General features: G+C 44.0%; 1 protein-coding gene across 2 annotated transcripts; it reads right to left on the bottom strand.

The window, feature by feature from the left end:
- Positions 1–14,466: 14,466 nt before the first annotated feature.
- Positions 14,467–65,603, bottom strand: AADAT (aminoadipate aminotransferase). Of its 2 annotated transcripts, none has more exons than XM_068269289.1 (14): positions 65,517–65,603; positions 58,589–58,657; positions 50,167–50,335; positions 47,433–47,565; positions 41,582–41,656; positions 39,404–39,613; positions 39,240–39,305; positions 29,864–29,946; positions 28,233–28,329; positions 26,163–26,224; positions 23,047–23,111; positions 20,360–20,466; positions 17,427–17,528; positions 14,467–15,478 (listed from the first exon to the last, which is right to left on the bottom strand). In XM_068269289.1, exons 1-14 carry the CDS (start codon positions 65,542–65,544, stop codon positions 15,434–15,436), a joined length of 1,311 nt encoding a protein of 436 aa, XP_068125390.1. In that variant the 5' UTR covers positions 65,545–65,603; the 3' UTR covers positions 14,467–15,433. The 2 variants fall into 2 exon arrangements, with proteins under 2 accessions (XP_068125390.1, XP_068125399.1); XM_068269298.1 differs by lacking the exon at positions 65,517–65,603 and adding an exon at positions 65,217–65,280.
- Positions 65,604–72,089: the final 6,486 nt, after the last annotated feature.

The raw sequence follows: 72,089 nt of genomic DNA, 5'->3' as shown, positions 1-72,089 counted from the left end.
TTTCTTACTCAGGTACATTTTGGCAAACTGTAGGCTATTTTATGTCTCTGGGTCTCCTGGCATAACGTTTCATTTTATTTGTCGACGGATAAATTGGTCCATGCTTAGTGTGGCACACACTGACACACAATGTAAAGAGTAAGTGAACTTCTCTCCTTTTTATCTGCTTTTAGGTATTATTTTTAATTGCCCACACCTGTTACTTGCACCAGGTGAGTTTAAAGGAGCATCCGATGCTTGAGGGCCCTTTCACACTGCGGCTTTGCGGTAAATTTACCGCAACATGCCCCCGAGCAATGAAAGTCTATGGGGGAGTTTACACTCCCCACGTTGCAGTACACTGCGACTGAAGTTCCCCATCTAATGCAAGTGTGTTGCCGTGCGGCTCCTGTGACGATTTGTGTCAGACCGGAAGTCATTTAAGTCTATGGTAACGCATCTCTTTAAACAACCCGTCCCAGTTTTCAGTGTCGCGCATGCACACAAGTGTATTTTAGAAGTATGCTTCCGCTCATTTTAGAAATATGCGGTGCTGCCACCACACTGCAGTCTGAAGCCGGCCTCAAACCGTCTTATTTATCCACAATTTTGAAAGTGTGCCAATAATTTTGTCCAGCCCATTTTTTAAGTTTTGTGTGACTGTCAAATTTGCTTTTTTCCTCCCTTTTTTGTTTTGTTCCAATAAACACAAAGGGAATAAACATTTTTATAGCAAAACATGTGTTACTGCAATACTTTTCTGTGAGAAATACTTGATTTTCTGGATAAATTCCTGGGGTGCCAACAATTTTAGCAATGACTTTATTTACTAGTAAAAGTGGGCTCAAGCACAGGAGGCATGTATGTAGTACAGTACCGCAAGTGATCTAGGCGCAGAGTGAGTCGAATTACAGCTCACCCTGTTGCCACTCGAATCCCTGGCGGCTTTAAATAATATTCCCTATCAGAGTTGTATCTTGAAGGGAGATGTAATTTGAGGTCTAGTGATCGCGGGCAGCACAGTGGTTAGCGCGAGGTCAGCATCTGCAAGGAGTTTGTATGTTCTCCCCGTACCTGTGTGGGTTTCTTCCGGGCACTCCGGTTTCCTCCCAAAAACATACAGATAGGTTAATTGGCTTCCCCCTAAATTGGCCCTAGGCTACGATACATACATAGACCCTAACGGACAAGAGCGATTTTCACCTTTCAGTGCTCATCCCTTTCATTTGCCAATAGCTTAATCACTACTAACTACAATAAAATGATCTATATCTTGTTTTTTTCACCACCAATTGGGCTTTTTGGGGTTGATATTTGTTTTCAGTAATTACTTTATTTTAAATGTTATTTTGCATGTTAAAGGGAAAAACAAGGAAAAAAAATGAAAAAATACACTATTTCTCCAATTTCATCCCCTATAGTTTTAATATAAACACTGCTACTGTGCATAAAACCCACACATTTTTTTTGCCTATTTGTCCTGATTATCACAAGATTTTAATTATGTTCCTAGTACAAAGTATGGTGACAATATAGTATTTGTAAATAAAGGTGTATTTTTTTCTTTGGTGTTTTTTTTCCACTATTTTTACGTACATGCGCACAGCGGCAGCAGCACTATCTGACTTATAAAAACGTCCTGGAGCCATTAAGAAGCTCTAGCACAGTGGTCCTTAAAATAAGACCCGCGGGCCAAATGTGGCCCTCTGAGGCTTTTTTACTGCCCCCCCACACACAAAATGTATTACTTATAGATGCGGTCAGCTACATATTTAAATATTGGTGGTCCGCCTATAGAATAGCAGTGCTGGCACCACCCATCCACATGGAAGCCAGAAAGTATGGGTATGCTTCAATGTCTGACCCGAAAAGACTTCTACACCATTTTATGTATACTCCGGCCCCCCCCCCAGCAGTCTGAAGTATGTTGACCCGGCCCTCGACCCAAAATGTTTGGGGATGTTTTTATAAGTCAGCTTGTCATTAAGTGGTTGGGCTGAGAAATAACACACCTTAATATAATGCCAGCCTGATAATATGGATGACAGCTGTATTTTCTGTTACATTCTTAGAATGTTGGTCTTCAAGAAGACCCTTAAGGAAGGCTGGCTACAGGAAAAAAATGTCTGTAAACACCACAGAGAGGTCTGAGGATTTGTGAGGATGAAGTGTTCAATCCGTGCGATCTCCATTCAACATGGTGCATAAGCATGGTGAACAGAGACCCTCAAAATCCACAAAGATTCAAAGTGCTCTGCTCTATATATGCTTTATCAAAATACAGTAACATTTTAAAAAAGAAGACAAAAATATATGAAGGTAATGTAGCAATGTAGTGTGTAGTATGACTGTGAGGAAGACAGGAGAATATGGTTAGTAGAGCAAAGGCTGAAGCTTCTCTAGTGGCTGCTGAAAGAGTGACCTGAATATTGGGAGTATCCATTTTCTGTTCATATACTCACCCCACTGTCAAAGTTGTCACACAAGGTCCAGCTTACTGGTTGCTTATTCCCCTCTATAGCCTACTTTACCCACTTGAGGACCGCAGTGTTAACCCCCCCCCCCCCCCTTAAGACCAGGCTATTTTTCATGAAATAGGCCACTGCAGCTTTAAGGCCTCGCTGCAGGGCCGTGCATGTCAGCACACAAGTGATTTCCACCCCCCCCCCCCCCCTTTTCTCCCCACCAACAGAGCTCTCTGTTGGTTGGGTTTGAATGCTCCCCCAATGTTTGTTTGTTTTTTATAAATATTTATGTTTTATTTTAAATTAACCTCCCTGGCGGTCAATTAAATCTGCCAGGGAGGCAGCGCAGCACTATTTTGCCGACCGGGGCTACCGCTAAGGAGGTTAAAGTTGTGTTTTTTTAATTTATTTGCACAGTGGCCCGCCCTCCCTCCGCCGGCCAGCCTATCACTGTGATTGGCTGTCATAGGCTTCAGCCTATGACAGTGGATCACCTCCGAGCCCACAGCCGTGTCACCCAGTACTGCACTGCCATGGATCGCAGCGCTGTACAAGCTAATTAGACGGCGAAACTGCCATCTAACAGTCTCCTAGCGGCAATCGCCACGCGAAGGTCCGCCTACCAAGTGGAGATGAGCGTGCATCAGTGCGCGCGATTCCCAGCAAAACAAGCCTCAAGGACTTTACACCGATCGGCGTTAGGCGGTCCTGGGGCTGCTGCCCATCCGCGTGACACGGTCGGCAAGTAGTTAATTTAGTTCTTATGAATTCTGAAGGATGAAACAAAACCATCATTATACCATGTTTCTCGACTGTAGTTTATGTGGTAGAAGAGGAGATGTCAAGTCTTTGACTTAATGCAAGTGAGTAAAAATGTTTGTAGACATTCATTGAAACAGCATCAGTAAGCTTATTTGTGACGTTCTACAATGGAGTTTATCTACTGGCATTAAAACGCTCAGATGTTGCCTAGGTTGACCAATGCTATCAGTTTTCTACCTGAATATTTTGCCAGCAACACATCACCAAACATTGTTTTTCACTTGCAGAATGAACTATTGAGGAATGTTAAAAGGAACGGAGTTCTGGCTCTGTTAAGGGTTTAATTTTACATGGCTTAAAAGTAAAACAAGGTGATTATTGTGGACTTTAAACTTATGTCAATGTCCCGAATTCGAAAAACTTTCCTCATGAGATGCTTTTGCATATTACACGCCAAATAATTTTTTAAGCCCTAGCAAGTAAAAAGGATTTAAAAACGGATTTGCACAACTCGCTTTTCTTGCTTTCTAGAATTGGAACTGATGAGTTCATTTGATGCTTGGTGCGCTGTTCAGGGGATTCCGTCCCCACTTTCTTTGTTGCTGTCCCAGTCAACCAAAACAGAAATCTACCCAGTGGAATTAACACAAAAATATATTTCTTCTCCCTTCCTGTCCAGCAACCCATAATTAATTACATTACCTACTTTTAAAGCAAACCTGAAGAAAAAAAAAACCTCACTTCAGGTTTGATTTTAGTGTTTGTACAGGGAAGGGTCAGGATAGCAGAGCCTCCCAGTTCCTCTGACCTGCCCGTCGTTCCAGCGCGGCCCCCTCGTGTAGCTGTTCGACCAAATAGCCCATAACAGGAACAACAAGCAAGATGGAGGAATGGAAAGGCTCTATGCCAGTGTTATCCAAACCTCCTCATGTCCTATCAACAGTTCATGTTTTGTGGAAAGCCAGATATTTAGTTAACCCACATAGCTGAGACACTAAATTACCCCTTCTTTACATATGCACTGTTGGTGGGTTGGGGAACAGGTTTGGGAAACACTGCTCTATGCATTCCCTATACTAACATAGGTATCAAATAAAACTCACTTCAAGTTTACTTTAAAGCAAACCTGTACTTAAAATTCAAAATAAACATACACACATCATACTTGCCTCCCCTGTAGTCTACTCATTAATCTGTTTCTCTTCGCCTGCATTCTGTTTGCCCACTGTGATCAATAGAATTCTCCATCCTCCATCTTGAAAATGGCCATTACCCCATAAAAGCTTCCTGGTCAGAACACTGTAATATCGCCCCACTTGAGCCATAGGGGAACATGGACATTACCTTGCTCATCAGTTGTCCTTTCAGTTATAACTGTAAGCAACTGATATACAGTGGAGGAAATAATTATTTGACCCCTCACTGATTTTGTAAGTTTGTCCAATGACAAAGAAATGAAAAGTCTCAGAACAGTATCATTTCAATGGTAGGTTTATTTTAACAGTGGCAGATAGCACATCAAAAGGAAAATCGAAAAAATAACCTTAAATAAAAGATAGCAACTGATTTGCATTTCATTAAGTGAAATAAGTTTTTGAACCCCTACCAACCATTAAGAGTTCTGGCTCCCACAGAGTGGTTAGACACTTCTACTCCAGGGTTTCTCAACATTTTATTGTTATGTACCCCTTTTAAACCCCTGTACTCACCAAGTACCCCCTAGAAGAGTAAACATTATCACAAGTACCCCTTGACAAATATATATTTAATCGTAGTACATGAGAATTGGTTCTAAACAATTTCCAAGCATTTACTATTGCTTTTAAGTAGCTAAAATACGAATTTGGCATTGTTTAAATAAGTTTTATCACTTTCTAAAACTCTAAATTTGTTATTCTTGGTTAAGTTTTTCAAGCCTGAGTACCCCCTGGAACCATCATAAGTACCCCCTGGGGTGCGCGTACCACACGTTGAGAACCTAGGTTCTACTCAATTAGTCACCCTCATTAAGGACACCTGTCTTAACTAGTCACCTGTATAAAAGACACCTGTCCACAGAATCAATCAATCAAGCAGACTCCAAACTCTCCAACATGGGAAAGACCAAAGAGCTGTCCAAGGATGTCAGAGACAAAATTGTAGACCTGCACAAGGCTGGAATGGGCTACAAAACCATTAGCAAGAAGCTGGGAGAGAAGGTGACAACTGTTGGTGCGATTGTTCGAAAATGGAAGGAGCACAAAATGACCATCAATCGACCTCGCTCTGGGGCTCCACGCAAGATCTCACCTTGTGGGGTGACAATGGTTCTGAGAAAGGTGAAAAAGCATCCTAGAACTACACGGGAGGAGTTAGTGAATGACCTCAAATTAGCAGGGACCACAGTCACCAAGAAAACCATTGGAAACACATTACACCGCAATGGATTAACATCCTGCAGGGCTCGCAAGGTCCCCCTGCTCAAGAAGGCACATGTGCAGGCCCGTCTGAAGTTTGCCAATGAACACCTGAATGATTCTGTGAGTGACTGGGAGAAGGTGCTGTGGTCTGATGAGACCAAAATAGAGCTCTTTGGCATTAACTCAACTCGCTGTGTTTGGAGGAAGAAAAATGCTGCCTATGACCCCCAAAACACCATCCCCACCGTCAAGCATGGGGGTGGAAACATTTTGCTTTGGGGGTGTTTTTCTGATAAGGGCACAGGACAACTTAATTGCATTAACGGGAAAATGGACAGAGCCATGTATCGTGAAATCCTGAACGACAACCTCCTTCCCTCTGCCAGGAAACTGAAAATGGGTCGTGGATTGGTGTTCCAGCACGACAATAACCCAAAACATACAGCAAAGGCAACAAAGGAGTGGCTCAAGAAGAAGCACATTAAGGTCATGGAGTGGCCTAGTCAGTCTCCGGACCTTAATCCAATAGAAAACATATGGAGGGAGCTCAAGCTCAGAGTTGCACAGAGACAGCCTCGAAACCTTAGGGATTTAGAGATGATCTGCAAAGAGGAGTGGACCAACATTCCTCCTAAAATGTGTGCAAACTTGGTCATCAATTACAAGAAACGTTTGACCTCTGTGCTTGCAAACAAGGGTTTTTCCACTAAGTATTAAGTCTTTTATTGTTAGAGGGTTCAAAAACTTATTTCACTCAATGAAATGCAAATCAGTTGCTATCTTTTATTTAAGGTTATTTTTTCGATTTTCCTTTTGATGTGCTATCCGCCACTGTTAAAATAAACCTACCATTGAAATGATACTGTTCTGAGACTTTTCATTTCTTCGTCATTGGACAAACTTACAAAATCAGTGAGGGGTCAAATAATTATTTCCTCCACTGTATAACTGACAGCAACTTATATATTTCAGTACTGTCAAAATCTTGTCAGCACTGGAAGGAATCATTGTAAGAAGAACATGGTGAGCTTCTGAGAGGAACTGATGGCGAGGTAAGTATGTAATATTCATTTACAGGTACATCACGTTTATTTTAAATAATTTTACCTAGTTCATGTTTACTTTAACCACTTCGCGTCCCTGGGGTTTTCCCCCTAAAAAAACAGAACAATTTTCTACATTTCACACTCTTCCCATTCATTATTCATTCATTAGCCAATAACGTTATCACTACTTATCACACATAAATGATCTATACCTTGTTTTTTTCGCCACCAATTATTTAATTTTGTACAGATTTTAATGGTAATAAGGGGGGAAAAAATGAAGAAAGGAAATATTTCTCAGTTTTCAGCAATTATAATTTAAAAATAATAAGTGGTACTGTAGATTAAACTTACACATTTGATTTGCCTGCTTGTCCTGGTTATTACAGGGTTTAAAGTATGATCCTAGTACAATGTAGTACAATGTATGGCGACAATATATTATTTGGAAATAAAGGTGCATTTTTTTCCATTTTGCGGCTTTGCGGATTTTTTAATTGTTGTGGCACTTTTTAATCCTCCCCGCATACTCGGCCAGATGTGCCCGTTACCCTTCCCCAGCCCCTGATGTGCCTCTGTAACCCCCCCCCCCACTTCAGTAAACCAGATGTGCCTGTTTATCTCTCCCCCCCATAGTTAGCCAGATGTGTTTTTTATTACCCCCCTCCCCCCATCATAGCCAGGTGTATGCCCTTTATGCCTCCCCTCCCCCATTTATAGCCAGCTGCGCCCCTTTTAATTTGTATCCCCTTCCCCCATGGATAGCCAGGTGTTGGCCCTTTAAGATATTGCCGATCCTCTGTAATACCCCCCTCCCCCTCCATGCTGCGATCGGGCAGCATGGAGGATTACAATGTAACAATATTTACCTGACCTTGTCCCACCGGCGATCACGATCTCCTCCCTGCAGTACCGCTGGCAGCCTCACTATGACGTCATCAAGCCGGTACCCGATTCACTCAGCATAGTGAGGCTGACAGCGGGGCTACAGGGAGAGGATCGCGATCGGCGCTGGAACAAGGTCAGGTAAATATTGTTACATTGTAATACTCCAAGCTGCCCGATCGCAGCATGGAGGGGGAGGGAGGTATTACAGAGGATCGGGCAGGGGGGTGGGGGGATCGGAGACCCGGGAAGGGATGCCAGAGTAGTGTAGTTAGGGGGAGGGGGGTTAATGAGCCCAGGAGCGTGCTAGCACGCCCGCTGGGCTCATTAAATGACAGCAACTTATAATCACGTCATGTGGCTTTCAGGAGCCACTTGCAATGACAATTATTATACTGTATGCAGGATGTAAACTGGTTAAGTAAAAAAACTGACAGGAGAAGTTATGTTCTAAAAATTAAAAGGTATAAGAAAAAAATAACAAATGCCCACTACAATAATATTTCAATCCATACATTTTATTACACAGATGATAAATACAATCCAGGATTATTAACAAAATTATTCGAAACTATGTCATGTGATATGTTTAGTGTCATGTGAGTAATCTTCAAAAGGAAATTAGTCAAAAAGAAGAGTATCATGATATATATTTTGCTTAAATAAAGGGCTATTACTAAAATATTTTGCACTTTATATCAGTAAATCATCAGGAAGGCTGTGGCAGTTACCCTAGCATACCATCCCTTACACTAACAGACTGTTATAGCATAAAAGCATCACATTTTTTAGGAGAAAATATAAAAGAGTACCATGAAACCAGATTAAAGTAAACCTATGTCCAAATGTTATGAAGTAAACATGGCCTGTGAAAACATCACACAGGATGATATCTTATGATTGCACAATGCCTGACTTCAATATGTTCTTTGCTCTGAAATTGTCTTTATTCTTATGCGTATGAAGTAAGAATTAGGTCTGAGTCATAAATCATACTAAAGACAATAGCCTGTGCTCCCACCGTTTAGCCGGAATTGATGTGAGCACAGGCTTTTTGACTTTAGTTTAAAGTGACACTGAAACAAAAAAAAAATGATATTATGAATTGTATGTGTAGTATGGATAATTAATAGAACATTAGTAGAAAAGAAAATAGTCTCATTTTTATTTTCAGTTATATAGTTTTTTTTTTTTTATAACATTGCATCATTCTCTAATATTTGCAATTTACACACTAAACTCAGCATTCTAAAGGATTTCACAGAGCAGGCTAGTGAACTTTTGAGCTTTACTCTGCAGAAAAAAACAAAACAAAATACAGTGACAGACACTTGAGATAATAAGCTTCAAAAGCCAGCGCTCTCTGCGACTTTGAAAGTCGTGGAGCTCCGATAAGCTCTTTTGCATAGATAACACCTGGAGTTTCTTAACTCTTCCTGTACTGGAAACAATATTAGACTCAAATCTCTGCTGCTAATGGTTTTATTTCTTAGCTAAACTACACATACAAATCATTATATGATAAGTTTATATTTACTTCAGATTCCCTTTAAAAAAACATACAAGTCCAGTGACCAGAACTGAACATGCAGATTCATCACAGCTTGCCAAACCCCTACTGAATTTACAATCCTCTCTCTCTGAGCAAGGTATTGCACAGTTTCATAAGCACTATACCTGGTAGGATAGGACACACCAGACCAGGGATACACAGTTGCCCTTTGGGACCTTAAAGTGTACCAGAGACAGGGAAAAGAAAAGTTTTATACACACCTGGGGCTTCCTTAACCCCTATGTGCACGGATCGCTCCCACGCCGCTGTCCTCACTCTTCTGCAGCTCCGGTAATGGGTCGCTTAATTTCCTCCAGTCGCGGTACGTCTTTGCAAGAGACGTGCGCTCTCTACCAGCTGTCGGAAAGATACATAGAGAGCGCACTTCCTCTTGCACACACTGGCCATGACTGAAGGAAGTTACAGGACCCGGTACCGGAGCTGCAGGCAGCGTGGAAGCAATCCGTGCGCATGGGGCTAGTGGAAGCCCCAGGTATGTATGAAACTTTTTGCCCCCATCTCTATTTTCCTTTAAGTGCTAATCACAACTGAACAGAAGGGAGATGACAGTCCATGTTTTATAGTCCCGTTTTTAGCAGTGATTAGTGTCAGCTGTAACATGGTGAAGTGCTGAGGTTTAACTTTATTTTTCAATGCTGATTTATAAACTAAACCATGCCTGCCTCACTAAACTACCTTTGGCCAACTGTTATCACTCCTGGTCATGTGATATTGATGACAGGATTAGTGGGCAGGAATTCACCTTATTAAGTAACTTTTTGACACAGGTTTCCTCTAAAGGTGTCATTACATAATTAGTCTGAAACACAGAGCTCCTCTTCCAATGGCAGAAATGGCCTGAAAGTGGAAGACATGTCATGTGACTAGTCTGGGCCAACTCTTTATCTGTATAGTGTATAGCCAATCCTCCAATCACTCCGACTAGCTGCAGAACGTTTAAAAACACAAACCCAAAGTGGCAATGTTGTTAATCATCATTAAGAAGCAGTGGTGATACCCACTCCTCCAAGCTTCATACACTGCTTACCTGAACTTATATTACTGCTATGGAAAAATCCATGATTTTCACACTTTCTAAGATTTGGTTCTGATATGACCATGCCAAGGGAGCAAACCCAATAAGAAACTTAAAAATAAAATCCAGTCTCCATTTCTTACAATATGTCCTCCAGTGTTCCCCACTGTTCTCTAGTTTTACTAAACGAACCTCAATGTGTCAGAGACCGTCAAAATTCAAGGGCTCACACACTTAACACCGTATGTGATATTAAATATTGTTGCATAAACTGTCCCTCTATATACAGATGGGCAGATGTGTAGAAAAATTTCCCTTGCAATTGTTTTGATAAATCCACCCAGCTCTTGGCTGCCCACAGATACAGTGGCTTGCAAAAGTATTTGGCCCCCTTGAAGTTTTCCACATTTTGTCACATTACTGCCACAAACATGAATCAATTTTATTGGAATTCCACATGAAAGACCAATACAAAGTGGTGTACACGTGAGAAGTGGAACGAAAATCATACATGATTCCAAACATTTTTTACAAATAAATAACTGCAAAGTGGGGTGTGCGTAATTCTTCAGCCCCCTTTGGTCTGAGTGCAGTCAGTTGCCCATAGACATTGCCTGATGAGTGCTAATGACTAAATAGAGTGCACCTGTGTGTAATCTAATGTCAGTACAAATAAAGCTGCTCTGTGACGGCCTCAGAGGTTGTCTAAGAGAATCTTGGGAGCAACAACACAGTGAAGTCCAAAGAATACACCAAAAAGGTCAGGGATAAAGTTCTTGAGAAATTTAAAGCAGGCTTAGGCTACAAAAAGATTTTCAAAGCCTTGAACATCCTACAGAGCACTGTTCAAGTGATCATTTAGAAATGGAAGGCGTATGGCACAACTGTAAACCTACCAAGACAAGGCCGTCCACCTAAACTCAGGCCGAACAAGAAGAGCGCTGATCAGAAATGCAGTCAAGAGGCCCATGGTGACTTTGGATGAGCTGCAGAGATCTACAGCTCAGGTGGGGGAATCTGTCCATAGGACAACTATTAGTCATGCACTGCACAAAGTTGGCCTTTATGGAAGAGTGGCAAGAAGAAAGCAATTGTGAACAGAAAAGCATAGGAAATCCCGTTTGCAGTTTGCCACAATCCATGTGGGGGACACAGCAAACATGTGGAAGAAGGTGCTCTGGTCAGATAAGACCAAAATGGAACTTTTTGGCCAAAATGCAAAACGCTATGTGTGGTAGTAAACTAACACTGTACATCACTCAGAACACACCATCCCCACTGTCAAATATGGTGGTGGCAGCATCATGCTCGGGGGGTGCATCTCTTCAGCAGGGACAGGGAAGCTGGTCAGAGTTGATGGGAAGACGGATGGAGCCAAATACAGGGCAATCTTGGAAGAAAACCTCTTGGAGACTGCAAAAGACTTGAGACTGGGGCGGAGGTTCACCTTCCAGCAGGACAACGACCCTAAACATAAAGCCAGGGCAACAATGGAATGGTTTAAAACAAAACATATCCATGTGTTAGAATGGCCCGGTCAAAGTCCAGATCTAATTCCAATCGAGAATCTGTGGCAAGATCTGAAAACTGCTGTTCACAAACGCTGTCCATTTAATCTGACTGAGCTGGAGCTTTTTTGCAAAGAAGAATGGGCAAGGATTTCAGTCTCTAGATGTGCAAAGCTGGTAGAGACATACCCTAAAAGACTGGCAGCTGTAATTGCAGCAAAAGGTAGTTCTACAAAGTATTGACTCAGGGGGCTGAATAATTATGCACACCCCACTTTGCAGCTATTTATTTGTAAAAAATGTTTGGAATCATGTATGATTTTCGTTCCACTTCTCACGCGTACACCACTTTGTATTGGTCTTTCACATGGAATTCCAATAAAATTGATTCATGTTTGTGGCAGTAATGTGACAAAATGTGGAAAACTTCAAGGGGGCCGAATACTTTTGCAAGCCACTGTATAAGTCAGACACTGGAATTATAAAATGATAGATAGAAGCTCAGATGATGGTACTGGCAAGAAAAACAATTTGCTTTTTAGTTCAAACTTGCAGGAAGGCATATCAGGGATTTCAAACATGGACCCCCCCCCCCCCGCCCAACATATAACAAATAAAGAAACAAATACACATACAGTATCTGTACATGGATGTATCTTATACAGAACATTTCACTTCAAGTTTTCTTTAACCTCAGAGTGTCTTAATATAGGGTGCTGACCAACAATGTATTATTGATGCCGGATACATATTAAGACCCCAGGATATTATTACCAGACCAATGTGTATACTACAAAGCAGTGGCGTAGCTACAAACCTCTGGGCCCCGATGCGGAATCTGGATGTGGGCCCCCCCCCCCACGGCAACAACAGCCCCCCTCCCCCGGCAACACCCGACGCACACACATATCCGAATCCCTATAGCCAGCTATAGGTCCCCCCAGTATAGGTAGCCAGGCATAGGTACGCCAGTATAGTTGCCCCCGGTATAGGTTAGCCAGGTAGGTGCCTCCAGCATAGGTAGCCAGTATAGTTGCCCCCAGTATAGGTTAGATAGGCAGGCGCCGCCAGTACAGGTTAGCTAGGTGGGTGCCTCTAATATAGGTAGCCAGAATAGTTGCCCCCAGCATAGGTTAGATAGGTAGGTGCCCCCAGTATAGGTTAGTTAGGTAGGTGCCTCCAATATAGGTAGCCAGTATAGTTGCCACCTGTATAGGCTAGCTAGGTGCCCCGAATACAGGTTAGACAATTAAGTGCCCCCAGGTTAGATAGGTAGGTGCCCCCCAGTATAGGTTAGATTAGGTAGCTGCCCCCCAGTATAGGTTAGATGAGGTAGGTGCCCCCCAGGATAGGTTAGGTAGCTGCCCCCCAGGATAGATTAGGTAGCTTTCCCCCAGGATAGGTTAGAGTAGGTAGCTGCCCCCCCCCGGATAGGTTAGAGTAGGTAGCTGCCCCCCAGGATAGGTTAGGTAGGTAGCTGGCCCCCCAGGATAGGTTAGGTAGGTAGCTGGCCCCCCCAGGATAGGTTAGGTAGGTAGCTGGCCCCCCCAGGATAGGTTAGGTAGGTAGCTGGCCCCCCAGGATAGGTTAAGTAGGTAGCTGCCCCCCCAGGATAGGTTAGGTAGCTGCCCCCCCAGGATAGGTTAGGTAGCTGCCCCCCCAGGATAGCTTAGGTAGGTAGCTGCCCCCCAGGATAGGTTAGGTAGGTAGCTGGCCCCCCAGGATAGGTTAGGTAGGTAGCTGGCCCCCCAGGATAGGTTAGGTAGGTAGCTGGCCCCCCAGGATAGGTTAGGTAGGTAGCTGCCCCCCAGGATAGGTTAGGTAGGTAGCTGGCCCCCCAGGATAGGTTAGGTAGGTAGCTGGCCCCCCAGGATAGGTTAGGTAGGTAGCTGGCCCCCCAGGATAGGTTAAGTAGGTAGCTGCCCCCCCAGGATAGGTTAGGTAGCTGCCCCCCCAGGATAGGTTAGGTAGCTGGCCCCCCAGGATAGGTTAGGTAGGTAGCTGGCCCCCCAGGATAGGTTAGGTAGGTAGCTGGCCCCCCAGGATAGGTTAGGTAGGTAGCTGGCCCCCCAGGATAGGTTAGGTAGGTAGCTGGCCCCCCAGGATAGGTTAGGTAGGTAGCTGGCCCCCCAGGATAGGTTAGGTAGGTAGCTGGCCCCCCAGGATAGGTTAGGTAGGTAGCTGGCCCCCCAGGATAGGTTAGGTAGGTAGCTGGCCCCCCAGGATAGGTTAGGTAGGTAGCTGGCCCCCCAGGATAGGTTAGGTAGGTAGCTGGCCCCCCAGGATAGGTTAGGTAGGTAGCTGGCCCCCCAGGATAGGTTAGGTAGGTAGCTGCCCCCCAGGATAGGTTAGGTAGGTAGCTGGCCCCCCAGGATAGGTTAGGTAGGTAGCTGGCCCCCCAGGATAGGTTAGGTAGGTAGCTGGCCCCCCAGGATAGGTTAGGTAGGTAGCTGGCCCCCCAGGATAGGTTAGGTAGGTAGCTGGCCCCCCAGGATAGGTTAGGTAGGTAGCTGGCCCCCCAGGGTAGGTTAGGTAGGTAGGTCGCTAGCTGCCCTCTCCCTCCCTTCCTCTCCCCCTCAGATGCAGAGTGCGCAGCGCACGGAAGCGCTGTAGGCGGAACTCACCTCCGTCCCTGCGCCGCTGGTCTCCTCCCGCTCTGTATAGATGTTGTTACACACTGCTTCCTGTTTAGCCGGAAGCAGTGTGTAACAGCAGATCTATGCAGAGCGGGAGGAGACCAGCGGCGCTTGGAACGCAGGCAGGTGAGTTCTGCCTACAGCGCTTCCGTGCGCCGCGCACTCTGCATCTGAGGGGGGGGGGGGGGGGGGCCCGGGGAGAGGTCGGGCTGCCCTCCCCACGGCTGCAGCTCCCCCCTCCCAATAACGCACGCAGGGATCTCCGAGTCCAAACGGACATGGGCCCCCCGGGCCCCTCCCCCGCCTCTTCAGGAGCCGGGCCCGGTCGCCGAGGCGACCGTTGCGACCACAGGCCCTACGCCCCTGCTACAAAGCACACTTTAAAGGGAACCTGAGATGAGTTGGAGAGAAAAAAATTATACATACCTGGGGCTTCTTCCAGCCCGCTCCAGGCTGATAGCTCCCTTCCTGCGCTATCTGGATCCTCTGCAATTCACCTCGGAAAGTCCTCTGGTCTGAGGCATACTGCGCATGCCTGGCCCTGTCACACTCCTGTCCTGCACAGGACGTGCCCGGGCATAGGAGCCCGTGCAGCCGGACTGTGCCTGCGCCTACTGGCCCCGACTGAAGGACTTTCCAGGGCGAATTGTGCAGGACACAGGGAGCGATGGGAGATGACGAGGGAGCGATCAGCCTGGAGGGGGCTAGAGCCCAAGGTATGTACAATTTTTTAAAATCCCCCGTCTCAGGTACACTTTAAGGTAGTGTGAAGTGGTTGGGGGGGGGGGGGGGGGGGGAGGAGTAGGTTTGTGTGTATGAGTGAGTGTTTTTTCTATAGCAGTACCTTGTGACGCCCCTGCATGTATGACATAAAAAGTATAACAAGTATTGCTGCTTTTCAAAAATTGTGTTGAAATCATGTCATGTAAGCTTGTTAATGGCAGATAGTGTTTTAAACAGTTCTTCATTGAAGGGAACCTGACAGTTGTACACAGTAATCTATGCTAAATGTTTCCCAGGTGTTCAGGTATCAGACTGTCTGTGTGTAGCGTCTGTGCATTTAAAATTGTGCTACTATATTCATTTCATTTAAGCAACTGTTAGGTGCCCTTGAATGGAGCTTTCCTGAGAATATCCTGCTGGTCCTGTATAACAAGCAGCTTATTCACTTTCTTTCTTCGATGATAAGCGATGCCAGTCTCTGCAAACCCTAGAATAGCCAAGAACAGGAAGAATATTTAGTTTGATGAGTAATTCAATTTACATTACTTCTCTGGTTGAACTTGATGGACGTATGTCTTTTTTTCAACCAAAATAACTGTATAACTATATTAGCAATATCTAGCTCAGTAGTTTCTAGGACCAAGGTTCTGAAACAGTAATATCAGTACCCTAGACAGTGCTGGTAAGTGGTTCAAGGGTTGCATTTCTACTCAGCTTCTGGCAAAATGCTTCCACTGTTAGCAGCTCTGCAGTATGCAATATTTTAGACTGAATGGTTTTTAGCAGGTGAGACTGTAAGACCTACTTAAAGAGGAGCTGTTAGGTATAAGGTCTCAGAGAAAATAAACACATATATCAGTAGCTAAAGATTGGCTGTACTTACATTACATATGCATTTCACTGTCCACGTTTGGATTTCACAGAATTTGTATATAGTATATGCAGAGATAGATGCTCCTGACAGCTCATGGCAGGCTCCATGTTTTTCTGTCAAATGTGTCGTCATGTCCTGCCTGCTTCCTGATCACAGATAAGCTCCTACTTGAACAACACAGTGTGCAGTGAATATTAATGAGCCATGTGGCTAGGAACAATAGCCGACTCCTGCAGTGTACTCTGCCCGAGATTTATCAGTGCTAAGCGATTACAAGCTGCTGTAACGTCTCATTAGCAGCCGAGGGGAGAGCCCCAGAATGCTTTGCAGTATGGTATGCGGCTTGCGTCTTCTTAAGAATAACAGCCTTGCTGATAAGCACACATCAAAGGTAACTGAGATTTTTATCTTCACTAATTGCTTTTGGGCTTCCTTCTAAACTGTTTAACACAGGAGAATAGAGGTTTAAATTAGCTTCTGCAGCCTGACAGTTACTCTTTAAGCGTGGCCAAACCGTGCTCCGTAACACAACAAGTAACATCATATCAACTTGACAATACACCAGAATGCCTTTTATTAAAGCAAACCTGAAGTGAGAAATTAACTTTAGGTTTGATACTTACTGTACCAAAGAAGAGGGAAGGATCTGAATAGCGTAGAGCTTTCCTGTTTCTCCATTCGGCCCCATCATTTCTCTGCTATGTGACGGTTAATCTGTTCGCCCAAACAGCTCTTTGGAACTACAGTACTTGTGCCCCCGAGTAGTTCCAGTGACGGTTGCATCGCTAATGCACATGTGAGTTTGGACTTGCACATTCGAAATAGCGATTCACTCACCCTTGGAACAACTCTGCGGGACGAGAAGTTCCAAAGAGCTGTTCGACCCAGCAGATCTAACAATTCCACTGGCAAACAGCAGAGGAACGATGGGCCAGACTGAGGAATAGAACGTCTATCCAGAGCCTTCCTTTTTCTTAGGTAAGTATCTGACCTGAAGTGAGTCTCCTCACCTTTTTGTCTTTTTAAGCTCCCTGGCTATCGCTATTCTCAGAACCTGAAAATCTCTTATCACATGCAAACTGTAGCTGGAATTCCTAGATTGTGGAGCCTCCTTCAAGAGCTAGATCACATTCAAAGAATGCCATCAGCCCAAGTAAAAGCCAAAGCCTTTGTAACAATCTGGGCAAATTGTCCCGACTTCAAAGATTCAAAGGCATCTCAAATAACAAAATTATCACCTCATACAGCAAGTTGACCCTCAGATGTGGAAGACCACCAGCTTGTCAACTTGTCATTTGTGTTTTCCCTTTATATCCTCTCACCCATTTACTCTCTGAAAAAAATCATCCCTCCCCCTTTTTGCCATAACCTCTTGTAGTTTTAGCCACAGATAGGCCAATTGCTAATGCAATTAAAATCCACTGTAACTTTATCTTTTATAAGTAGAAATGGAAGCTAAATATTAAGAATGGTGTGTGAGAGTAGGCACTGCTGATAACTGCACAACACTGCATTGCTTCTCACTTATGTGCAATTGTATTTTCTGAAACATTTTTCTTACCAAGTCCATCTGCTCTTGTGTAGACAAAGAGAAAGAAGCTCTCACATAAGAACTGGGCTTTGAACTGTCAACATTGAAAGCAGAACCAGGAACCAGAAGAACCTGGAAGTGAACAGAGATCAAGAATCACACATTATATAAATTGTTGTATATGGTACTAAGAGCTATGTACTGCACAAGTCCGTAAATAGGATAAAAAAAGCTGTGGAAATGCATTAACAAGATTAGTAAGAATTCACGGCTGAGTAGTGATATCCTTTATACAGTATTTTCTGAAACAGAAACTAAAAAGTTGACGCCCCCGTGACATAGGACCATCCCCCAAGCGAGCACTGAGGGGAACGCAGTCAAAACTGCGTGCATGGTAACCACAGCAACCCCCAATATATATACAATGAGGACACATGTAGAGCACAAATAAGCACTTGAACGCATGTAATAAAAAACCCCTATTACATCACCTACCTACACTGTGTAAGGGGGGCTTGTTGTCCTGATGATGCACCCTACATGCGGGTGCAAAACAGCTCTTGACTCTTAACTGTGCCTACCCTCTCTCCACAACCTACTGTGCCTTTGGATTGTATGTATTGGACTTTTAAATATTTCATAATAAATTGAAGTTTTAGACTGGATGTGCAAAGCTACCTCTTTCTAAATTATGGATGCTTGTGACTTTGCTCTGGCTTAGAGCACTCCAGCAGCATTTGAATTGTGGGTCCCGTGCACAGGCTCTCTGTTTTGCTTATGACTGCAAGCTTGTTTTTTCCCTTACTGTTCCCATTTGTGTAACACTGACTAACTTGAACCAGTAAAAATGGCACACTCTGCATTCAAAGCAGGTTGCATGGACGTGGAGATCTTTCCAAAAGAGGACGATGAGGTCACTCATAAGTCACAAGAATTAAGAGGCCTGGAAAATAGACTGTTTAATATTATGGAGAGACAGAGGTAAGAAAATATTGGACAATTGTTACTTAAAAAAATATAAGCACGTTAAGAGAGCTCTGAGAGGAGTGAGGTTCTGCAGGCAAAGACACGTCCCTCAGCTAAGGAAAAATGTGGGATCTTCGGGGGCTCTCTATACTCAGGTATGAGTGATGAGGGCTCCCCTTTAGGAGAGGCAAGACAAGGAGAGGCAAGAGGCGGAACCAAAGGAATTTTGAAGCAGGTGAACTGGAACAAGGACCAACTGATACGCTCACAGCGCAGCAAGAGGAAATAAAGGTATATAATCTCTCAGCTTTCAGTTTGGATCCTGCCTGTATATCCCTCCTGTCTAAAGGTTTAATGTTTTGTCCAACTTCCCTTCCTTAGCCCTTCATCGTTTTTTCAGTAGCCAAAAAAGTTCAGACCCCACTCACCCCGCAGATGGTAACAATCCCACCTTTGGTAGGCGACTCCTGAAACCACAGGAATGTGACAGCCTTAAAAGATTTGTGTGAATTAACTGGGGATTTTGAACAGAACATGGTGGATTTAAATAGTGTCTGCTATTGGCTCCCTGACTGAATCTCTTTTACAGTTTTTTGGACTTTAAATTAAGGCCCTTGTTAAAATCTATTCCCTCCTATGTAGGGGACACCTTTGAAGTCCTGAACATTTTGAATGAGTTTGAATGGCAGTCATCATATTGTCTGGCAACAATTGATGTTGTTTCTCTTTACAGCAGGATTTGCCATGTGCATTGTTTAAAAACCGTTGAGGTGTCTCTTCCAGCAGTAACCCAGTTGGAATCGGAGCGATGGTTCCTGTTGGCAGGTCTGGAGTTTGTCCTCACCAGGAATGCGTTCCTGTTTGACCGCCAGTGGTACCGTTAGGAGGTCGGCACGGCAAGGGGGAGCCCAGTGGCCCCCACCTGTGCCAGTCTCTTCATGGGCCACTGGGAGGCCAACTAAATATTTATGGTGGGGAGCACATTCCTGGGGAGGATCAAACTCTGGGTCCACTTCATTGATGATATATTGGTAGTCTGGGAGGGGGACCAGAGTGAATTTGTGCAGTTCATGGAATATGTGAATGTAAACGACATTAACATGGCCTTTACGCATACTTGGGGAAAACACAAAGTTGATTTCTTGGATCTGTGTGTAGATGCCAGCAGGGGGTCCCTAATAACAAAAACATTTAGAAAACCTACAGCTGTAAACTCCATATTACATGCCACTAGTTACCATCCACCCTCAACAGTTAGATCACTTCCGTTTAGCCAGTTCCTTCGCCTTAGGAGGAACGCGACTACCTGGGAGATCTTTATTGAGCAATCTCAGCAATTACATGGACGACTTCTGGCTAGAGGCTATAAACAAGGGGTAATAGTACAAGCTTTTGAGAAGGCGGCAAATAGAAGCAGGGACTCCCTTTTGTGCAAAAAGGTTAAATCAATGAACAACAAATTTTGTTAGGCATTTTACTTACTCCCCTATGTTTGAATTTATATAAAAAAAATCTATTAAGAAGAACTGGTTGATGGAGATGGCCCGAACCTCCGATTTTTGGTTCACGAACCAGCTGTTTGCGTAGTGACGGCCGTGCTGGACTGGTGCGCACCATGGCGAGATTGCTCTTCCTCACTCAGTGATGTCAGGTAATGTCTGACTGCCTTATCAACTTTCGATGGTTCTTTCTCTACCATTGTTAAAGCTTAAAAAGCTTACATCTATTTTTTAAATACTTGCTCTGCTTGCTGTTCAGTACCTGCAACGAGAATCTTTTATGGAGGGCAAGTCTGCCATTGCGAGTGACCACGGGTAATGGTCGGGGAATCCTGGTTCGATTCCGGTCCAGAGTGGGAGCCTAAGAAATGGCTACCACCACCACACATCCAAGGAAGGCAGCAGGCATGCAATACTAGCACTATAGTCAATTATGATTCCCAACAACATCAAGGACAGGATCACAGAATATAATCTTTTCAAATGCTGAAAGTTTACCTCTTTACTCAAAGCTTTTTGCATGATCATTTGATGTGTGTCTGGCACCCCTTTGATCTTCATCCACAGGAACATCCCTGCAGATGGACTGTGCCACTCAGCCAAGCCTTTGAAAAAAAAAAAAACAACAACAACAACAAACACATAAGTGAAAAAGTTAAAGAATAGCAGGTCTTTATATCTATTTTTATCATGGTTTTTATTTGCAGTGTCTACAAAATCTATGAAATTACTAGGCCCAGGGCAGCAATGAGAGGATCACCATGAGTTCAGCGAATAGTGGATGGTAAAAAGTGTGTCTGGGATCCCTCAGGTAGCATAGCCTATGGAATGAAAACTCTTTCTGAGGTTATTTTACAATACATAACAGATTTTAAAAGGATATGGAAGGGTAGTCTCTACAAATTTTAGGCTACCACCTAGTGCTGAAGGCTGCCAATGTTTCATTCTTGGAATACTATTTTAGCTTGCAGTGCCTGGTTCCAGGTTTGAATCCCAACTTTGAATCCCAACCAGGGGTGTTTGCGTGGGTTACCTCTGGGCACTGCAGTTTCCTCCCACAACCCAAAAACATAAAGATAAGTTAATTGGCTTCACCCTAAAATTGGGTCTAGAGTCCAATACATACCGTACATTACATGATACATACATAGATATACGACTATGGTAGGGATTTGATTGTGAACCCCTCTGAGGGACAGTTAAGTGACAAGACCATATACTCTGTACATTCGCTGTGGACTATATCGGCGCTATATACATACTAAATAATAATAATAGTAATAATAATGTTACCTCCAAAAAAGCGAAAACATAGTAAACTCAGTAACCTACTATAGTTTTATTTTTTGTACATAAGTCTACCACTTTTTTAGTCCTTTTTTTTAGACGTTTTACAGATTTGTGGCACCTCCTAGTGTTCTCATTCATTAATGTAGAGGCTGTTCCACTAACAATCATACAGAAACTGGGTTAGGCAGCACAGAACCCTATATAGTTACATCAATTTGCAGCATTTAATTCAAATTATTTCTAATAGGCTATGGGATTTGTTGAGGAAGTAAGGTTATGGTCCCACAGACTCTAATCTTCTTAATAACTGAAACTTTTTTCACAAGAACATCAAAGCTGCTTAGAGATGTTCTTATACCCTTTGCCTTTAAAGCGGTTTAAAACCCTGACAAAATATTCAATAAAAACATGTTTTCCTACTTTGTATATGCCATACGGTTATCATATTTGCATTTGTGCATAAGTATTATTATTCATTTAGAAATTATAAGTTCCCAAATGTACAGTTTTTTGCTTTGTGAGCTGACTGCATTTTATTAATAACTGTTTTTATTCATTATGTATTGAAGGCAAGACATGCTTTGACCCTCTGCCTGTGTCCAGCTTCTTCTCCACAGTCAGAGAATGTGTCACATTCCTCACTTGATACATTTAAGTAAACACAAGATAACATTATCTAAAGTTTGAATGCGTCCACATTTCATTGCACTGAACTTTTATGCTCTGTATGTAACCCATCGAATGCTGGTCTAGTAAAAAAAAATTCTGGTTGCATATAATATGCTGTAAATAATGTTTTAGAGCAAAGATGAAATGCTGGGTTATATTCCGTTTTAAAGTGTATCAAAAGTGACGAGTAATATGATGAACTAAATGTGCATGTTTAGTACCAATCTTATCTAGAACTTACGGTAACTTTAAGACTATAAATTGCTGCACTACTTTCAGCACAACTAAAGCCCAACACTGGGCCCCATGATGAAAGCCTTCTTCCCTCCTGGTAGTGAAAGAGCTGTCACTGGGCATACATTCAAAAGGGTTGATTTGAATACTGGGACTGCATTATTTTTAATATCCAATGATAATAATATTCACACTTTCTAATGCTAACCTCCCAACACTATCAAATCACCCCTCCCCTATCTATCACTAACCCTCCTATACACAGTTATAACACATACCTCTAAACCTGTCACCTAACACTAACCTTCCTATTACTAAGCCTAACACTAACCGTTTGAGCTGCAGCCAGTAAGGCTTTGTTGCAACTTATAACATTACCTACCCGACCATACATATAGTTGATACTTTTATCGCATATTGCAGATGAACTGGAGTTCAGGTATATAACAGCCAAACCACAGAACATGTAGCGCAGATAGCCAATGTTCAGCTATACAATAGCCAAATTCTGGCATTCAATTTAATAACTTGGTGCACCATAGCTACAAATGTACATTATGGTCTATGGCAGCCCGGCCCCTAGTTAAATGATCAGTCCCAGCACACAAAGTTTAAGTCTCGGAAATAGGAAGTCTGTTTGTAGTACTTTGGAGCCCCAGCTAGGCAAATGAATAATTTTTTTTCTACTTTTCAGTATTAATGGTGATTTGTTCAAGGGTAATATTAGGTACTTTCTTCATAATTCTACCTGAAGATGGTCTTTGATAAGGCACAGGCCTGTCTATGGCCAATAACCTTGTTTATTCAGGTCACTTGCTTAGGTAACAACCAAGTATAACCGGTATGCAAGTATAACCGGTAACCAGCAATAAATAAAACAAAAACACTGTTACGGTACAATAACTATTAATTTTCAAATCTTTCTAGTTTTAGCATAAACAGTTAAAGATCATTTATAAAACTAAGGTTAATTTATTGGACAGTCCACCAACCTGATAGGTGCTTATCAGCACAGGCAAGCATGGTGTCCCGCTGCATCTTATAGAAGTTTATAACACTAAAAAGTCACAAAAAAATATAATTAACATTCAACTAATTAAACAAAACACATGGCTTGCCACATACGGGGGCTGGCCATATTTGAGTCTCTCTGTCAAGGGTCATACACACCTACTAACAATCTGTCCACCGATCTTCCAAACTTGTCTGTTGGAAGATAAGTTGGGTGTGTGGACATCTGACAAACAACCAGAAGACAGGTAAACAACTTGTGTGGTTGGTCATGTTGTGCAGTTGATTGTGCATTAAGTTGGACTTGTGCATAGGCCCATACACATGGCATACATTTGTCTGTAGTTGTGAGGCAGCGACAAACAGACAAGAGACAAACAGTATATTTATGGCAGCGACAATTAGAGAGAAAGAGTCAAGACAGGACGGAAGCGGTCTGCCACAGGCTATATATAGTGGTAATACTATGGTAGAGACTCTGCTGTCTGACTTTTGTACACACGACAACAGGACACCAGCACACTAATCGACGGTTCGTGAGACCAAAGTTACAAGAGATTCACCAGATGAATTGCTCAAAAATGGCTGTGTCTGCTGACAGTCAGCTGACAGTCTTTGTCTCTTGCCGTGTCCACACAAACAAATCGTCACACGAACCGTCGCTCAACACGTGTCTGTACAAACATTTGTATGCCATGTGTATGGGCCTTATGAGCCTTCAGGCTGGCCATATTTGCACCAATGAGCTGATAAGATAAGCAATTGATTCTCCCGTATCTAAATATTTATTTGAGCCCTAGCTGATGCACAAATCAGCACTGAGCACATTTTCACAGAAATTATACACCAGCTAATCACTTCCTCCGAACCCCACTTGGCTGATGATGTTTTACCACTATTCATACTACAGATTGATAAATTAGTTGACTATTTATCAAACAATGGTGTAGCAGTGAAAACTGGTCAGACAAACTTGGACAAACAAACTGATCAAATTGGTATCGGTTGAAAAGGGCGCCCGAGCTGCCTGTATGAAAAGGGTGCCGCCCGCCATAGACATCAATGTTATTTCTGGAAATATGGGCTACAAGGTGTAGAAAAGGGCGCCCGAGTTTTGATATAGGCTACAAGCGGGCTCCCCTTTGTAGCCCATATTTTTTCGGCTACAAGGTTTTCGGCTACAGTAGGGCGCCCCTTTGTAGCCCATATTTTTTTCAGCTACAAGGTTTTTGGCTACAGTAAGGTGCCCCTTTGTAGCCCATATGATTGCCTTTTTTTGTAGCCTATGTTTTTATATGGGCTACAAGTGCTGGAAACCGAATTATTTCATTCCCCCACTATCCATGGCGGCCTGGAGGGGGAATAGTAATTTACACATCCTGGAGTTTTTTTGTAGCCAAAGTTTTTATATGGGCTACAAGCACTGTAAGCCGAATTATTTCATTCCCCCACTATCCATGGCGCCCTGGAGGGGGAATAGTAATTTACACATCCCAGAGTTTTTTCGTAGCCGAAGTTTTTATATGGGCTACACCAGGCGCCTTTTTTTGTAGCCGAAGTTTTTATATGGGCTACACCAGGCGCCTTTTTTGTAGCCGAAGTTTATATGGGCTACACCAGGCGCCTTTTTTGTAGCCGAAGTTGGTATATATGGGCTCCACCAGGCGCCCTTTTTTACCGGCGCCCTTTTCATATAGACCCGATCAAATTAAACAGACTATACAGTCTAAATAAACACTGCGTAATGTCCACTGCCCAGTATGGCCCCCTTTTCCTCAAGTACAGAATGATGCTAGGTACACACAATGCAATTTTCTGATCTCCAATCTATTTTACAAATCTATTTTACTACTTTAAAAAAAAATCGTAAAAAATCAGATCGGACAGATTGGAAATATTCGATCTGATAGTAAATCTGTCAGAAATTGCATTGTGTGTACCTAGCTTAATTCAGGGTAGCAATTATAAAACTACAAACTACTTGTTTGTATTCCTACGCCCTCTACAATGTCCCCACATTACATGGCAATTACCAGGAAGGAAGTTATCCTACTGGTCAAGATGCCTTAACCACCCTGGCGTTCTGATTAAATCGCCAGGGTGGCTGCGGGAGGGTTTTTTTTAAATAAAAAAAAAACTATTTCATGCAGCCAACTGAAAGTTGGCTGCATGAAAGCCCACTAGAGGGTGCTCCGGAGGCGTTCTTCCGATCGCCTCCGGCGGCCAGAAGTAACACGGAAGGCCGCAATAAGCGGCCTTCCGTGTTTCGCTTACCTCGTCGCCATGGCGACGAGCGGAGTGACGTCATGGACGTCAGCCGACGTCCTGACGTCAGCCGCCTCCGATCCAGCCCTTAGCGCTGGCCGGAACTGTTTGTTCCGGCTACGCTGGGCTCGGGCGGCTGGGGGGACCCTCTTTCGCCGCTGCACGCGGCGGATCGCCGCGCTGCAGCGGCGATCAGGCAGCACACGCGGCTGGCAAAGTGCCGGCTGCGTGTGCTGCTTTTTATTTCATTAAAATCGGCCCAGCAGGGCCTGAGCGGCAGCCTCTGGCGGTGTTGGACGAGCTGAGCTCGTCCAGACCGCTCAGCTGGTTAAAGGTGGCCACACATGATACATTAAAACGATCCAATTTTTAAGCTTTTTTCGATTTATATCGATCCGGAATGCCAGATATTTCTCTTCAATTTTTTTAAAGATTGCATGGTGTGTATTAGATTGTCAATTTATTAATATACACACCTTAGCAATTTTCTCAGAGTTTCCAATCAGTTTTATCATAATTGGGGAAAAATTGTACATAGGTGTGTGGTACATTGGTCAGATTTTTAAAATGTTACAATTAGTCAGAAAAATTGATTGCAATTCTTAAATTGAACAGATATTTAAAAAATTGTATGGTGTGTGGCCACCTTAAGAAAGATATGGAAGTCTCAATCCCTAAAGTTTTGATATTTGGACAGAGTTTCTGTGGAACGAAAAGAGCAGGAAGGCCAAGTGTCAAAGCTGATATTTATGTACATGGGGAAGGGGGTTGGATCATTTACTAAATCAGTGGTCAAGTTCATGTTAAAAGGGAAAGTTCTAAAAACCAATACCTTTCAATGTGGTCTAGGAAGCCTTCCACACCCCACTTTTGAAGAAGCTGAAATATCATAATCTGTAAAAGAAAGTCACAGTTTTAAATGTACAGAATTTGTATTAGATTCTAGATTATTCAACAGTTTGAAACATATGAATCTCCTACATAAATGTACTTAAGTGGTGCCTCAAGTTCTTCTACATACGTGTATCACTTGGATACCTGGTCCTTTGGGAGCTAGGTGTTGGTCAAGTAGAATTGTGCCAATACCTGCTCTTATGAGTTTAGTATGACCTTTCCTAATTGTCTTATGTACCCTAGACAAGACAAGATACAGAATATTTATATCACGCTTTTCTCCTGGAAGACTCAAAGCACCAGAGCTGCAGCCATTAGGACACACTCAGTAGGTAGTAGCAGTGTTAGGGAGTCTTGCCCAAGGACTCCTTACTAACTAGGTGCTGGCTTACTGAACAGGAAGAGCCAAGCTTTGAACCCTGGTCTCCTGTGTCAGAGGCAGAAACCTTAATCATTACACTATCCAGCCACCTAGCCCTAACCTCTGTGTTCTCCTGTGCCTAATGCCATCTGCTATCCTTCCTCACGTAGTGGAGTGGGCATGGGGCAAAGATTTTTTGAGGGAGATGGCATCCATATCTGGGTGTTCCTAAATGTGGGCTAGGCTTAATTTCTTTCTCCATTTTAACAGCACTTTCATTTCCAAATTTAGCACCAGAAAGAGAAAAGATGCAATGATAAAAAAAGAGGTAGAAATGAAAAGGAGTTGTGCACATAAAGACACAGAGATATGACAGACAGAGGGTTGGAAAAGTAAAACATGAGTGTGGGCAGAGAGAAAGAAGAGAAAATGGAAGAGCATGGGACAGTTTTTTTATTCCCTGGACATTACATGTTATAAAAGTATATTTTCCCCAAACAGCAAAAGGAGCATGATATGCATTTATGGGGGAAAGCAATGATTTACTTTTCCTTCGATCACTACTTTCGGATTGGACAGTCGATCAGAACTAAAAAATTGTACATTAATGGGCACTTCAAGCTAATCTAGGTTCACACAAACAGTTATGAACAGCCAGCATTTAAAGGGGCACTATGGCGAAAAATTGTAAAATTTAAAATATGTGCAAACATAGACAAATAAGAAGTACGTTTTTCCAGAATAAAATGAGCCATGAATTACTTTTCTCCTATGTTGCTGTCACTTTCAGTAGGTAGTAGAAATCTGACAGAAGCGACAGGTTTTGGACTACTCCATCTCTTCATTGGAGATTCTCAGCAAGGCTTTTATTCTTAAAATATTTCCTAAAAAGGATTTAATCAATGAAGCTGGCCAGCTTCCCTGCTCGCAACACAGTTTTTTGGCAGTTGGACAGGGCAATTGCCATTCACTAAGTGCTTTTGAAAATAAATAAATCCCTGAGAACCCCCCCCCCCCCCCCCAAGGAGAGATGGACTAATCCAAAACCTGTCGCTTCTGTTAGATTTCTACTACTTACTGTAAGTGACAGCAACATAGGAGAAAAGTAATTTATGGCTCATTTTACTCTGGAAAAAATGTACTTCTTACTTGTATATGTTTACATGTATTTAAAATTTTACAATTTTTCTCCATAGTGCCCCTTTAAGCACCCTCAGAGAACTGTCTGTGCCACCGAGGTAAAACTGCCTTGCGTGTATATGTGTGTGGTAGGAAACTAGAGCAGTTGAGAGTGGTAAAGAAACTGCTTTATACAGTTTTCCAAGAGTTACTGACCTCAACTGTTTACAGGGTTGTGGTGGTTGGTTTTATCAGTGTAGCCCATAGAAACAGCAGTGGTATGAAGTGTCCATAGCTGCTCCATATCCACTAGCAGCCACAGGGATAAAACTCTGTGTGCAGTTATGACAGTAACACCTGCACTGTACAATCCTTGTGAACAAAACCAAAGTCAATCCCTCTACAGATCCGTAATGAATGCCTTAGAACTCCATTTGCATAAAAATTGAAAGGTTATGAAATGCGATCTTGTTTTTTGTTTAACAATAAGGAAGTACAATCTTGTGTACTGATATTTAATACGATTACCTGAGTAAAGGCGCTTGTGTGTAATGTGGATGCCTGCATGTGGAGTATTACTCTGTCTATAAGTGGTTTGGGGCCCGTCAAAAAGCCAATCCTTATTCTGTGTAATAACAAGAAAAGAAAAAAAATCAAGATTATATTTTTCTCTTTCATAAACAGATTTGCCATCACCATGCCATAACTATACAGTGTATCCAATAAATTCCTTTAAACTTCACAAGTGCACACAGGACATGTGACATTTACCGGGTTTATGTAGACTTTGTAATGCGCTGTATACAATTAGTGTGACTTACATTGTACACGCAATGCCTGCATTGTTAAAATAATGAACAAGTAGAGGCATAGATGTCTGCTGCTATTGAGCTTCATTTATTTGCAGCATAGTACAATCAAAGTGCAAGTGCATATGAGTATACTTCAAACTTTGAAGAAACTCAAGCAAATCTGTTGTGTTCTCAACAAAGTGCACTCTTTTAGCTTCGGAAGAAGTTTCTGCGAAACAGTTATCAGGGCTTCCACCCCGGTCCCCACTGCTGGACCTCTCTCCCTTACAGATTTGCTTGAGTTTATTTAACATGTTGAAGTATACTCTTATGCACTTGCACTGTGCTTGTACTATGCTGGAAATAAATTAAGCTCAATAGTGGCGGAATTCTACGCCTCTACTTGTTCATTTATTTAACCTCCCTGGCGTTCTGATTCCGTGCTGCGCACGGCCGCGGGAGGTTTTTTTTTACCTAGTTTTTTTTTTCCATGTAGCTAGCCTATTGCTAACTACATGCTTCCCCCCCTCCCTGCTCCATCCCTCCCACCCTTCCGATTGCCGGCTGCGTGAAGACCCGTCCGGAAATCCTGTTCTGAACAAGATTTCCTTTAGGGCTTCCCCCGTCGCCATAGCGACGTTCAGACTGACGTCATCGACGTCGTGACGTCAGACGGTGTCCCGATCCACCCCTCTGCGCTGCCTGGCACTGATTGGCCAGGCTGTGCACGGGGTCTGCGGGGGGCCTTCTTTCGCGTCGGGTAGCGACGGATCGGCGGCGAGCGGAGAAACACGCAGCTAGCAAAGTGCTAGCTGTGTGTTTAAAAAAAAAGTTATCCAAATTGGCCCACCAGGGCCTGAGTGGTGACCTCCGGTGTCTCTGGACGAGCTCAGCTTGTCCAGAACGCTAGGGAGGTTAACAGACTACTCTCTCAGTCCATAGCACATTCAACTGCACTGGGAATAGCATCCTGTACAGCAGTAAATCAAGTTCATTACACCCACAATCTTACCTGGCAGCCATACTCACACTAACTCTCCCCTCCTACTGCCTAACACTAATCTGCTCCTCTTAATACCCAAGACTAACCCATGGTGCAAAACAACTTATCTACAAAGTAGATGATCAACTCTTCTAATCTGTTCCTAACGGCGGTGGACAGCGAAGATGGAGTTTGGCTACCAGGTAGCGGCGGCTCCATGGTTAGTGTGTGTGGTCAGTGGTGCTGTTTGAGCTCGTTTGGTGCATAACATATTCCAACATCCTTTTCTTTTAAAGAAAAAATATGAATCACTCCAAAATACTGAGTAGATTATCTCTGAATTAACAAAACAAAGTTCACACCAACAAAGTTTAATTTCATCTTACCCAGAAGAGAGAATCTTTGACATGGAATCTGCTCTAATAACTCGACCATCAACATCCATTGACAGAAAAGTAGGAGCCCACGGCTACGGAGGAAAAGAAGTTGGAGTCAGTGTTAAAGACTGATAAACTGTAGAGATGTAGCGAACGGTTCGCCGGCGAACGGTTCCAGGCGAACTTAGGGGGTTCGCGTTCGCCTGCACCAGGCAAACTTTTGCGGAAGTTCGATTCGCCCCATAATGCACTATGAGGGTCAACTTTGACCCTCTGCATCACAGTCAGCAGGCACATTGTAGCCATTCAGGCTACACTAAGCCCTGGAGCCCCACCCCCCCTTATATAAGGCAGGCTCCGGCGGCCATTAGCCTCACTCGTGTGCCTGCTAGAGAGAGGAAAGGGACAGCTGCTGCAGACTTGTTCTTCTAGGGACAGATTAGTTAGGTTCTTGGCTGCTTAGCTTGCTCCTGGCTGATTGTTATTGCTTTGATAGCACCCCTCAATAGCTCTTTTCAGAGCTCATCCTGTACTTTTTTTTTCTCTGTGTGTCAAACTGACACTTTTGTTGCATGCACAGCCTTGCTAATTGATAGTGTGTGGGCCACTGCCAGCAGCCCAGCACATTCAGTGACTACCTGTGTTTGTGACAGGGAGCTGCACATTGTACTACCCAGTACTGCATATACCCAGTACCTGTTGTGTTTACTTAACCCACCTCATCACTAGATATACCTAGCTTTGTGTTGAGTGAACCCAGCTCACTGCATCTAACTACCCGTTGTGTTGAGTGAACCCACCTGGCCACCTCACTGCATCTAACTACCTGTTGTGTTGAGTGAGAACCCACCTCACTGCATCTTAAGTACCGTTACTGTTCAGTGAACCCAGCTCACTGCATCTAACTACCTGTTGTGTTGAGTGAGAACCCACCTCACTGCATCTTAAGTACCTTTACTGTTCAGTGAACCTAGCTCACTGCATCTAACTACCCAGTACCTGTTGTGTTTACTTAACCCACCTCATTACTGCATATACCTAGCGTTGTGTTGAGTGAACCCAGCTCACTGCATCTAACTACCTGTTGTGTTGAGTGAAAACCCACCTCACTGCATCTTAAGTACCTTTACTGTTCAGTGAACCCACCTCACTGCATCTTAAGTACCTTTAGGGCTTGTTTCACAAAAGAGTGCTAACTGTTAGCACGGCCGTTTTCGCGCGAATTTTCGTGCGAAACGATAACGTTTTCGCGCGCAAACGCGAATCTTCGCGCGAAAACGATATCGATTTCACGGTAAAATTTGCGTTTGCGCGTGAAAACGTTATCGTTTCGCGCAAAAATTCACGATCGCGCGCAATGCGAAAATTCGCGAGAAAACGGCCGTGCTAACAGTTAGCACTCTTTTGTGAATCAAGCCCTAACTGTTCAGTAAACCCAGCTCACTGCATCTAACTACCCAGTACCTGTTGTGTTTACTTAACCCACCTCACCACTGCATATACCTAGCGTTGTGTTGAGTGAACCCAGCTCACTGCATCTAACTACCTGTTGTGTTGAGTGAGAACCCACCTGGCCACCTCACTGCATCTAACTACCTGTTGTGTTGAGTGAGAACCCACCTCACTGCATCTTAAGTACCATTACTGTTCAGTGAACCCAGCTCACTGCATCTAACTACCCAGTACCTGTTGTGTTTACTTAACCCACCTCACCACTGCATATACCTAGCGTTGTGTTGAGTGAACCCAGCTCACTGCATCTAACTACCTGTTGTGTTGAGTGAGAACCCACCTGGCCACCTCACTGCATCTAACTACCTGTTGTGTTGAGTGAGAACCCACCTCACTGCATCTTAAGTACCTTTACTGTTCAGTGAACCCACCTCACTGCATCTTAAGTACCTTTACTGTTCAGTGAACCCAGCTCACTGCATCTAACTACCCAGTACCTGTTGTGTTTACTTAACTCACCTCATCACTGCATATACCTAGCGTTGTGTTGAGTGAACCTAGCTCACTGCATCTAACTACCTGTTGTGTTGAGTGAGAACCCACCTCACTGCATCTTAAGTACCTTTACTGTTCAGTGAACCCAGCTCACTGCATCTTACAACCTGTTGTGTTGAGTGAGAACCCACCTCACTGCATATAGCTAGCATCCCCCCCGAGATGGACAAAATGGACAAACCAGGTAGAGGAAGAGGTAGAGGCAGACCCAGAGGAAGTCCACCAGGCACTGGCAGGTCTGTGCGAGGTGGTGTTGCTGTGATTTCGTGCAGACCTGCCCCAAAATACAGTGCTCAGAAGAAGGCACGTGCCATCACTTCCCAAAATCGTGAGGAGGTGCTTGAGTATTTAACACAGAACACCTAATCTCCCGCAGCCACCAGCGCTACAACAAGCACCACATCCGCTGCATTTGACACTTCGCAGGAGTTATTTGGTGGTGGTGAAATCACTGATTCCCAGCAACCACTGCAACAACAACAAGAAGGCGCAGGTACACCACCTCATTCGTCTGAGTTAGGTGGCGATAGTATGGACGTAACGTGTGTTGATGGGGATGATGGTGGACCACCTGAAGTTGGTGCACTTGAGGAGGTGTCTGAGGAAAGCGCAGCTGGCCAGGAGGATTATGATGACGATTATACGGATACCACATATGTTCCCGGTAGAGGAGATGACCAGGGGGACAGTTCAGAGGAGGAGTCAGAGAGGAGTAGGAGGAGACGACTCCATGATAGAAGCAGAGGGAGCTCGTCCTCAGAAACAGCTGGGGGCAGTGTCCGGCGCCATGTATCGCCAGCTATGGCCAGCCAGCCAACATGCCCTTCAACGTCAGCTGCTGATGCCACCGTGGCGCCATCACCCCAGGGGGGCTCAGCGGTTTGGAAATTTTTTCACGTGTGTGTCTCAGATCGGAGAAAAGCCATCTGTTGTCTCTGCCAGCAAAAATTGAGCCGTGGAAAGGCCAACTCTCATGTAGGGACAAGTGCCTTACGAAAGCACCTGGAGAGAAGGCACAAACAGCTATGGCAAGAACACCTGAGGAAAAGCAGCACCCCTCAAAAGACAAGCCACCCTCCTTCTCCTCTTCCTCCTTCAGGTGCATCGTCTTCATCCACTTTCTCCCTTGCACCTTCACAGCCACCCTCCTCCACACCGCCTCTTCCCTTCAGCGGTTCCTTCTCCTCTGCCCACAGCAGTACCCAGCTGTCCGTGAAGGAAGTATTTGAGCGTAAGAAGCAAATGTCTGCCAGTCACCCTCTTGCCCGGCGTCTGACAGCTGGCGTGGCGGAACTATTAGCTCGCCAGCTATTACCATACAAGCTGGTGGAGTCGGATGCTTTCCGTAAGTTTGTGGCCTTTGGTACACCGCAGTGGAAGATACCAGGCCGCAATTATTTTTCACAAAAGGCCATACCCAAACTGTACCGTGCAGTTGAGAGGCAAGTGGTGTCATCTCTGGCACACAGCGTTGGGTCAAGGGTCCACCTGACCACGGATGCCTGGTCTGCCAAGCACGGGCAGGGCCACTACATTACATACACAGCCCATTGGGTCAACCTGGTGACCGATGGCAGCAAGCAGGGAGTACGTGGCGCCACGATCTCCTCTCCAGCTACACAGCCCCAGCACCCCAGGGCCTATGCTGCATGCCAGGTACGACGGTGTCACGCAGTGTTAGACATGTCTTGACTGAAAGCGGATAGTTACACTGGAGCAGCTCTCCTGGCTGCTCTTAACAAACAGGTGGAGCAATGGCTTACCCCGCACAAGCTTGAGATCGGCAACGTGGTGTGTGACAACGGCAGCAATCTCATTGCTGCGTTGAATTTGGGAAAGCTGACACACATACCCTGCATGGCACATGTGCTGAATCTGGTCGTGCAAAGATTTGTGTCCAAGTACCCAGGCTTAGAGGACGTCCTGAAGCAGGCCAGGAAGTTGTGTGGGCATTTCAGGCGCTCTTACAAGGCCATGGCACGCTTTGCGGACATTCAGCGTAGAAACAACTTGCCGGTGAGACGCCTGATTTGCGATAGCCCGACTCGCTGGAATTCCACCCTGCTGATGTTCTCTTGCCTGCTAGACCAGGAGAAAGCCGTCACCCAGTACCTGTATCATTACAGTACAAGGACACAATCTGGGAGGATGGGGATGTTGTGGCCCAACAACTGGACACTGATGCGAAATGCATGCAGGGTCATGGAGCCCTTTGAGGAGGTGACCAAACTGGTGAGTCGCGATGAGGGCACCATCAGCGACTTGATCCCCTACGCCTACTTCCTGGAGCGTGCCGTGCATAGAGTGGTAGATACAGCTGTGGAGGAGCGTGAACGAGAAGAGTTACGGCAGCAGGAGTCGTGGGAGCCATTTACACCTGAACCCGATGTTCCCACAACACCTGCAGCAGCACAGAGGGGGGAGGAGGAGGAAGAAGAAGAGGAGTCGTGTGGGGAAGGAGAGGAGTCAGACTCTGATGATGGTGATGATGAGGAAGGTGTTTCTGTGGAGGAGGAAGAGGCGGCGGAAGAAGAACAACCGCGGCAGCCGTCACAGGGGGCTTCTGCTGCTCCACGTTCCCGTGGTATTGTTCGTGACTGGGGGGAGGAAGAGGAGTTGCATCCCATCACTGAGGAAGAGCAAGAGGAGATGGAGAGTACGTCTGCATCCAGCTTTGTGCAGATGTCCTCTTTCATGTTGTCCAGCCTGTTGAGGGACCCCCGTATCAAAAAACTCAAGTCGAATGACCTGTACTGGGTGGCCACGCTACTAGACCCTCGGTACAGGCACAAAGTGGTGGACCTGTTACCAACTCAACACAAGGCGGAAAGAATGCAGTACTTGCAGAACAAGCTGTCGATGATGCTTTACAATGCGTTTAAGGGTGATGTGGCTGCACAACGCAATCAAGGTACCACTGGCAGTAACCCTCCTCCTCCCAAGTCCACGCAGATCTCAGGGTGATGTCGGACATGCGGACGTTCTTTAGTCCAACTCCTCACCATAGTCCTTCCGGATCCACCCTCCACCAACGCCTGGACCGGCAGGTAGCTGACTACCTGGCCTTGAGTGTGGATGTAGACTCTGCGAAAAGCGACGATGAACCCTTGGACTACTGGTTGCCCAGGCTTGACCTGTGGCCAGAGCTGTCCCAATTTGCCATAAAACTTCTCTCTTGCCCTGCCGCAAGCGTCCTGTCAGAAAGGACCTTCAGTGCAGCTGGAGGCATAGTTACTGAGAAGAGAAGTCGCCTAAGTCATGAAAGTGTTCAGTACCTGACCTTTATCAAAATTAATGAGGAATGGATCACGGAGGGCTACTGCACGACCGAAGACTAAGTCAGTCCCCACACACAGCATCTCTGCCTGCAGGCCGCTTGACTGTCTTCTCCGCCACCACCAACAGGGTCCAGGACTCTAGGCGGATTCCTGAATTTTTAAGGCCGCTGCTAGCAGCAGCTGCTACACAAATTTTTCTGGTGCGTGTACATGCCTGCCTAATTTTTCTGGCTGCACTGCGGGCGGCTGCAACAAAAAAACAAAAGGTATGTACATGTGCCCATCCCCCTTCGTGAACATTACCTTGCCGCGGTGAAGGGGCTTGCACATCACAATGAAGCAATGACTGCCGGCTATTTGAGTGTCTTGGGTGGGGGTGGCACACAAAAGATAATAAGGTTGTTGCTTCATTGTGGTCAGACCAAATTTGATCAGCTCGACAGTCACTGTTGTTCTATCATTGAGCTACCACAGCCCGGCGACCATATGGGCTTGAAAAACGCCACGGCCTACACTCTGGCCACGGTGCGCACCAGTCCAGCACGGCCGTCACTACGCAAACAGCTGTTTGCGGTGCGTTACACAGTGAGTTTGGTGTGTCAGTGTGAAGCAGAACTCTTATTACACTACCTAATTGATGTATACCCATGCAAGATGTTTGAAAGCACTTTAGGCCTGCAATTTAGCATTCAATGTGATTTCTGCCCTTAAAACGCTGCTTTGCTTCAAATCCAGATTTTTTTCCCGGGACTTTGGGCATGTATCCCACTCCGCTATGCCCCCCTCCAGGTGTTAGACCCCTTGAAACATCTTTTCCATCACTTTTGTGGCCAGCATAATTTTTTCTATTTTTCAACGTTCGCCTCCCCATTGAAGTCTATTGCGGTTCGCGAACTTTTACGCGAACCGAACCTTCCGCGGAAGTTTGCGAACCGAAAATCGGAGGTTCGTGACATCTCTAATAAACTGCTAGAAAATCAAAATGTTTCTACTTCTATAATCAGTGTGATAGGGCTGGTGTAGGTAAGACATGATTTTATATTATTATTATTTATTTATAAAGAGCCAACATATCTCTCTCTCTCTCTCTCTCTCATTTCAGTCCCCACCTTTAATGTCTTATAAATGTGCCCCTACACTTAGAGATAAGTTGGTATGTGCTGATTTAGGTTCAGAACAATCCCGACGTCCTACCTCTAACCGCCCTAATGGGACTTATCCCTGCATGAATTGTGTTAATTGCCATAGTGTAATTAAAGGTCCAGTAGTGAGACATCCCCATCTGGGAACTTCATTCAAAATACATGATCAATTTGACTGTAATTCTAGTTATGTAATCTATGCTTTAAAATGCCCATGTGGTCTTTTATATATTGGCCAGACGACACAACCTATGAAGGCTAGATTAGCATCACATAAATCTTCAATTAGGAGTAATCTGAGCTATCTGTTTCTTCATATTTTCTACAGGCAGGTCATACAGTCCGTCAGTTGCGATTTCAAATTTTGGAACATGTATCAATACCTAGAAGGGGTGGTAATAGGATAAAAAAAATTACTATAAAGAGAGGCGGTTTGGATAAGAATGTTGGACACATTAGAACCACGGGGTACAAATAGGGAGTATGATATGCAGCCTCTTCTGTAAGGTTATCCATATTGCTGTTATTTGCTTTATTTTGTTTGATGTTATTATTATTCTTTATTTGGTCCTTACTATTTGGGCTTCCTTCCCCCGTATAGCGCGGAGGGGAGGGATGTTTGGCAGCGACGTGCGTTCCACTCCGAGCACGTGGGCTGTGTGTTTACATTCTGCCCACGTGACTCGCTGACGCCAGTACCAGAGGGGGCGGCGGTTTCGCTGTTCTCTCGCGCCAGTGAGGTTCCCCATCAGGTCCGTCTCTATCGGAGGTGTGGCTATGACGACGGCGTTTCATTTCCTCATGGCGGATTGGTCGGGGTTTAATATGGATGCGCGCGTGGCCGCTGTCATCTTTTCTCCCCGTTCCTGCGCAGAATGGGTTTGTCATGATCTGCGCACATTTGAATATTAGAAATATAGTCCCCTATCAGGTCCGCCTGAGGTGATAGAAGGGAATTGGTCGCCATAGGCGAAATTTGAATGTGATTGGCTATTCTCCTATGCATGTGTAGTATATAAGGCTGTTCTGCTTTTGTACATTCAGACACTGACACTGGCTTGAGAAAGGAGGGGGTCCCCTCCAAAACGTCACTGTTTCTTATGTCAATGTGTCTTTTATAATAAAGAGCATATATACAAGCTGATGGTGCCGGTCTTTACACTTTGGATTACAGTTGGAGCCAGGAGTGCTGCCTGGTTCCAACTACAGGAGTGCTGTCTACTAGTACTTTGACAATAGAATCTGCAGACAATAGATTTATTATATAGGAAAGGCAAAACAGATAACCTCATTGCCTAATAAACTGTGCTCTAATCCTTCCATCTCTAGCTCCCTATTTTCTCTTAACAATCCTGTGCTCCTGAAATGTATGATACTTACCCATGTGCATAAGGACTGCTCATATTCCTTATATCAGATTCCCATGAATACGTATCAAAAGATTCAGGCGTACATGGATATGAAGAGAAAATGGGGAGTAAGGGATGGATGAACATGTGGAGACTAGGCATAAGTGAGAGATCAGGGTCAGTACTAGGCGCCCATTAGGGAAAGTAGTAGTGTTAGGCACTAGGTTACATTTCTGGGAAATGGAGGGGTGAGGTGGCCATGGCATCTCCATACAGGGTAGGATATGAGGCTAGAGAAGAATTCAGGGAACCCTAAGACTGAACAACTTTTGTTTCCTGATATTTAGATCACTGTTTATCAGCTACTTACTGTAATAACTAGCGGAACCGCCGCCAGAACGCACGTGGCAACGGGTTCTGCATCACAAGCGGGAGCCTCTGCATCCTTGCCGGCGGGCGGAGTAGGGCAGGCGGCGGAGTCCGTGAGCTCGGCGGACTCCGCCGCACAGTTGCTGCCTGGTGGGGGGTCATCTGCTCTGTCGCTGGCTCAGTTTCTCCGCCTTATGCCCGCACGCGCGAGGAGACAGGAACTTTATGCCTCCAGAAGGGGAGTCAGCTGACCAGGCCGGTCAGCTGACTCCAGCAGGTCCTTGGATTGGCTGGGGCTCTGGGGCGGCGCTGGGCAGCTCTCTGGCTACATATAGGACTTGCTTGTCAGTAGCAAGTTGTCTGCTGCCGTGAATACTTCTGTGTTAGCGCTCAGACCTTAGGCTAGATCCCAGGTGTCGAAACCAAGGACTTAACACCTCAGATTAGGATTGTATTTGATTGTTTACCTGTGTATGACTCTGGCTATCCCTGACTATCCTTTACTCTAATCGTTATTGTACTTCCGCCTATCTGATTCAAGTTGCCGACTCTGCCTGTTTACCGACTCTGAATCAGCCTTCTGTTTCTGTACCTTGCTAGCCCGCACCGTTACCGACTATTGGCTTGGTTTCTGACTATTCTCTCGTCTCACGTCTCTGTGCTGTTGCCGCCTGTACTGTTGCCGAACCTCTGGCCCTCTGACCTTTCTCCCTTCAGTGGAACGTCTCCCACTGTAGGGTTCTCTCTGAGGCTTGCCTCTCCGAGACGCTTGCCCTAGGAGATCATTACTGCTAGTGGCCGAGATTCTTCCTCTGCTCCTTTGAAGGATCTCACACACGGGGTTCCCATTCAGAGGTAACCACACCTCTGAGGAATCGCTGTGTGGTGGATATTTCCACTACGTTGAATTGTTACAGCATTTATTGTTACCTCATTTATTCGTGTGTCGATTACCCTGTTTTGATCAGCCCGCATTATAAGCAATTCCACAGATTGCTATATAATCGGGTCTGTCCTTGTATTATTGGTGATTCTGCGGATGCTCAATAATCAAGGTGCTGGGTGTGATACTGATCTCGTCTGATCGTTTTAGGCCATAACATCAGTAGTGAGCCTTCCGCTGAATTACCATCAGGAAGATACTGATTGCCTTGCTCTTATATATCTGCATTAGTGGTTGTACTGCAGATAATCATGTAATCAGATCTCCGTGCTCTAGCTGACAGATTGTCACACTTACCTTATTAAACTGGAGAAAATAATAGGGGTCATCCTCTAAAATAATTAAATCATAATCTTGTGCAATCTGTTGATAGAAGAGATACATTAATAGACATTCTAAATTTACATGTTTTCAGTTTTGAATTTGTAAATATAGTAATTATGTATTTTATTGTCTAGTACCTGGTATATTTCAATTTTGCGTTCAATGGTCAAGGAGGAGCCAGTAGGATTCCCTCCATTTGGAACAGTGTATAGAACTTTTGGTGAATTCTTCTCAGGATTTGTAGCATCCTCTGGTTGCCATCTGGAGAGAATATCTTTAAGAGCCTGAGGTATAATACCATGCTGGTCCGTGGGGACACCAATCAAATTACATCCCAACGGACGCACCTGAAAATACAAAGTTAAACAAATGTTATTAATGCCCAACTATTCACTGTCAATGTTCGGATAAGTGGACACACATTCTTGCGCAGCACACAATGAAAAGTCTTTGTTTCATATATAGTTGCTGGAAAAATGCACTTCTCTGTATTCAAAGTTTGTGTAGGCAGAGCAACCTGTCTAATAAGTAGTAGTAAATAGTTTCATCAGCAACTGTATACAGCAGACTGCAGGAGATCTCTGCATAGGCAGCTTTCCATAAGGTAAACACAGAGACTTAACTCTTTCAGTGCCTTCTGCAAACATGAAACCAAGTAAAACTTCAGTTTATTTAGGATTTCTATAAATTGTATTAAAGAAAATGTTTTACCATAAAAGTTATCATGGCTGCAGTTTACATTTTCCCAGTGAAATTTGTATTTGTCTCCGCCCAATTTTTGGTTATGGTGATAAAAAGTATCCTGTATGTTATTCCCGGGAATGTACTACTGTATGTGTGTGCCAAATTTCATTCAAATCCGTTCAGCCATTGTTGCGTGACTGAGTAACAAACATCCAGACTTTTGCATTTATAATATTAGTAAAATAGATTAGATTATTTTATCAAATATCTATTAAATTATTTTATCAAGCCTACCATACACCATTCAATTTTCAAACTGATTTTTCCAGTGCATCAATCACATTTTTGTAGAGAAAAAAAAAAGTAATAATTGTAATAATTTTGATCAAAAAATTATATATATATATATATATATATATATATATATATATATATATATATATATAGTATATTTTCTTTATTTGATGTTTTGGGAAATTGAATGATTTGATTGCATTGTGTATGGGCACCTATTACAGATATTTTACTATCACCATTTGCACTGCAAGAGTAGAACATAAGTAATTCTACTATTGGCCATTTCTGGGCGCCCTTTTTTCACATATGCATTGTCACTATAAAACACCATCAAGGAGGGAGCACTATAATCAATGAGTTCCGGTAATATTGGGAAGCACAACAAAGGTGTCACATTTAAGTAGGAACATCATAGTGGGTGTACGATAATGAAGGAAGTAGGTTGTAGTAAAATGGAAGAAGTGTATTATCTAGTCTCAGTTTCAATTTAAGTCAAGCAATCTTTCTGGAGTTACATACCATATTTTGAGAAGGTCAACAGCAACCAAGACAGAATATGCAGTCTGATCATTTTTTATAGTCAAGTGATTGGCTGGCTTTTGCGGTCTGCACTCATAAACGCAAAAACATTGCCAAAAGATGGACAAAGGGAGGTGAAAAACTTTGGTTGTGCTCATACCATGGCTACAAGATGCATTGGAGAAATATGTGATGCAGAAACAGGCAAATGACAAATTCTTTGAATTCATATGCAAATTTTAATAAACTAGAGCTATGGAAAAGTTTATTCATTTTAAAACTTTTTTTTTATATTTTGATTGACTTCTCATTTTGTGGACATTGAACAAATTTACTGGCAAGCTGAAGAATTTCATTTTTTTCTGAAGTAATTTTAATGAAACAAAGAAATGAAAATACATTGTTCAGTTAGGCCTAATGGGGACGTTTTGCATTAATCTGCTGTAGGCTTGAGATGTATAGCATGCAATTAAGGGCTTAAAGCTGGGTAGATAGGTGAACATGACTGTGGAAGTAGAAGACTGTCAGTTACTTTTAGTTTCTTGGCAAGTGGAGTGGCCCACCTGAGGTGCAGACTTTTAAGAACACCCTGCAAGGAATGATAGGCTGCTACCCTACGCATCAGCGGCTCGATTGATAAGATACATCGGCACGTGTAGACCCAGCTTTAGTGGGTGACGGGTAACCATGCTGTAGGATTTCATTAGGCTACATCCCCTGGGATCAGTCCATGCATACTGTGAGGGATGCTACCGAGGTGGACTTTGTCTTCTTGTTTCATGTTTTATTAGAAAACATAATGAAGGAATACTCACTGCTGCTAGAGTTCCAGAGTAGGCTGTTGTATCCATCAAGACGTTGTCTCCAGGGTTCACAAGCATTTCAAATACCTAAAAGATATGTAGTACAGTTGTTGTAAAAGATGTTTTATTGTGCAGTTACAACTCTTAAGGTGGCCACACACAATACAATAAAATGATCCAATTTTATGGCAATTCGATAAAAACGATCGGATTTCCAGAATAATCAAAAGCTTTTTTTTTTTTCATTTAAGCAGGAAATCTGATCTGATTTCCAGTTTTTATTCGATAAAAGTCAATTGGGAATGGTGGATTTTTCTGATCAATTTTTATGAAAATTGTATGGTGTGTGGTAGATTGTCAATTTCCTTACATATACTCCCAAGCAATTTTTTCAGTTTGCAATCATTTTTTTTCATAATTGGGGAAAAATTGAGCACACGTGTGGTACATTGGTCAGATTTTTTAATTGTTACAATCAGTCAGAAAAATTTATTTTAATTCTTGAATCGGAAAGATATTTTAAAAATTGTATGGTGTGTGGCCATCTTTAGTCTGAGAGGTCCAACCAATAATTAGCTTATTAATGGTGAAGTGCAAGTTCTGCAAAACAGCTCTGCTCCAATAGCAGGTAATGCTGTTTTCTGAAAATGCATTTTGAGGTCATCTTTCTTTACAGATTGCTGCGTACTCTAATAGCAAAGAGTACCTGAGATGAAGAACACCTCAGGTTTTATATTTATCTGGGGCTTCCCCAGCCCCCTGTAGTCCGTCTGGTCGCTCCGATTCCATCCGGTCCCCTCCGTTCTCCAGCAGTCTGGCCCAATAAATTCCCAGACTGGCCCAGTTGTGGGCCACTGTGCTTGTGCGGTTCCGGCCACATCCCCCATTACGCTCCCGTGGCCAGGAGCATTCTGTGCTTGTGCAGTTAAACATTGTAAAAAGTATGTAAACCATTTGGAATTATATGGATTTCTGCACAAATTGGTCATAAAATGTGATCTGATCTTCATCTAAGCTGAAGGATTGGACAAGCACCATCATTAGTACTAATTAGCACTAAATAACAGAAGGCTAATAAATATATAAATCAATATATGTGTGCAGAAAGGCCAAACAAGAGAACAACATGACCAAAAAGACAAGCGTGTGGCCCTGCATAAACCGCACCACAATATGTAGAATGTACAAAAATAGCCTTTATTGAACCATACAAATAACAATAAAACCATAAAAACAAGCACAACAAATAATGCCCTCAAAATAGCACTAAGTATGCTGGTATCAACCATGAGGATACATATGTGAGATGTAACCTGAACGCAGCTGCACACACCGGGAGCGGGGAGGAGAGGGATGTGAATGAGACAGGCCTGAACATGCAGATGGGTGGCCTCTAATAAAGTGTGTGTCTAGTGGGATGAAGAGGGATAATGGAGGGTAGTTCCATATACTGGGGCCAGTGGGTGAGAGGTGATGGCCAAATAGCATAAGGGGCATTGAAAGCCCTGGTGAAAGAGAGATCCAGATGACTGGAAGCGTGTGTGCTGAGTGGAGGGCTTACCGGAGTGGAGCTGGACCAATAAAGTGTGTGTCTAGTGAGATAAAGAAGGATAATGGAGGGTAGTTCCATATACTAAGGCCAGTGGGTGAGAGGTGATGGCCAAAAAGCATAAGGGGCAGTGAAAGCCCTGGTGAAAGAAAGATCCAGATGACTGGAAGGCTTACCGGAGTGGAGCTGGACCAGAGGGCAGGCGTGCAGAGAGCCGTCGCGATTCGCCGCAAACAGCGGCTTCTTCCGGAATTACCCTCCATTATCCTTCTTTATCTCACTAGACACACACTTTATTGGTCCAGCTCCACTCCGGTAAGCCCTCCACTCAGCACACACGCTTCCAGTCATCTGGATCTCTCTTTCACCAGGGCTTTCAATGCCCCTTATGCTATTTGGCCATCACCTCTCACCCACTGGCCCCAGTATATGGAACTACCCTCCATTATCCCTCTTCATCTCACTAGACACACAGTTTATTAGAGGCCACCCATCTGCATGTTCAGGCCTGTCTCATTCACATCCCTCTCCTCCCCGCTCCCGGTGTGTGCAGCTGCGTTCAGGTTACATCTCACATATGTATCCTCATGGTTGATACCAGCATACTTAGTGCTATTTTGAGGGCATTATTTATTGTGCTTGTTTTTATGGTTTTATTGTTATTTTTATGGTTCAATAAAGGCTATTTTTGTACATTCTACATATTGTGGTGCGGTTTATGCAGGGTCACACGCTTGTCTTTTTGGTCATCTGATCTTCATCTAAATCACAACAATAGACAATCACGGTCTGCTTAAACAAATACCACACAAATAATTACATGCTTCACTATACACACCATGTAAACATTCACAGTGCAGGTGAAAAAGGTATGTGAACCCTTAGACTAATGACATCGCCAAGAGCTAACTGGAGTGAGGTATTAGCCAGCTGGAGTCCAATCAATGTGATGAGATTGGAGGTGTTGGTTACAGCTGCCCTGCCCTATAAAAAACACACACCAGTTTTAGGTTTGCTTTTCCTAAAAAGCATTGCCTGATGTGAATGATGCCTCGCACAAAAGAGCTTTCTGAAGACCTATGATTAGGAATTGTTGACTTGCATAAAGCTGGAAAGGGTTATAAAAATATCTCCAAAAGACTTGCTGTTCATCAGTCCACGGTTAGACAAATTGTCTATAAATGGAGAAAGTTCAGCACTGCTGCTGCTCTCCCTAGGAGTGGTCGTCCTGTAAAGAAGACTGCAAGAGCACAGTGCAAAAGGCTCAATGAGGTGAAGAAGGATCCTAGAGTGTCGGCTAAAGACTTACAAAAGTCTCTGGCATATGCTAGAAGAAGAAAATACACCTTCTAGAGTGGCCCAGTCAGAGTCCTGACCTAAACCCGATTGAGATGCTCGAGATTGAGGCATGACCTCAAGAAAGCGATTTACACCAGACATGCCAAGAATATTGCTGAACTGAAACAGTTCTGTAAAGAGGAATGGTCAAAAATTACTCCTGGCCATTGTGCACATCTGATCTGCAACTACAGGAAACGTTTGGTTTAAGTTATTGCTGCCAATGGAGGTTCAACCAGTTATTAAATCCAAAGGTTCACATACCTTTTCCATCTACACTGTGAATTTTTACATGGTGTGTTCAATAAAAACATGGAAACATTTAATTATGTATGTGGTATTAGTTTAAGCAGACTGTGATTGTCTATTGTTGTGACTTAGATGAAGATCAGATCACATTTTATGATCAATTTGTGCATAAATCCATATAATTCCAAAGGATTCACATGCTTTTTATTGCTACTGTATATGGAAGCAATTGGCATGGATTCTCGTCAGTTCATTGTCACGTCTTGAGGCCCTACGGTGGTATGGAACCACAAACACAACCCATTCCATAAGCTACATGCAGTGTTTTGGAAAATTCAATCAACTGCAGCGCTTGAGCAGTCAATGGTTAACGTAAATTGGTACTCAACCACAGGAAGAGTATATTTTTCAGTTTGTTAGTACCAAGCTTGGATTCTGGACTACTGTGTACACTATATCTGGATATATAATTATTACTTATATAATAGTATACAATGCTATTAATCAGGTTTAAAACATTTATCTGCAACTTAATGTGGTTTGCCACTTACTGAGCTCAAAGCACATACAGACTAATTTTCACTAGTTTGCAACTGTTCAGAGATTTACAGTGGACATATACCGTGGTACATGGGATGCTTACACCATTTGTATTCAGCTATATAATTGGCTTCTCTGTTATTGCCTATTACATATTTTATTTTATTTCCTTGCAATATACATTTTGCTACAGTATATCCTATTGTCTGTGCGTAGAGTCCACTATTTCTATGGCGCCAGTTGACAAGTAAGACTATGGAATTCTACTGTCAGTATATCCAATACTGTTGGTTCTGATTGGATCCTGTGGTTGCTTATGGTCTCTCTGCCACATTAAATAATTTGTTTTTAAGATCAATAAAAGACATGTTTTATCATAGCGATGGATCTGTCTAAATGCATATGTTCCTATATAAAGGATGCTTTTTAAAGAGAATCTGTACTGTCCGATTTGTATAATAAAAAACATACAAATCGAGTCACTTTGATCTCCTGGATCCCTCTTTGCCGTTTTCGCCGCTCCCTGCTGCGATCCTGGCTTTTAATCGCCAGCTGTAGGCAGTGTTTACAAACAAAAGACATGGCCGCTAACCAGGAAGTGATGTGTGTGTTGTGTGTGTGTTTGTGTGTGTGTGTATATAAAAAAGCCCAAGGGTCAACTAAATGGAAGAAATGAAATTAAAAACACCTCGCCTTCTACTAGCTACTAACTGAACTATGGGCTAGAGGTGGGTGTGGTTATGCACGCTCACAGGGGAAAATAATATATATCAGGTCATTAGCAGCACAAACCAAATTTTATGCAATACTATGCAAAGCATGCACTTCTTATGCTTTTCTGTTAACAATGGCTTTCTTCTTGCCACTCTTCTATAAAGGCCAACTTTGTGCAGTGCATGACTAATAGTTGTCCTATGGACAGATTCCCCCACCTGAGCTGTAGATCTCTGCAGCTCTTCCAGAGTCACCATGGGCCTCTTGACTGCATTTCTGATCAGCGCTCTCATTGTTCGGCCTGTGAGTTTAGGTGGATGGCCTTGTCTTGGTAGGTTTACAGTTGTGCCATACTCCTTCCATTTCTGAATGATCGCTTGAAAAGTGCTCCATGGGATGTTTAAGGCTTTGGAAATCTTTTTGTAGCCTAAGCCTGCTTTAAATTTCTCAATAACTTTATCCCTGACCTGTCTTGTGTGTTCTTTGGACTTCATGGTGTTGTTGCTCCCAATATTCTCTTAGACAACCTCTGAGGCAGTCACAGAGCAGCTGTATTTGTACTGACATTAGATTACACACAGGTGCACTATTTAGTCATTAGCACTCATCAGGCAATGTCTATGGACAACTGACTGCACTCAGACTAAAGGGGGCTGAATAATTACGCACATCCCACTTTTCAGTTATTTATTTGTAAAAAATGTCTGGAATCATGTATGATTTTTGTTCCACTTCTCACGTGTACATCACTTTGTATTGGTCTATCACGTGGAATTCCAATAAAATTGATACCTTTGTGACAGTAATATGAAGAAATGTGGAAAACTTCAAGGGGGCCGAATACTTTTGCAAACACACATATATATATATATATATATATATATATATATATATATATATATATATATATATATATATAATTCATATCATGTTACAGTATACTACACGTTTTCATCTGCACTCCAGTCTGGGATTCTCATAGTTTCTCAGCATGTGACAGGCAGCTTCCTCCCCCCCCCCCCCCCTCAGCCTCACAAACTGCAGGGAAGAGAGTGATGAGTAAACAAAGCACACAGAGCCTGCAGGGGGCGTGCATAGCTTGTATTCATTACAACACAGGCAGCACATTTCTCCCTGGGTCGAAAAAGCTTGACAAAGAAAAGATTAGATATATTACAGAGACCGTGCATCTAGAAAAGGCTGCAGTAATCCAGAGCACATTAGAACAGGTATAGGAACTTATAGGATAGAAGAAATAAGGCTGAAAATTTTGTTACAGAGTTTCTTTAAGTTGACTCCTAATGGGGCACTGCATTATTATGGCTATAGATCTTAGGAATTTACAAAATATCAGCCTGCCCCTCACTCATGCTTTTGTATTATTACTGAAGAATTTGATGGAAAGTTCAGTAAAAACCTCCAGCGCCATCATAATCTAGATAAAAGAAACAAGCACTGCACACTGTGACTTACTTTAGACAGCCCCTCCTGGCTTCCTGTGGTGACGCACAGCTCCATCTGCCCTTCATTTGGGCTGTACGAAAGCGTTGGTGGATTGTGCAGTTTTTTCTGCAGATCTTTCAGCCAGGAGACTAATTCAGGAACACTGTGTAAGGATGATGCCATTATGAGAATTGTCTTGACACAAAATGTATTCATATAAGACACAGTGCCTCCATTGTCAAACTGATGCCTGTCTCATGGGCATTTTTTTGTGAAATGTCTTTAACCTTAAGCTAGTTCTGCAGACACAGTACCCTCTCCAACCTAATGTCAGAGATATTCTACATTGTAGCACCTCTAAACGCGTTTCTTAAAATTTCTCTGCAAAATATTTCACCTCCAACTACTGCTGTTAGTTGATATCTTGTTGCCTCTATACGAAGTGATAGTCTTTGCTATTTGTAGCTACCTACAATCAGGAAAGAACGAAGGAGGAGAGGGACCACCCAGGTCCCAGAAGATCTGGAGAACCAAGCAGTGGCATATAGGGGTTGCAGGACTGCAACCAATTCTTGTGAGTATTCATTACCCACAATTCTGCATTTTACACATATAACTCAACGATACTGCACCAATAGGCTCCTGGTGTCCCTTCACTCCACAGGCACTAAGACTTCCTCCCCCCCCTCCTTTTCTTTGGAGGAATCTGTGTGGCCTGACCCACAGACGCGTAGCGCCTGAGTTAGTGCCACTATAGCAGTTATGCCCTAGTAAGCGGCCTGCACACCGGTTATTCGGGGTTCCGCCCTCCAAATTGCTTGGGGGGGGGAGGGGGTGTTCAATAGTATTTAACGTCACCGGGAATTTGAGCGGCAGCAGGGTGGGCCGTCATTCGGCTTTCCCTGCGCCAAACTCACCAGTGGCGTACATATACGTACACCCTCGTGGGTACTGGTGCGGTCTGAACCCCTGCATCCCATATTGCTGTGCCACAGACAATAGCAACCACTCTAGTAATAAAACTGCCCCCTATAATTTTCAACTGCCCCCTATCATTGCCTTAGCTGCAATTTAAGACCCAGCATAATTCTGAACTTAGACAAATTGACTTTTTCATGCTTTTTGTCATGTTATCTCCTATTTATTGTTTCTTTTTAAAGAGACTCTGTAACCAAAAAAAAAGGTCCCCTGGGGGTACTTACCTCGGTAGGGGGAAGCCTCAGGGTCCCAATGAGGCTTCCCCCTCCCCTGTAGCTGCAGGCAGTCCAGCGCTGGCTCCCCAAAATGCCCCGAAATCCTCCCCAAGCGCTGATAAAGAGGTGATTTATTTATCTTTCCTGGCTCCAGCGGGGGCGCTGTTGCGGCAAAACGTACGGAGATGGGTGGAAATACCAGATTCTCTGTTGGGTCCACTCTACTACGCAGGCGCAGGAGACTTGCGCCTGCGCAGTAGAGCGGGCCGACAGTGATCGGGTATTTCCGCCTATCTCCGAGTGGAGAGTGGATACTGCGCCTGCGCTGGAGTCGGGGAGGTAAATATTTACATGCCCGCTGTTCGGAGGGGCACAGCGAGACCGCCGTGGGACACAGGAGGACGGGGGAAGCCTCGATCGGATCCGGAGGCTTCCCCCTACCGAGGTGAGTACCCCCCCAGGGGAACTTTTTGTAGTTACAGGTTTTCTTTAAATAGGAGAATTGCACTCATGGTGCGGTGCAATTGTCCTGCAGCAGGATAGCTTGCCCCAGGAAAATTGTATTGCGCCATTTCTTATTTCATACACACTGTTGCAGAATGCGCCATCATGGTAATTTGCATAACCCCACCCCCACTCAGGGACATACTCCCTGCTGGACAGGTAATACATGTGTGCCGTACTGATACCACAGCAAACAAAATAGATTGTTGCAGTGCCATTGACTCCAATGCAATCACATGCAGAGTGTGCGGTAATGCTCGGCAACACCTGTGTCGTCCAAAGCACTTCTGTTGCATCGCATTGCACCGCTGGTACTCTAGCTAGTCTCATACAGACTAATGGCCACTGTGACGTGGGTAGGGCCGGCGCTACCATAGAGGCAAAGGGGGCAATTGGCCTAGGGCCCTAGAGCATGTAGTCCCCCTCCCTCCCCCCCAAGGTGTCTCTCCTCCAACTTAACTATTCCTCCCTGGGACCCACATGTACAATCGTCCGACCCTACACCGACTATTGTTTCGAGGCCAATCCGGTCCTCTTTGTCAAGGCTAGGACAAACGGCACCGGATTGGCCCCGAAATGATCGTCGGTATACGGTCGGACGATTGTACATGTGTGTGATGGGACAATACATTTTCACTGTTCCTGATAAAGCCTGTGTGCGAAACTCTACTTTGATGACCTGTATGGATAAAGTTTGGGAGTGCATAGAGCCATGCAGTGACAGAGGAGTGTGCCCAACAGTACAGGTGAGACACTACTCTGCCAAAGACTCCGCGGCGGCACCAGGGAGCACAGTTAAGTTGGAGCGTGGGGGAAGGGACAGCAGCCAGCTCAGATGGAAATTTTGCTGCAACAAAGGGCCCCCCATGCAGCTTTCTGTTTTGAGTGTCTGTCAGGGGGGCCCCCAGATTTATTTTGCCCAGGGGCCCCAATGTTACTAGCGCTGACACTGGACGTGGGAGCAGCAGGGGAGAGTATCGTAATAACGGGACATGATGTGCTAACGTGAAAGGGGCCTAAATGAGCACTATGACCATGTTATTATTTGAGGTAAGAGCATATGTTACCCAGGTGTTGCAGAGTACTGAAGTGCCTTCTTCATTAAACTTTCCCCAATCTCAATGTCCGTCCCATCATTCAGCCTTATTGTGGCCCTTTTGAAGGGGAATGTATCTGGATTTGGAACTCCCCCAGCCAATGATATCATCGATGGTGGAGACCTCATCAGCAAATCAGCTGCAAAGAAATGAAAGCATTTCAATAACGTTACAAATATCCCCACCAAATAATTATCTATGGCACCACACAATTTCACACCAAAACTTAAGATACAGACACCAAATACCGCAGCCATAAAAAAAAAGAAAACTTCGAGGAAACCACATAATACACTGTATTATTTTCCTAATATGCTTGAAGTCATCACTCTCGGTTTATCATAATCAATTATTTACTTTTTCTTTAGTAAAACTGGACTAAATCAACAGTTTATGCAAATTCTGATTTGCATTTTATAGAAGAGTAATTATAAAAAAAAAGTGCATTAAAAATTATATTTCAAAAATCCTGAAGTTACCAATTTTCTAGGAAAGCTACGATGAGCCATGCATTCTGGCACAAGAACCTCATGCAATCCGTAAAACATGGTGGTGGGAGTGTTCGGCTTTGGGCCGGTTTTGCTGTATCTGTGTCTCAACTGCTGGCTATCAATGATGGGACAATGAATTCTGATGTATAGCAGCAAATTCTAAAGCTATTTTCATAGCGGTGTGTTGTGGTGCGGCGTAACGACATTCAAATGCAGCCTGCGGCACTGCAATGCACTGCCTATGTGTCGTCCACATTGGGGGGAGTGCAATATAATTGGGTGCGGCATCCCAACACATTGTATGTAATGTGTTACCGCAGAATGTGTGCGTTAACAGTGAAGCATACTTTTCCTTGACTGTATGCTTCCCTGCATGGGATGAATCGTCTGGATAATGTGCGTCACCTTTTCCATCCATTGCTTTCCTGCTGTTAAAGGGAATGCAACAGAATGGCCACTGTGAACCTGGTCTAATGGAAAATGGGCACTAATCTACTTTAGGTGACCCAGCAGGAAGAAATCCCGCTATTGTGATTGAGTGGATGGCACCCTCTCGGTTTCAGATAGGTTGTAGTAAACTACGCCCACACTATTTGGCCGATCACAAAAAAACTTGGTGCTTTAGAGGGTGCTGTGTTCGGAGGACTGTTGCCTTTGAGGTTTTCTGTTGAGTCCCCTTAGACTAGTGCCAGAAAATGTGACCATCTCTGTATGGGCCGGTTCACATGGATGCTTGGCAAGCATTTACTGCCAGCGCCCAGAACTCGTCGTTAAACACTACCATCCAAGTGAATGGGAGCGATTGTATCGGGCGGTGTGTATCGTTTATCAGCATTTGCGCAAGCACGGCGTTCCGATCCCAATTTTCCCCGTCATTCCAGGCGACCATGGATGCAGCATGGGGCGTCAAGGGTCGATTACCGCCATGTTTTGTGTCCCCCGGGGAGGGGGGCGAAAAATGCCAATCACGACGGGAAACCGCCTAAAGCCCACGCAAGCCACTTTTTACGAGACGCTGGCAAAAGGAACGCCGCTAGAAGCCTGTGAGGACCGGCCCTAAAGAACTTCATCTCGAGAGAAAGTAGGTCATGTAGCAAGAAAATTAAGCTAAACACTTAAGCTGTCTGTTGTACCACTGTTGCCATGTCCTGGACCACCAGGCAAAGCTTGGCATTTTGACAAACTTGGGCATACACCCTGCAGAAGTTCACCACTGCTTAGGACTGCAAAATGCAGAAGTAGATGCTTGCTCCCCAGCAGAGTGAAAGCAAACCATCCAGAGGCCTATAATAAGGTGTGGATAAGCACACATAACTAGGGATATGTTGCACTTCCTAATTACTAGCTGTATATGGCATCCCAAATAGTCCCTCTTCCAATTACAGTTAAGCTCTGTACTCACCACTCAACGGGTCCAGTGACATCCCCTTGACGATGGTCATTCTGCGACGCCTTTTCCTGCTGGTGGGTATGCAAGACATCAAGTGACGTTACACGTCGGGCGCGAATGAGACCTCAAGCGATCGCAGTACTTTGTGTGGCAGTCGTCGGGGTTCTTAAAGATCCGCCGTGATGGTCGTTATTGCTGTGTGACACAAAAGCGACGTTTGTGTGGTCGTGCGCCTGTACCCACCTTGTGACATCGCAGAAACGATCGGCTCGGCACTCCCAAAAAAACCAAAGCACCAGTCGTCTGGAAAATCGTCGGTAAAATCGCAATGTAGGTACATATCTTTAGACAGCATGCATTCTGTTATACTAGATTATGTGTGTGTTTATCATTTAATGGTTATGCACAAGAGCACAGTAAACTGTTAGCTAGGCAAATAAAATAAATGTGCAAGAAAGTGACCAGAGTACTTGATCTAATGCATAGAACACCAGCAGTCAATTTTTATATTCCCCTTATAAATCAAGTCTTGAAAAGCTAATATACTGCAAAAGCTAGTAAATACAATGACAGCAAGGCAAAATTGCATACAAATTGAATTATGGGTCTCAATACACTTCTCTACAGCTAATCAGTCAGTACTTATTTTTTATGGCAAACAAGGGTGATGAATGTGGCAAACTCATGCTTACTCAGCAAATGGACTTGTCAGCATTTACAGGGTACTTTAACTGGACTGTAGGTCAATGCTCATGCATCTAAAACAGCCAGTCTGCAAATATATAATCTGTCCTGATGGAATATGCTAACATTGGAACACTGTAGGATACATTATGGAAATTAAATGGTCACTCTTCAACTAAATACATGAACTCTGGACTTCCCAGAGGTTTCCCTCTACTTAGGTAAGTATGGTATCTATCTTTTTTTTTTTTTTGCTTTAGGTCTGCTATTGCATTTAGAGTTATTTTATTAGTGGGGGGGCACCATTCTTACAGTTTTTTACAATTGCTTAAGCACAATTTTCAAAAAAATTTAAAATTTTTCAAAACACTTCACACAATTTTCACAACACCACACACAAGTAGCACAACACCTCAGATTATGTGCAAAATGGACAAAATTAGTCAAAACTGTACACTTTCTTTCCAAAACCCTATTTTCTTGTCAAACAGATAAACATGTCAGTATATGAGCAGATTCTGTTTAAATCATTTAAACACTCCAGTGTTTAAAGAGGAACTGTAAGAAGGAATAAATATTCCTTAAAAAGCAGTATAAGACAGTGATTTAAGTGTATAGATAAGAAGGATTGACTAATAAATCTCGTAACCCTGTCAGCAAGGTGCTGTAAAAATGCCATAGGCAGTGTGGGAGGATCCCTGTTTACTACTGGCAGGAGTAGCAAGTTTTTTTTTCTTCATCCCAGCAGTTGAAAACACGCCCACAGTGAAGGTTGCTACACCTCTCCTTCCCCAACCTTTTTTTTTTCCTAACTGACATAATTTACAGAAGCCCAGGAAGTATAATATACACATGTGTAAACAGAAGCAGACAGGGAATGAGCTAGAGATGCTGAGTATTGTATTGTAATATAGCTGAATAGCAGAGGCGTTTCAAACCACTGGCATTACAGCATAAGGGCCCTTTTCCACTAGCTGCGTTTTTGCTAGAAACGCAAAACGCATGCGTTTGCTGATTCTGAAGTGCAGTCTGTTTAAAATAAGAATCTTGGGTGGCGTTTTCCACTGCTGCATTCCGATTTTTTAAAAAACGCAAACCCATGTCTGTGCGATTGTGATGCGTTTTGTGTTTCAATGTACAGTATAGAAACGCATGAAAAACGCATAGAAATGTGTTTTGCGTTATGTATTGATTTAACCACTAGTATCTATTTTCAAGACAACACTTGCCATTTGCCAATCAGAAAAACGGAAAACGCAAACACATAAAAAACGCACATCAAAATTGGGAAAAACACAAATGCATTTGCTGTTGTGTTTTGCAGTGGAAGAGGGCCCTGAAGCACAGAGTTGTCTACAAAGGCATTGTAAATTTTCTGTCAGTCCAGGAAAAAAAAGTTTATTTTCCATGTCTTGAGAGACCGAAAACTAAAGGTAGCCATACATCAGGCGATGATGGGCCGATTGACTCATGTGCCCAATTTCAGCCTGAAATTGGTTGCGTTGTCAATCGGGCATGCACTTGGCGGCGTGATTTTAATCTGATTTGATTATAATAATCAAAGTCAGATGGTCGATCGGCCGCCTGATGTATAGTCACAATAAAACAAGCATTCTTCCCCCTGCACAATTGTGCTAATGACTGCATCTGCTTGTCCACTGATAAGAAATACAAAGATTTGTAGACAGTCCCTATTCAGTATTCAGCAGGGTCTTGAGTACAGCACCCTGCCTCCAGCCTTGTCACCCCCCCCCCCCCTTTGTACTGTAGTGATGCTGAAGCAGTCTGCACAGCTAGCCATCAGAGTAGGACAGATTGGGCCCATTCACACTGGGGATCACAAAATGCTGGCAATTAGTGCTAGCGTTTTGCGGCTGGGATTTTTTTTTTTTTTGCAGCAAACGCATATTTTTGACTACATTTTCATGATTTTTGAGCGATTGGGACTACACAAGCACTTTAATCCGCAGAAACCGTCTGCGAATCGCCCCAGTGTGAATGGGCCCTGAAGAGCACACTCATCTGACATCATCTGCAGCACTGTACAGAGTACATATTCATGTCACTGACTGTCCTCAGAGGAGCTCACAGTCTAATCCTAGCATAGTCATAATGTAATGATCTACCACATTATTATTATTATGTATTGATATAGCGCTGACATCTTCTGCTGCACTTTACAGAGTACATAGTCATGTCACGGTCTGTCCTCAAAGGAGCTCACACTCTAATCCTACCATATTATTATGTATTTATACAGGAATTACATCTTCTGCAGCACTGTACAGAGTACATAGTCATGTCACTGACTGTCCTCAGAGGAGCTCACAGTCTGTGTCAAAATAAACACATGACATAGCTGCAAATGAATATTACATACTAACCTCACCGTCAGTTCCTTTAAGAAGCTCACCATTTTCTTCTTACAGTGATCCCTTTCAGTTCTCACAATATTTTGTCAGAACTGAAATATACCAGTTGCTGTCAGTTATATATCAGCAGTTGTCAGTTACAACTGAATGTGCAAGGTAATGTCCATGTTTCCCTATGGCTCAAGTGGTGTGATATTACAGTTTAACAGTGTGCTGATCAGGAAGCTGTTAAAGGGAAGGTTCAGGGACAATAAAAAAAAAATCCAAATCCACTTACCTGGGGCTTCCTCCAGCCCGCGGCAGGCAGGAGGTGCCCTCGCCGCCGCTCCGCAGGCTCCCGGTGGTCTCCGGTGGCCGACCGACCAGACCGGCAGCCAGGTCGGGCTTCTTCTGCGCTCCATTATGCGTTTCACGCCGACGCGCTGACGTCATCGGACGTCATCCGGGCTGTACTGCGCAGGCTCAGAACTACTGAGCCTGCACAGTACAGCCCAGAGGACGTCCGATGACGTCAGTGTGCCGGTGTGAAACGCATAATGGAGCGCAGAAGAAGCCCGGCCTGGCCGCCGGCCTGGCCAGGTCGGGTCGGCCACTGGAGACCACCGGGAGCCTGCGGAGCGGCGCCGAGGGCACCTCCTGCCTGCCATGGGCTGGAGGAAGCCCCAGGTAAGTGGATTTTTATTTTTTTTTATTGTCCCTGAACCTTCCCTTTAAGAGGTAATGGCCGTTTTTAAAATGGAGGACGGAGAATTTAATTGATCACAGTGGACAAATGAGACGCAGGAGAGGAGAAAGAGACTGAGGAGTAGAGTATACAGGAGGTAAGTATGACCTGTGCATGGTTATTTTTACTTTTTATTCTCAGGTTCAGGTTCTCTTTAAAGGAGTCATCAAGGGATATGAGGAAAATAAGTGCCACTTACCCGTGGCTTCATCCAGCCCCAAGCTGGATGACTAGTTATCCAGCATAACTAGTACCGTAAGTTAAAGGGGCACTATGGCGAAAAATTTTAAAATTTAAAATATGTGCAAACAGACAAATAAGAAGTACATTTTTTTTCATAGTAAAATGAGCCATAACTTACTTTTCTGCTATGTTGCTGTCACTTACAGTAGATAGTAGTAATCTGACAGAAGCGACAGGTTTTGGACTAGGCCATCTCTTCATAGTGGATTCTCAGCAAGGCTTTTATTCTTTATAAAGATATTGACTAAAAAAGGATTTAAACAATGATGCTGGCCAGCTTCCCTGCTTGCTACACAGATTTTTGGCAGTTGGACAGAGCAACTTCCATTCACTACGTGCTTTTGAAAATAAATAAATCCCTGAGAATCCCCCTGTGAACAGATGGACTAGTCCAAAACCTGTCACTTCTTTCAGATTTCTACTACCTACTATAAGTGACAGCAACATAGGAGAAAAGTAAGTCATGGCTCATTTTACTCTGGAAAAAACGTACTTATCTGTTTATGCTTGCACATATTTTAAATTGTAAATTTTTTCGCCATTGTGCCCCTTTAAATGATCATGAATGCCTCACAGTCATGAATCCTTGGCTCGCCAACAAGCTGAGCTAATCCACATCAGAATCTCCTAAGACCCCCGAGGGCTCTCTTTCTTTATGGTCATGTCACTGACTTCACTTTAGCAACTTACTCAAGATGTTGCCTACCAATAACTTGTTTTAAATAAAGTGCAATAAAGTCCAATTACTGGAAGAACCACATTAGGATAAAGTGTAGCTCTTTTATTTAGTGAAAAGAAACAAAATCACACAGCTATCTCTTTTATGTGATTTTATGTTTTGTGCGAGTTTATTTTTATGAGAGATAATTGAGGAAATAAATTTGGACGAGAAAATCGGTGGACAGAACATCAATAACCTTCGGTATGCTGATGACACAACTCTTCTCTCAGAAACGGCGGATGGCCTGCAGCATCTGATTAATCAAATCAAAGCGCTAGTGCAATAGTGACTATATGGCAGTGATCTCACTGCCGCAATTGCCGCCAATCGCAGGCATTTCGCGATTAGCGGCAATTGCAAAAGTGTTGCATACAGCATTTCACCATGATTCTGGAGCGATTGCAGTACAGTGCTTAAAAAAGGCACTTTCAAGTGTGAATGGGCCCTTAGGCAACTAGAGGAAATGGTACAAGATCAGAAAGCATGGAGAGAGCTAACGGTAACCCATAGAATTACCGAGAGTCGGATACGACTGAATGAATAACATCATCATATTTCTTTTCACTAAGTAAAGTCATTGATGCTAAATATAATTTTGTTCAACTTACATTTTTGACTTTTGCATAGAGGTTAGGGTTCCTTCTGATAGGATGACCTCTCTGTGGAGGAAGGGTCTAGTACAAATGTTTTTGCATGCAAACTGTTTAAGAAGCTAACATCCTCAATTAGTGTAAATTGTAGCACCTTGTTTCAGATGCAGATGGTTGCATTTATGCCTTTAAAGGACCTCTGTCGCGATATCTTAAAATGTAAAATACATGTAAACCTATACAAATAAGAAGTACATTTCTTCCAGAGTTAAATGAGCCATAAATTACTTTTCTCCTATGTTGCTGTCACTTACAGTAAGTAGTAGAAATCTGACATTACTGACAGATTTTGGACTAGCCCATCTTCTCCTAGGGGGTTCTTAGGGTTTCCTTTATTTTTAAAAGCACTTAGTGAATGGCAGTTGCTCCATCCAACTACCAAAAAAGTGTACGGTGAGCATGGAGGCTGTCCAGCATTATTGTATAAATCTTTTTCAGGGATTGTCTTTGTAAAGAATAAAGGCCATGCTGAGAATCCCCGATGGAGAGATGAATTAGCCCAAAAATCTGTCGGTATTGTCAGATTTCTACTACCGACTAAGTGACAGCACCATAGGAGAAAAGTCATTTATGACTCATTTTACTCTGGAAGAAATGTACTTCTTATTTGTATGTGTTTTAAATTTTAAGATTTTCACGACAGTTCCTCTTTAAGAGGCTCTGCACACCTTCCTGCTGTTAAGTCATTCAGATGAAGCCTGGTTTTGGATGCGCTGCCATTTCTCCCTACTGTGTACATAAATATAATTTTGCCTTCTATATTTAGAATCAGATTTTTTTTCTCACCTCCCCTGTATTTATTACATATAATGCTTCAGTGGAGAGATCAGCTTGGACTGGCTCTACCTTCCCTCAACTGTCCTTGAATTACCCAGCTTGGTGCAGTAAAAGAAGCAGCCCACACAACGGAGATAAAATATCAAGGAGAACCCCAGTGAACTGATGCAAAGGAGTTTTGGAGACAAGCACACAAGCCATGCGGCCAGAATTTTTGGGTTTTTCCAAAAGGTACTCAGAGCATATTTCTGTAAGTTTGGGCTATTTAATGTATGCCGATGGTAGGGAGAAAATGTGCATAAAAATTTGGAAGATGTCCGTACACTTTCACAGTACTTACTTAGAGCCCGTATAGGTGAGGGTTTCCTGGCGGCACTCACCGCTGTGAGAAAACGTGCATAATTCATTTCTGGGGACAAAAAGAATATGTGCTAAAATACATTATCAACCAGTTACTGTATATACTCAAATAAATATTTCATGGCCAAATCTTGGCCTCATATTAAAGGACAACTAATGTGAGAGGGATATGGAGGCTGCCATATTTCTTTCCATTTAAAGGGACTCCGAGCAGTGCAGTAACTATGGAAAGATGCATACCATTTTGAAGCTCTCTTTCTCCTCTTTCCAATGATATATAAACCACCACCCTTTTTAGTTTTCGTTATTTTCATGATCGAAATCGCGGCCGCCATCTTGGATTCCTTATTCAGCATTGTATTATGCAGGACGACACTTTCCCCAGTGTCGGCAGCTCCATTCAGTGCAATGCAATGAAATACAAGGAACCCAGGGGGATATAATTACAAACATCATGCCGGTAGGTGTGAGGATATAATTCATTAGTTGTGGGTATGCTTAAAGGCATACCCACAGGCACTGCTCGGAGTCCCTTTAATCAATGCAAACTGCCTGGCTGTCCTTCCAACCATCTATCTCTACTACTTTTAGCCATAGACCCTGAACATACATGCAGATCAGATGTCTCTGACAAAAATCTGACAAGATTAGCTACATGCTTGTTTCAGGTGTGTGATTCAGACATGACTACAGCAGGATAGCCAGGCAACTGATATTGTTTTAAAAGGAAAGAATATGGCAGCCTCCATATTCCTCTCACCCCAGTTGTCCTTTAAATCTTAGTTTATATTTAGGTAAATGCAGAGTGTGCAACAACAAAGCGTTCTTCCCCTTGCCTGTCCCACAGAAGCAAGTGTCCCACAGTGTAGAGCTACAGTGGAGCATTTTTAAATCATCCCTCCAATCATTGATCCTGACAGTGGTTCCCTGCCCAATGCATGGTACTATATGGTCCTCTGTATCCTCTAGAGCAGTGTCTCAACACGGTCCTCAAGTACTCCCCAACAATGCATGTTTTGCAGAAAACCACAAACATTCACAGGTATTAGTGTCTCAGCAGAACTCATACATCCACAGGTAAGGCAATTATAGTAGTGTCTCAGCAGAACTCATTAACTACCTCTGTGGTTTTCTGCAAAATGTGTACTGTTGGGGGTACTTGAGGACCCAGTTGAGAAACACTGCTCTAGATCAGGGTTATCCAACCCTTTCCTCAAGGCCCGCGAACAGTGCATGGTTTGTGGAAATCCACAGAGGTAGATGATCAGCTCTACTGAGACACTAATTACCTCACCTGTGCATGTTTGTGGTTTTCTGCAAAGCATGCAATGTTGGTGGTACTTGAGGACAGGGTTGGGGAATTCTGCTCTAGATGGTACTGAACTCCTCCAGCCTTTGTCTGTGTCCCACAAACCATTAGGGCTCGTTCACACTATGAGCATTTGTGGGTTTTTTTTAAGCGCTGGTGATTTTTGAAATCGCCCTAAAAGCACTTGTGCAATGATTTCCTATGAGAGCGTTCACATGTGAGCGTTTCAAATTTAGTAAACAACTAAAGCAATTGAGCGATGAGTGATTGAGATTTTCACTTCCTGACGTGAGTCAGGAAGTGAACTCTTTGACCCAGAAATTATTAAATATTAATGGATTCAGCCTAGATTCACAGTGGGACGTTGCGTTTTGATGCCACGTTAAAGTCGCACCGCAAGCTTACAACGCAACGCGCCCAAAAAGTGGCAACGCAGCGTTACCGTTGCATACAGCAGATACAGTAAAAAATACAGGCAATGAAAAGTATGCTTCCAAGTCATTACTGAGCATGTGCAAACAGTCCAACGCAGCTAATAACGTGTATAACGCACTGCATGCAGTACTTTTACTTAACGTGCAGCGTTAGACACCAACGCAACGTGTGTAGTGCTCAGGAAAGGGATATAGCAATATCCCTATACCTTCCATTGAGCCAAAGCGCTCAGAAAATGATGGAAGCGGATCGGAATCGAACCACTCATATATGAACACTCTCATAGGGAATCATTGCACGGGCGCTTTTAGGGCGATTTCTAAAATTGCAAGGGCTTAAAAAAATATGCAAATGCTCATAATGTGAACAAGCCCAAAAACTGATGAGTGGAGACAGGCCCAAAAGGTGAAAAACAACTGACAGGTTAAAATCAATTTTCATCTGCTGTCAGCGTAAACAATGTATCAATTTTCATCTGCTGTCAGCGTAAACAATGTATCAATTTTCATCTGCTGTCAGTGTAAACAATGTATCAATTTTCATCTGCTGTCAGTGTAAACAATGTATCAATTTTCATCTGCTGTCAGTGTAAACAATGTATCAATTTTCATCTGCTGTCAGTGTAAACAATGTATTAATTTCCATCTGCTGTCAGTGTAAACAATGTATCAATTTTCATCTGCTGTCAGTGTAAACAATGTATCAATTTTCATCTGCTGTCAGTGTAAACAATGTATACATTTTCATCTGCTGTCAGTGTAAACAATGTATTAATTTTCATCTGCTGTCAGTGTTAGGGTCCTTTTACACTTAATCAGTTGCTCTCAGTCAAAACGGAAAGAAAATAGATTTTCAAAGTAATGCCCATGTTTTCCCATGGCACCTTTCACACTTAACGCATTTTAACTGAAATCTTTGTCACAATGCACTGCTATGGAAAAAATGCGTACTAACGCGTACCAACGCGTACTAACACACACTAACGCATACCAACTGATTAAGTGTAAAAGGGGCCTAAGGGCTTAATCAGTTGGTGTGCGTTAGGGCCCATTTACACTTAATCAGTTAGTCTGCGTTAGTACGCATTAGTAAGCGTTTTTTCCATAGCAGAGCATTGGGAAAAAGGTTTCAATTAAAACGCGTTAAGTGTGAAAGGTGCCGTAGAAAAACATGGGTGGGCATTACATTGAAAATCAGTTTTCTTTCATTTATAACAGAGAGCAACTGATTAAGCGTAAAAGGGGCCTTAGTATGCGTATTTTCCATAGCAGTGCACTGTGAAAATCAGTACGCGTTTTATTTCTTCTCCATAGCAGTGCATTGTGAAAAAGATTTGAGTTAAAACGCATTAAGTGTGAAAGATGCCATAGGGAAACATGTGCATTACTTTGAAAATCAGTTTTCTGATTAAGGGCTCGTTTCCACTAGTGCGGCACTGAGCGGGATCGCAGAGGAATCCCATGAGCCGTGCCATGCACGGCTATGGGATTTGCAGCCTGAGCTGCGAATTCTGCGGGGGGTTCCCACCGAATTGCTACAGTAAGCGATTCCACCGGCGGCGCCATTCTCCCCTATGGCAGAGTTTCCCCATGCGATTCATGTGCGGGGAAACTCTGCGGAATCGCGGCGGTTTCCGCCCTAGTGTAAACGGGCCCTAAGTGTAAACGGGGCCTTAGGGCCCGTTTCTATTACATGCGGTGCAATGCAGCTAGCAGCAATTTCCACTAGCCACGATTACTTCGTACAGCCGTCAGGCGTCAGGCGCGTGATCACGCGAGAATCACACAAGCCTACGAGGAAAAACTGACATGCACTAGTGGGAAATTAACACTGTGATTTACATGTAAATCACGGTGCTCTATCGATCAGCAAAACAGCTGCTATTGCAAAAGGGCTCTAATGGAGAGTGGGACCCAGAGCAAGGCAGGATGACTTTGGCAGCAGAGGCTCCAGAAAGCACAGCAGCAAAACCTGGAGGGAAAGAGTGCAGAAGCTGCTCTCCCAGCTATGCCTCTGCCTAGATTTTGTGCTGTTTTTTATGCTTATGCTATGAAAACAGACTGCAATATTTGATGGTTGGGTGAGATTTACACATATGTGGATGGAAAAAGAACATGAAGATAAAAACAACAGGCTTCAGCACACCAAAGCTGAAACTTCTTTATTAAAGCACGGTCACAGCATTAGTCTAAAAAAGGCCACCAGTATCCACAGTGGTTTCACCGGTAACCACACCTCCTTAGGACACCAAGGCATGACTATGGCATAATGTAAAAAGGAGACTGCAATAATTTGAGCTCCATGGAAAGAATCTAGTAGAATATTGATAAAATGACCGATATTCTACAATTGGGTAGTGGCTAATTTTGATAGAAGATTGGCTACTTTTACTTGTCATTTATTATCACCAAACCTAACCCTCTTCTCAAATTAACCCTCCCATTACTGAAACCTAAAAATAACCTACGCCCTCCACACCACCACAATCTCCACCGGTTATCAGCACCATCTTCAGGTGGCCATTAGTGTTGTCCGGATCATGAATGATTCGGATCTTTGATCCGAATTTCTTTTGTGAGTCGAATCCTCCGAATCATTAAAATGAGTGATTCGGATCACAAAAGGGGTGGGGCCAGGAGCGACACGCCCCCTCTTAGCGGGCAGCGGGGTCCTGGAAGCAGAGCAGAGATGGATCGCTCTGTTGGAGGGGAGCCAGGGACAGATAGATGAGAGTGAGGGGACATGGGTGCCACTGCCAGATATGTGTAGAGCACACATACTGGCTATAATGTGCTGCTGATTATAGGCTGTCTGTTCCGTAGTTGTGCACAGTGAACACATGGGAAGCTTTTGGCTCAGCTCAGCACAGCTCAGTAACTTTGCAGGCACTGTGATTGCAGCGCAATATGATCCTCCTGCACTCGCTCTAAACAGCTGCACTTCACTTCTGGGAATGCTTTGGGGAATTTTTCTTTCACTGTGCTACGTTTGCATTCAGAGTATACAGATGCACATGTAGGTGAAATATATGTAAAGCATATGATTGCAGCATGTGGTATTGTGTGCAAACAAACATTTGTGCTCTCTGCTCGTCCCTCCTCCCTTCTCTGTCCACTCCCTGCCCTCTGTCCATCTTCTCCCCTTCTCTGTGTGTCCACCCCCCCCCCCCCCCCCCTTCTCCTGTCCTGCTAGTCATTTCACCCCCGAATGCTTCCGTAGTAAAATGATCCGAGATTCGGATCAAAGATCCGGATCTTTTCAATGATCCGATTCGAATCACCAGGATCATTGAAAAGATCCGAACTTCGCATCTCTAGTGGCCATACACTGGTCGATTTGCCATCAGATCGACCATCAGATAGATCCCTCTCTGATCGAATCTGATCAGAGAGGGATCGTATTGCCGGAGCAGTGCTTTTCGGCGCTGCTAGATTTGGGCACAGAAGGCGCTGCCATAGACTATAAAGGGATTCAGTCTATAGAGGCGCTCAGTGAGTAACGTCGGCGCCGTCAGAAGACAGAAGAAGCAATCGCTGGAAGCCGAATTATTTCATTCCCCCACTATCCATGGCGGCCTGGAGGGGGAATAGTAATTAATTTGGCCCGGACTTGTGCAGAAGCAGGATCAGCCATATAACAGCTGGATCCTGCGCCCAAGTCTACCGGCGCCGAATTCAAATGTACTCCGTATGGCTGCCTTTACTGCAAACAGATTGTGAATCGATTTTAGCATGAAGCCGATCACAATCTGTAAAGCTGCTGCCCCCCGCGTACATTACCTGATCCGGCCGGCGCGAGTCCCCCGGTCTCCGCTGTCTCCTCTCCACTCCGGGCTCCAGCTTTACTTAACTTCCTGCTGGGGGAAGTAAAAACAGTAGAGGGTGTTCTACTGTTTAAACTTCCTGTCCAGACAGGAAGAAGTGAAGCCAGCTGGACTCGGAGCCCAGCGTGAAGAAGCAGTGGTGACAGCGGGGACTCGCGCCGGCCGGATCAGGCAATGTATTGCAGCTGTATTGCATCGGTCATCAGGCATTTGAACGCCACTATCGACGCACTCCCGACCCGCCGGCTATCGAGCGAAATTTTCTGCACAGACAGATCAACGGGAACGATCGATTTCGGACGGAAATCGATCGTTCGGTCAGCTTTTGTGCGCAACAATTTCACAGTCGATGCGATCCCAGTGATCGAATCGGCTGTATATCAGCAGGAAAATCATTAGGTGTATGGGCCCCTTTCCACTGCTGAACTCCCTCTGCCGATATCTGCGTCGCCATTACCTGTTATTTATCAGTCGCCAATAATTACACAGTGGGCATCACTATAGCCGCAAATTGTGTTCTGTGTGACACACATTTTACCAAAACCCGCTGGCAACCAAATTACCTGCTTCCATGACTATTTACTCAGTAAAGCACTGTGGACGACACCAGCACTATAATACATATATAATAATAAAAACAGGGAAAACACCATACAGTCCAGTCTTGTGCTGAATACACACGGTGCGTTCGCACACTTGATTTCCCGCTCGATTCCCGTCGATTAGTTTATTTCCAACATGTCCGATTTGGATTTCGATGGATCAATAGGTCGATTCGCATGCAAAGTATGTCAAATCGACCTAACGATCCATCGAAATCCAAATCGGACTTGTTGGAAATAAACAAATCGACGGGAATCGAGCGGGAAATCGAGTGCGCGAACGCACCGTGTGTATTCAGCATTAGGAAGAGCACACTGGTTGTTTGCATAAGAGCTGCACAGATGCTCCTGTTGACGTGTATGCATCTCACACACAACAAACATAGAGGTAACACAGCACAGTCAAGCACACACGCGTATAATAATCTATTCTGAATACCTTCCAATACACTCTGCTGACTCGCGGCTCTATGAAAGCTCTGGCCAGGCACTCTCAATCTACTGCGACCAGGCACTCTAAATCTACTGCCGAGCTCAAACAACTGCATGCACTTGGCTCATGGCGGTGGATAATTATAGGTAGAAAGTCTCTTCATGCCGCCATCTAGTGTCCGACTATTTCCAAAGGACATCTTCAGTAAATTACACACAGGACTGTAACGTCAGTTCACAGCATTTTCTCGTGCATAAGTTCCTTCAAATTGTGCACAAATAGTTAAATTGGTGTGAGGCTACTTACCTTTGGTATGAAATAATTTTCCGTCCATAGTAATACTTTAAAATAAACCTGTTATCCTGCAAACAGTGGCACCGTTTTTATGAAAGTATTCAATGTAATATTAAACTATCAAGCCTGTCGTAATGTTTCTTTCCTTACTCTTATATACCGTTAGGTCTATCTTGGTTTGGCTAATTGTTAAACACGACAAACTTGTTACCTAAACATGAACTTTGTTCGAAAGGTTTAAAGTACAAGCGAAATGTACCGTACTGTAAAAGTTATACTGCAGTGCCATCTACTGGTGTTGTGTTACAATGACTAAAATTGGCCTTGAGATTTGAACCCGTATTTTATTGTACCCTTTTGATGCCAAGACGAGTATTATCATTATTCTTGTTGTTGTTGTTTGGTTAGTGTGCTAAAATTAGTTCTTGATCAATAATACATAAAGGGACAATTCAGTAATTCCTATTCATTCATTATCCTGAAGTGGCCTGAATTTGTGCAGTGTATGGGACATTTCTGGCTCACGTGGAAGTGAATAGTTGCAAATAGATTCTGTTTTAGGAAAGCATACAAAATACTGTGCTGAGGGTAAAGGGCCATTTAATGCAAAAAAAAAAAAATGCAAGTGTACAAGCTAGATTCAGACATATCATGAATATGGATTTGTGTATTAAAAAGGAACACAAAAAACATACAACTTCGAATACCACTTGAGACTAGAGGCCTGCACGGGTCTCATTTTTCAGACCCGCAGCCGACCCGCAACACGCTTTCTGGTGGATTTGATACCCACAACTGACCTGCAAGCCTCCAGCCTCTTAGGGCCCTTTTACACTTAATCAGTTGCTCTCAGTTAAAACGGAAAGAAAACTGATTTTCAAAGAAATACCCATGTTTTCCTATGGCACCTTTCACACTCAACGCGTTTTAACTGAAATCTTCTTCCCAATGCACTGCTATGGAAAAAACGCGTACCAACGCGCACTAACACATACCAATTGATTAAGTGTAAACGGGGCCTCAACCTGACCTGCGACCCGCTTTTTCCATTTTCTACTAAACTACATATTGAAAGTATCATTGGGTATCTGTAAAGTAAATAAAATCTATTTTATGCACAAACCTAAGCCAACAAAGTTTTTTGAAGATTTTTTTTACTCTTATTTAAGTCAATAAAAACCGAGAAGTAACAGTCCTGCTCAAACAACAAGCAACAGAGCGGAGCACCCACATCCCTGTCCCTGTTTTATTTAGGCTGCTCCCCATCTTAATGCACAGCTCCATCTTCTGAAAGTGAAGCTCATAGCTGAAATGGTACAAGTGCCGCCCTGGCTGCTGCTGCAATGCACACTGGGAAACGTAGTACATTAATGTGATCACAGGAGATGCAGTCACATTAATTTACTACATCTCCCAGCATCCATTGTTGTCGCCAGGGTGAAACTTCCACGGCTGCAGCTATAAGCTGCAAGGAATAAACACTCCAGTCCAGGCTCATATAGATCATTTTCAGATGTAAACAAAGAGAGGGAGAACCGAGAGCCCGATATGGTGTAGTAAGTTTAGGCAAATGGTATAATGAAAAGGAGTAAAATTATACTCACAAACCAGGGTTACCTCCAGGCAACCACTGTATAAGCAGGTGAGGAGTTTGACCTGTCCCCACTCAGGATTAAGAAGTCGCTCTCTGTAGACGAGAAAAAGAGGGTATCCCCCTCCACCAAGGGTGGATATATGGTACAGTATAAGTTGAACAGAGGCGCCAAAAGGATAAAAGCAGTATTTAAAATGTTTAAAATAGCTGAGGAGGCAGTGGTGGATCCGCCCCCTTCAAGCAGACACAGAGAACTGTTCAATACAACAAGAATAAATGTATTGGTACACTCCAGGGTATAAATATACAACGCGTTTCGCGGGTATGAGCCCGCTTCTTCAGGCAGTAGAAGTAGGAGTACACAGCAATCTGTCAGCAACACACCTGGCGCCTTAGTGTGTTGCTGACAGATTGCTGTGTACTCCTACTTCTGCTGTGTACTCCTACGGATCCACCACTGCCTCCTCAGCTATTTTAAACATTTTAAATACTGCTTTTATCCTTTTGGCGCCTCTGTTCAACTTATACTGTATTTTCAGATGTAAGGGTGCATACACACGCACAATCTCGATTGGTTAATTTTACCACTTCCATATAGTATGAGGGCCAACAGAGTTTGAATATTTCAAACAGATTGTGTAGGTAAACTCTCATACTAAATGGATGTGGTAAAATTGGCCAATCAAGATTGTGTGTGTATGTATGCTTCCTTAAAGCAATTACTCCTGTTAGAACCTTTATTTGTTAATAATGAGCTGGGGTTATGTTTATTTTAAAAGTAGCTGTTCATCTCAGGTTTCCTTTAATTACCTCTGTCATATGCAGCAAACATATACCTTTGTGTGCTAGATGGCTGTGTGGACGCTAGAGATGGCCCGAACGGTTCGCCAGCAAACAGTTCCCGGCGAACATCAGCTGTTTGCGTTTGCAGCGGGTAGCGGACAGATAGGGTGGTTCGATCCGCCCCCTATACCTCATCATTGGGCTAAACTTTGATTCTTACATCACAGTCAGCAGACACAAGGCAGCCAATCAGGCTGCATTCACCCATGGACCCCCACCCCCCTATAAAAACGCAGACATTGCTGTAGAGACAGGGACAGTTAGCTGGCGCTTCTGTTTACTGCTGATTACTGAAAGCACCCCAAATCAAAAGCCCTTTTGAGGACTCATTTTGTTCTATTTGTTTGTGTGTGTGTGTGTGTGTGTGTGTGAGAGAGAGAGAGAGACACTGGTCACACTGCATACAGTGTGGGCTGTGTAGTTCTACTATACGCTTCTAACTATATTGCATGCAAGCCAGCACGCTGTCTATCATAAGCTGTGCTTACCTTGTTATTGATATCTATTTGTGTGGGTTACACTTACACTGCATACAAGCCACAGTGAGTTGCTGGGCTTTGTAGTTCTACTATACTCTTCTATCTATATTGCAAGCACACCAGCACACTGGCTATCATAAGCTGTCCTTGGCTTGCAACTGTATCTGTTATTGATATCTGTTTGTGTGGGTTACACTTACACTGCATACAGGCCACAGTGAGTTGCTGGTATTTGTAGTTCTACTATACTCTTCTAGCTATATTGCAAGCAAATCAGCACACTGTCTATTATAAGCTTTGCATAGCTTGCAACTGTATCTGTTATTGATATCTGTTTGTGTGGGTTACACTTACACTGCATGCAGGCCACAGTGAGTTGCTGGGCTTTGTAGTTCTACTATACTCTTCTATCTACTGTATATTGCAAGCAAGCCATCACACTGTCTATCATAAGCTGTGCTTAGCTTGTAACTGTATCTGTTATTGAAATCTGTGTGGGTTACACTTACACTGCATACAGGCCACAGTGAGTTGCTGGTATTTGTAGTTCTACTATACTCTTCTAGCTATATTGCAAGCAATCCAGCACACTGTCTATTATAAGCTTTGCATAGCTTGCAACTGTATCTGTTATTGATATCTGTTTGTGTGGGTTACACTTACACTGCATGCAGGCCACAGTGAGTTGCTTCGCTTTGTAGTTCTACTATACTCTTCTATCTACTGTATATTGCAAGCAAGCCATCACACTGTCTATCATAAGCTGTGCTTAGCTTGTAACTGTATCTGTTATTGAAATCTGTGTGGGTTACACTTACACTGCATACAGGCCACAGTGAGCTGCTGGGCTTTGTAGTTCTACTATACTCTTCTATCTACATTGCAAGCAAGCCAGCACACTGTCTATCATAAGCTGTGCTTAGCTTGCTACTGTATCTGTTATTGATATAGCTGTCTGTGTGGGTTACACACACTGAATACAGTCCACAGTCAGTTGCTGGGCTGTGTAGTTCTACCAGGGGCGTACCTAGAAATCCCCGGGCCCCCCTACAAAAAAAAAATCCGCCCCCCCCCCCGGGCCCGCTCAGGGACTTTTGGGGGCAGGAGGGGTCGCAGCATGAGAGGAGAGTGTGGCAGATCGGTGGGGAGGGGGGAGATCCACTCCCCCCCCCTCACCTCGGGCTCTCCTCTCAGCGCTCCCACTCCTGAAATTATTTGTGACAGCGGGCAGGCAGCTGCAGCAGCGGTGGCGGCAGGATGATACATTACCTCCTTCTCGCTGGACGACTTCCGTTCTCTAAGAGCAACTTCCTGTTTACACAGGAAGTTGAATGAAGCACTTAGAGATGGGAAGTCCTCCAGCGAGAAGGAGGTAATGTATCATCCTGCCGCTACCGCTGCTGCTGCTGCGGCCTGCCTGCTGTAACCAATGATTTCAGGAGGGGGAGCGCCGAGAGGAGAGCCCGAGGTGAGGGAGGCGGGGGAATTTCCCCCCTCCCCACCGATCTGCCACACTCTCCTCTCATGCTGCGACCCCTACTGCCCCCAAAAGTCCCTGAGCGGGCCCTGGGGGGGCCCCGGGCCACCCCGCGACTCCAGGGGTCGCATCCCCTATCGGTACGCCAGTGAGTTCTACTATACTCTTTTATCTATATTGCAAGCAAGCCAGCACACTGTCTATCATAAGCTGTGCTTAGTTTGCTACTGTATCTGTTATTGATATCTGTCTGTGTGCGTTACACACTGCATACAGGCCAGGCCACAGTCACTGCTGAGCCTTACAGTTCTACCATCCTCTTCTATCTATTACAAGCCAGCACACTATGTATCATAAGCAGTGCCTAGCTTGCAACTGTATTTGTGATTGAAAGTACTATTGGATATCTCTGTGTGTGTTAAAGTACACAGCCCTGTGAAACACCCAAACACACACAGCTGCTGTGTATTTGACACTGATCGTGTGCCTCTTTGTGATTACACACACTGTCTACCACTATTGAATATTGTTAGTAGTGCTGCATACCCCAAATATGGAAATAATTACAGGCAGAGGCAGGCCACCCCGCAGGTCTGTTCGAGGTTATGCTGGCGTGATTTCGTGTGGCCCTCGACCAAAGCACAGTATTCAGACAGCATGTACCCTCAACCCTCAAGATTCTGAGGACATAGTTGACTATTTAACACAGAACACCTCATCTTCCTCAGCTTCCGCATGGAACCGTGACATATCTTCCTCCTCCTGCACTGATTCGGGCACCCCACAACTACTAACCACTCAGTCGGCAGCCGCCACCACCACCACCACTACTACTAGCACCACAGCCGCTCCACATCAGATGTCGCAGGAGTTATTCACACATGTTTGTGGTGACTTTACTGAACCATTATTGTTAAAAAATGAAGGTGCTAAAGATGTTACACCAAAACCACCACATATGTCTGAGTTAGGCATCACTACACACATGGAAGATGTAAGGTGTGAGGATGATGATGAACTACCTGTGGTTGGTGCACTTTTGGAAGTGTCTGATACAAGCGAAGCTATGGATGATGATGATAATGATGTGTGCATGGATGCCACGTGGGTGCCCGGAAAACAAGATGAACAGGGGGACAGTTCAGAGGGGGAGACAGAGAGGAGGAGGAGATGAGTTGAAGTAAGCAGCAGGGGGAGCTTATCGCAAACAGCTTGTGGCAGTGTCCGACTGCATGTATCAACACCTGCCAGCCAACACCCTCTTCAACGCCAGCTGCTGCCGCCACCACCAAAATGCTGTCATCCCAGAGCTCACCAGTGTGGCATTTTTTTGTGTGTCTGCCTCAGATTACAACAATGCCATCTGTACTATCAGCCACCAAAAACTGAGTCGTGGAAAAAGCAACACCCATGTAGGGACAAATACCTTACGAAGGCACTTAATGTTCCATCACAAACACCAATGGGAGGAGCACATGAGGAAAAGCAGCACAAAAATGCAAAGCCACCCTCCGCCTCCTCTTCCTCCTCCAGGTGCAGCATCTTCTTCAGCCGCTTTATCTTCTGCTGCCCTTGCACTTTCACACCCACCCTCCTCCACTCCGCCTCTCATCTTGAGCAGTTCCTGCTCCTCTGCACACAGCAGCCAGGTGTCCGTTAAGGAAATATTTGAGCGGAAGAAGCCAATGTCTGCCAGTTACCCCCTTGCCTTGCATCTGACAGCTGGCTTGTCGAAACTGTTAGCCCGCCAGCTGTTACCATACAAGCTGGTGGACTCTGAGGCCTTCTGAAAATTTGTGGCGATTGGGACACCACAGTGGAAGATACCACATTTTTCCAAAAAGGCGATACCCAACCTGTACACTACTTACACTACCTGATCGATGTATACACATGCAAGATGTTTTAAAGCACTTTATGCCTCCAATTTAGCAATGCAATGTGATTTCTACCCCTTAGGGATTGTAACTCTACTCTGCCTCAAATACGTAATTTTCCCAGGGACTTTTGGCATGTATCCCACTGCGGCATGCCCCCTCTCCATGTGCTAGACCCCTTGAAACAACTTCTCCATCACTTTTGTGGCCAGAAATAGTCCCTGACTGTTTTAAAATTTGCCTGCCCATTAAAGTCTATGGCGGTTCGCCTGGTTTGTGCGAACTCTAACTTTTGCGGAAGTTCGGGTTCGCAGT

Source organism: Hyperolius riggenbachi, chromosome 1, assembly GCF_040937935.1.
Source record: "Hyperolius riggenbachi isolate aHypRig1 chromosome 1, aHypRig1.pri, whole genome shotgun sequence".
NCBI classification, from domain to species: Eukaryota; Metazoa; Chordata; class Amphibia; order Anura; family Hyperoliidae; genus Hyperolius; species Hyperolius riggenbachi.
Note: the sequence above shows the minus strand (reverse complement) of the source record. Positions and strands in the feature narration are given on the sequence as shown.

Coding starts and splice junctions, on each gene's coding strand:
- AADAT (XM_068269289.1), bottom strand. CDS start 65,544: ATGGACGGAAAATTATTTCATACCAAAG. Junction 47,566..50,166: donor CAGTACTCTGCAACACCTGG/GTAACATATGCT, acceptor ATCCTTACACAG/TGTTCCTGAATTAGTCTCCT. Junction 41,657..47,432: donor GCCAGGAGGGGCTGTCTAAA/GTAAGTCACAGT, acceptor CATATCTTTTAG/GTATTTGAAATGCTTGTGAA.